This window comes from Desmodus rotundus, chromosome 1 (assembly GCF_022682495.2).
Source record: "Desmodus rotundus isolate HL8 chromosome 1, HLdesRot8A.1, whole genome shotgun sequence".
NCBI lineage: Eukaryota > Metazoa > Chordata > Mammalia > Chiroptera > Phyllostomidae > Desmodus > Desmodus rotundus.
Window position 1 is genome coordinate 50,346,550 of NC_071387.1, and position 72,089 is coordinate 50,418,638.

Genomic DNA, 72,089 nt, shown 5'->3' on the forward strand with positions numbered 1-72,089 from the left:
ATGATTTGGGAGAAGGTGTTGTTATTTCATTGGCTCTCCCTATGATATTGTGCAGTGCTCTGCACATTTATAGCTTGCATAAATATTGAATAATAATAAATAACTACAAGGATGGAAGAATATTATAGGCTTGGGAGAGTGAAAGATGCTGAACTCATTATTTGAGGGCCAATCTCAGGCCTCTTGGCTATCTCCTTCAAAGAGATTTGTTTGCCAGCTGTGTTGAGAAATATACTTTCCATATGATGAGCCCAGAGAAGCAGCCAGTTTCCCTACAGAGCTCTTTCAGAGTAGCCCCAGGAGGGCCCACAGAATCGTTAATGGTGTTTCAGAGAGGATAACCCCTCACACCTCCCTGGCAACTGGGTTAGAGGAAAGCCCTGGGGGAGAAAGGCTGTAGCAAGATGATGAAATTAGAGGAATGGGATGGATTCTCTTTATTTCATTTTCTGATTCCATGTGCAAACAGGGAAGCTTTCCAACCATTTTATGGATGCCTCCTCAACTGAGAAGGTCACTTGCTTTTCACTTCACTATGGTCTTGGCTCAAGGAGGGCATTTCTCGTTTAATACGTAATCCAGGTTCAGTGTGTCAATCAGATGCTATCTCTATCTTAAGAACTGGTTTTTCTGTTTGGTGTTTATGAACCAGTTAAGAGAGACAACTGAATTCTTAAATTTAAGTGCAGTAAAATATTGAGTCAATATTTACAAAGCTGGGAGATTGGAGGGACTATAATAATAAAAAGGAAAAAACAATATGCAAACCAGTTGGACTCAATTTTTTGTAGTTCTGACTGGGTGTAGCCCAGCCCAGCAAACGAGGTATTTAGTAAATAGAGTTAATGCCTCGTTTATAGCATGATCAGAATCTGTGTGTTATACAGAAAATGTTTCCATTGTTTGTGAACAGGTAGGTTTCATTCACTTAGAATATACCTACCTTGGAATGGGAATGAATTTCTTCCCAACTCTGGAATAAATAAGAATGAGCACTTTATTTGCTCACACACCTCCTCACCTTATTTCTTGACAGACCCTTGTAATAGCCCACACATGGGCTATTACACTGTAGAGAGGGATGAGGAAGAAGAGGAATGTGGACTGGACAGAAGTCAAGAGCAGGACATAAAGGTGGAGAGAAATGGTGGTTTGAAGCACAGCAGCTCAGTGCTAGTCTTTAGACACCAGGGCTCTGGAAACCTCACTGTGGTTTGACTTCCCCGTGGTGGTTCGCCGCAGCTGCTACCACAGGTGTGCTAACTGGGAAATCTTTTTTTCAGAGACCCAGAACTATTTGCAACCAAAGTTTTGCAACCAAAAAATTTGCAACCAAAGAATTTGGCCACAGTGTGAATCCAGGATAACATGTCTCAGAATACTTTGTTTTTGACAATTCTTCTTATGTGGACCAATGGGAGTAACTTTTTTAGTGTTTGGTCAATGTTCAAGAAAATTACCATCCTGTTATTATAGGGAAATAGGAACTTCCTCTCCCCTTCCCTACCCACTAAAGAAAGTTTGTCATTGTCTGCTGGGTGTCCTAAGCTGCTGTATGTTATGAATATGTGATCCCTACCTGCTAGTTTCTCAAGATATTGCAGCTCTGCAATTATTTTGGATTCTAGACTGATTGATCTTTGAATACAAATCTGTATCCAAATTGGGTCCTGTGGCTGATGTTTTAAGGTTTGCACAGTTATAAGCTTACAGATAAATGTGCACAGTAGTTATATTCTGGCAAAAATCCTCTGAATTACAAAATAGATGTTACTACTCAGAAACGGAATTCAAAACATCCTAACATGACATTTTGATTTTCTTAGAGTCATTCAGAGACCAGAACCCTCCATGAGGGAGATGGTGCTGTTCTATTTGGTCTTTGGTATTCTATCAATTGGTTTGGAATGTCAGAATTACATCTTAGGCTGTTTTTATAAGGAGAGTTTGATCATCTAATAAGCAAAGTGATCTTAAAATCATTATTCTTACATAGTGGGCTAAACAAATTCTGTAGGTAAGAAGAGATTAAGAGTGGGCAATAAAGAAGTCAAATTGGCCACAATGTTGACGACCATGTCTTAAAGTCTCTCAGTTCCTTGATGGGTTTCCTGGGGCAAGCATGGAGGAAAGTTTCAGTGAGGACAGTTTGGGAACTTTTGTGTTGTTTTTGCCTCCAGAATTTCTTTTGCCCATGGTATTTTTCAGGACTTCATGGAGGTTCCATTTTCTAGGCTTTCAGGAGAGGTGCCATGTTTTAAGACTTTCCTGACATGATATAAGTAGAGGATAAATTTCTCAAACCTCTTTAGTAAATCTTACCTCATAATTGGGGTAAAAATAAGAGTAAGAAATATACAAATTTAGAACTTCCAATGCCAAGTCTTTAGCCTACCTTGACAGTGCTTTGGAATTTATTGCAGCCCCCAAGTGACAAACATTTAGCCTCTTAGGGTCTATTCTGAAATTAGCACAAGCCCTTCTGACCTTTCTGTGGCTTCCCAAAATCTACTTTCTTTTCCTTCTATTACCATCCACCATTGATGAATCCCTTAATGTTAACCATCCATCAGAATGAGAATCACTTACCATCTTCTCTCTTTCATGATTCACCTCACTGTGTAGGGTCTGTGCCTAGTCTTAAAATAAGATTCCACAGTTTTGTCACCACTAGATGCTTACTAATTGAAAAACACCAAGGAAAAATTCATGCTAAATTTGTAAGACCAGTGTAAAGGAAGATCATTTCAAAATGATTCAGAGTACTTGTGTCCTGATCAGTGTGGCTCAGTTGGGTGGGTGTTGTTCTGCAAACCAAAAGGTTGGGGGTTTGATTCCCAGTCAGGGCACACGCCTGGGTTGCAGGTTTGTTTCCTTGTTGGGGCACGTATAAAGGTAATCAATAGATGTTTCTCTCTCACATCGATGTTTCTCTCCCTTTCTTTCTTCCTCCCTTCTCTTCTCCCTAAAATCAATAAGCATGTCCTTGGGTGAGCATTAAAAAAAAAGATTCAGAGTACTTCATTTCATATCTCTGTTTTGTTGGTTACTGCCCAGTATCAATTTTTTATAAAACTAGAATTTGGTAGGCACTATGATTCCTAGGAAAGATTCCTCATTCAGCTCAATTAAATCTAATGCATTTAATGATAAGGAATCTAAATTAAGTGCCTCACCACTTGAAGCAAGAAAACAAACTTGGAAGAATGATATCTACTGAGTATGCCTAGTGAACTCGATTAATAGAGGGGACCTATCAATAAGAGTTTACACACTTGTTATTTGGCAACATTTCACCTGACATGTAATATCGTCTTCTCTGGTTTCTGTAAATTACTAATGACATAATTATCTCCATACATAACAAAACTTCATTCTAACTTTATGGTTTTTAAAATCAAACATGAAAAGATTAGAGATACTGTTCTGTTAACACTCTCCTAGCTCATTTTAATCCTAAGAGCAAGACATTGCTGGTTAGCCCAGGTTAGCTTACAAGTCTAGAAAATTTTCAGAAATTATATTTTCAGATATGCATTTTTATATTTATGTTTGGGCTTCTTGATATATATATATATATTATGTATCAGCTTTCCTTTCACAATTTTTATCTCTTTATCCTGCTGTGCTGTGTTCTGAATGATTTAACCAATCAATATTCTAATGTACTAATTATTTCTATACTTGTGTTCATCTATTGTTTGTTCTGTCCATCAAGGTTTTAAAAAAGATAAGTTCTGCCATGGCTGGTGTGGCTCAGTGGATTGAGTGACCAACCAAAGGGTCACTAGTTCGATTCCCAGTCAGGCACATGCCTGGGTTTCGGGCCAGGTCCCCAGCTGGGGGCACGCAAGAGGCAACCATGCACTGATGTTTCTCTCCCTCCCTTCCCTGCTCTCAAAAATAAAAAAATAAAATATTTAAAAATATATAAGCTCTAAGATTTCTATGCATGAATTTATTATCATTTGCTATGGTCTTATAGCTTCCTGTTTTTGTTATATAGATAATGATTTTTCTCTTGAAGATTTTAGAAACCCATACTTTAAAATTGCTTTATAATTTTTATTTTCTTGGCTATCAATTTTTTTTATTATTGTTAGATAACTATCTTTCCCAGTGCTAGAATTTTCTGTGTACTTTGTAATTTTCATTTGAAAGATACCTTAATTGGGTATTTTCCTTTGAATTATCCATATGCTCACCTCTCCCATCAGAGGATTTCAGCAATGCACAGGTCAGAAGCAGATCTGACTTATCAGATTAGAGCCTTTACACTGCAGGAGTATCACGGTTCCAGGCTCTCAGCCAGAGCAGGGCATCACTCAGTTTCCAGTATTGAGGGCGTATCTGCTGCCTCCCTTCTTCATGGGCTGCAACCCCACGAAGGAAGTCAGACCTAACAGGGCAGAGAGTATAGTCTCAGATTTCCACCAGGCTTGTGCATGTTTGATCTCTGTTCTCCATAGACATGATTTTCTAATTTGTGGCTTGAGCTTGTTGCCATTTCTTTGTCTTACTAAAATGGAACTTTAGTTCATTCTTCTAATTTGTTGTTGTGGAGTGTGTGTGTGTGTGTGTGTGTGTGTATTTAAACTGAAGTGAAAAAAAATAAGGGTCTCATTCAGTCACATAGGTAATGATTTTTCCTCCCCAACCCTGACATTTTTAGCTATTAAAGGTAAGAAGGTAATAGTTTTCCTTGGTGCTTGACCAGAAATTTGAACCTCAATTTAAGGATAGGGTAAGAAACTTCCAAGAGATCATATGACTCATTCAAAGTTGGCTATTAAGTAGGTGTAAAAGTCAGGATTTTATATGTACTAGGTCTTCTGGCCTCTTTGAATACTAAGTACAGTTATTAACCCTTCAAGATTCATTATAAATTCTCCTATTTCATGTGACAAATATTTAAATGTCACTGCTGGTTCCATTATTTCTTGGATTGGATTTCTACTGTGTGAGATTGTAAGGATTCTCCCCATAATTTCCACTACATAGTGACGTGTATAACAGCAACAGTGTGTTAAGTGATTGAAGCTAAATCCCTTTCACAAACATCTGTTACTGGCCTGCTCCTACTCCCTGGCCTGTTATAGCAAATCATCAGTAGTAGTAGGACTCTATTTTAAAACTTGAACTAGGTGAAGAAAAGTGATTCCATACCATTTTAAGCCTTGCAAGATAACTACATCAATCCAGCTTGATGCCCCGGAATGACTTAGAGAGTCAAATATGCAATATGTATGAAGGAGAGTGAGGCCCTTCACTTTTAGGGGGTCAGGGAAACTTATGAGGGTGCATTAAATTTTGCCATGTAAACTTTGTTGTTGGAACCTCGAAACTATTTCCACCTCCACCCTCTAGTGATAGGGGACACTCTCCTCACCTCAGTACACATGCCTGAACCACAGGATCTGATTCACACCTTGCATTCTACCTGTCTGTAAGGTGGGCCTGGTAGAGTTATCCAAAGCAAATGGAGGGAGCCCTTCACCTGCAAAGGTCTGAATTGGGGAGCATTATCTGGCTCCTGCCTACCTGTTTATTATCACAGACTGCTGCACACTCTCTGAACTTTCAGTAAACTCCCTCATATCTCTATGTCTTTGTTCATACTCTTTTCCTAAGATTTCACTGCCACATTGCATGTCCCCAAATTAGTCCCTCAGACACATGCCTACTGAACTACCTAGTGTGCTTTCATGGACTTTCTCTACCAAGTTTTCCCTGATTCCACAAGGCAGATGTAGAGAGGCTCTGCCCCTTGTGTGTACCTGGTACACACCTCTGCCATTGCAATCACCACTTCTGGTGTGTCTTTGTGTGCCTGTCTGTAAGGGCAGAGACTGTGTTGCCTCGTGGGAATATTTCCCCAGGGCATTACGTGGGCATTCAAATGCTTGTTGAATGAATGACTGAACCAAGGCATACAAAGAAACAGCCCATGTGCTGCCGTCAGAGCTGGAGACTAACTTTGGGTTGAGACTTAAGAAGGGATCACCCTAGCTCCAGGGCTTACCTTTGTTCAGTTACAGGCATCTCAGTATCTCTGAATTGGGGCATAACTGAGCATAGCACTGTAAGCACAAGAGAGAGATGGAACGAGGTTGTTGGCAAAATAACAGTTGAAACTGGGTTTGAATTTGCTGAAATCTAACTCTCCAGAGAGAAATAATCCATTTACCTCATTGGATCAAATAGCCTCAGTGAGATCATACGTCTTAAATGCTTAGCAGATAATGAAACATCCAATTTGTTAACAGGCAACATCTAATAATTAACAAAAGAGCTTTTTTTCCTAAGTGTTGAAGACTTTGGGGTACAAAGGCTTCTCCTCCAACTATTTCCAGCTCCCCTCTCCCCTCCCCCTGCCCATGTTGACAGTTAACTTGGTTGAGTTACATTAAAAAATACTGTGACAGGTGGGTATCTTCAGCACATGAGTTTGAACCAATCTTTGTCCAAAGAGGATTATGGGTAACCAAACTCTGAATTTGGAAGAGGAATGAGGTGTCTCTAAAATCCCCATTTTCGTAGTAGTCCTCATGGGATGGGGGCCAGGGATATGCGGTCCAGCTGCTGTGCAGGGTGGCTGTCCCACACAGCCTGGTCTGGAAAAGGCTCCAGAAGCACAGATGCACTGACAGTCCTTGTGGTTTCTGAGTGCCCCTCTGCACAAATACTCTGTCAATTTGGCACAGCAGGGATAGAGAGCAGGGGTGGCTGAACCCCGTGGCTCCTTGTCACATTTGCTGGAGGAAACAAGGGAATGCCAGCTTTCTTCCACAGTTGTTGTGGATTTTCACTGGAGCTCTCAGAATATGGAAAATAACCATCTACATTTTCTCTCACTTGCATCCCCATTTTACTTTGCTTATAATTCAAATGCAATATTTGTTGAAGAATATTAGTTCTGAGTTTAAGAAGTATGTTAAAATTTGATCTTTGTGCTGTAGATTTTTAAAATGTTTCTATTATGTTAGAACAAATAGGTTAAAGCTTGAAGAGGCCCTACAGATAATTGTTTTTCATAGAGAAATGAGGCTAGAGGTGCTGTGACTTCTGGAATATCTGAGAGCAATATCATCTGATAGTAATATCATTCTAAAAGTGGGGTGTGAACTCCGATCTCCTTTGTCAGGCCCCAGGCTTCTTATTAGAGCATCAGAAAACTTGACATGTTTGTGTTTATATAAAGTCTTAGGTCATAATCTCAGTGAAGTAGGGCTCTTTAAAATATTTAATTAAATTACTTTGTCAACATTATAAACAAATGGAAATCCATCTGAGTGTTCTAAAGTATAACTTACTTTTAGTTTCCATTGCTGGTCTTTGCAACAACAAATACATCTGCAAAATAGCTACCAGCCTTGAAGAACACGTTATTAGTGGAAATAAGGAAGATGGAAATGATGACTGTCAGCCTGTGTATATTCCAAATCGAAATACAGAGTAATTTTGTGGCTGATAATTATGCTCTCTGACTTTCTGACAGGGTTTTAGTTCTCAAAATGAAATTAAGTCATCAGTCAGAAACCATTTCACAGTATTTGTCAAACTTACCCTTTTTTATTTTTAAATTCAGAAAAATCAATTTCTGAAAGGTAGAAGTGTCTAGGCCCCAGAAGACAAGTGTCGCTGGGTTTAACTTCCTTTGAGCTTTTCACGGGGCTTCATGTGAATGACTCCACTAAAATTGGGGGTTTCCCAACTTCCATCTTTCTCGAGAAAATTTCTGTCACAGTGTTGCTCTGAGTACTCACTGAGATAATGCATGTGAAGTACCTGGCTCATAGTAGAAACTTAAATGCTCATTTCTCCCCTTGTTAGCAACTTGGATAGTGCTTTTGAAGGATATGCTAAAGGGCGGAAAGGGGTGAAACTGGAGTGGGGAGGTCTCCAGCACTCATATCCTTGTTCAAACAGAATAAGGAAGACTTTGCCTTTGATACCTAGCCACAAGCCAAACACAACGTGTTCTAGGAATCTGAAGATTTCTGGTTTAATTGCTGTATCTAAGAGACTGACATATGTACCAATTGGGGTATGTATTTCCCATGAAAGCTGTCAATCTGAAATTCTCTTTGAAAGTCAGGTGACTCGCTTCCTATGCTGCAGGCAGGAACCACGGGCACTCACTCTGTGGGTCATCCAGAGCCCTCAGCAGAGGACCTTATGCTCTTTGTAATTCTGTGTCTCTTCTTTACATCTCTTTGTAATTCTACATTGATCAGTTGGGATGTGGAAGCTGAAAGAATCTCAAACATGTTGCAAGGCTGTAAATCCTGAGAATTCTCTGGGGGAAATTCACACTCTTGCCTATTTCTTTTCTTTAGACACTGGACAAGATAAAGTGATTTCAAAAACACATGGACTGTATTGACAAGTGTAGACTTGCTCTTAAATATCTGTGATTAATCTACGCATAGAGGAACTGAATCTATGTAACTTGTATTACTCGTGCTGAAAATCAATCATTATAACAAGGACCTCCTTTTCCATTAAAATCAATGATGTCACTCATTGAACTCAGGGTAAATAATATTTATTATAAAAGTAAATGCCACACACAAAGCTACAGGTGATATCAACTTCTTTAGCCATTCCCAAGATCTTTTTTAAAAATTATTATTATTATTTTTTAATCCTCATCCAAGGATATGTTTTTATTGATGTTTAGAGAGAGAAGAAGATGGGGGGAGGGGGAGGCAGGGAAAGAGAGGGAAACATCCATGTGAGGAAGATCTCTCAGTTTCCTCCAGTAAGTGACAGGTAGAACCTGCAACGTCATCCATATGTGGCCTGACCAGAAATTGAACCTGCAACCTTTTGGTGCATAGGATGATGCTCCAATCAACTAAGCTACCTGGCCAGGGCCTTTTTGAAAAAAATTATTGATTGATTTTAGAAAGAGAAAGGGGGAGAGGGAGAGAGGGTGCGAGGGAGGGAGGAATCAAGGGAGAGAGAGAGAGGGACAGAGACAGACAGAGAGAGAGACAAAGAGCAATGTTGATTTGCTGTCCCATGTAGCTGTGCACTCACTGGCTGCCTACCGAATGTGCCCTGACTGGAGATCGAACCCACAACCCTGGCCCACCGGGACAACAGCGTTCTAACCAACTGAGCCACCTGGCCAGGGCCCCCATTCCCTAAGTCCTTTAAAGAAGAATGGAGGGAATAAATTTCTTATGCAGTGGGATTACCCTTTCTTTCCAAAGCAGGTGTTTAAAAAAAATATTTTAGGGATAATAAAACAGGGAAGGGGGCATGGAAAACGGGTTAGTGAAAAGAGCACAGGTCTCACAAGCAACAGGATGTAGGTAATAGGGTGGGTGACTGGGCAAATGAGTTAGCTAACCTCTCTGAATCTCAGCTGTCTCATCTGTGAAGTGGGTCTAAGAAAATTTCTGTCACAGTGTTGCTCTGAGTACTCACTGAGATAATGCATGTGAAGTACCTGGCTCATAGTAGAAACTTAAATGCTCATTTCTCCCCTTGTTAGCAACTTGGATAGTGCTTTTGAAGGATATGCTAATTTTGCCCTGAAAGTGGTTTTTGGGTTCAGCAGCTTCTGTTGGCGCAGTTGGAAGGGGCAGGGGAATGAAGTTGGGCTGGGTCAAAGATCCATCCCCAAGAAGCTTGAGGAATCAGCACCTTGTCAGCCTCTCCATATAGTGTGGAATCATGGGTGTTGCCTCAGGTTCCAATGCTCATATGTACCAACACTGGGGCAGTGGTCTCTGACAACTGCCTGGTGTATTATTCCTAGTGTCCAGTATCTTCTTGCAACAGCTGGAGAAAACTAAATTTTGAGAGTCTATGGGAGGTCAACAAATTCTCTCTTAGCACCGGGCAGAGATTAGGTTAGGTGTGGGAGTCAAACGGAGAAACTACTCCAGGGAGGACATGAACAACAGGGGCTTATCCTTACAGACCATATTGCCTGTGTGATGACTCTGGAGCCGGGTTTTAGTTGGGGACTCAGGCGACAGATGTGCACAGCTGTGCCAAGGAAACTCACCCTGCCAGATCAAGAAAAGCCACATTCTGGTTATTTTACTTCTGAGTGAGATGGAGGGGAAGTAAGTCTCTTTCAGGAGAGAAAAGTAAGATTGTTAATGCTTATTACTTGTCAACTTAATTCTTTCTCTTTATCTTAAAACCTAAATGGGACAAGTTGTCTTTAATGTGCTTTTCCTGATCTAAATATAAGAGGATAATTTTGCAAAAGATTTTTCAATTCAAGTGGCTTGTTTTAAAAAGCTTTCATTTTTTCAGTAATATATAATTTTTAAGATGTTATATTTTTCTTGATAATTTTTAAATGTCAGGCCATGAAAAGGAATGCTGATCCTGTACACAGAAGTATTGCTTTTATAGTCATATATTTTTTCTTTGAGAAAGTTTATTTTACTTAAAACCATCACCAACAAATGTCATTGCTAATGGTCATATATACAGTGGAACTAACTTTTCTCTGGGGTGGTTAGTCCCACAATTTCCAACCGGTGCGCTGCAAGAATTTTTAAAACATATATTACTTGACTCTTTAGTCAGGGGTACTGACCTCTTTTCCCTCAGTTTGTCAAATAAAAAAATGACAACAGCCAACACAACAATAGCCATCTGGTGTGAATCAATCAAAATGATACCTATTTTTTGTCAGATTGGCATAAAATATATTTTTTGTTGTGCTGCAGGATCTTAGTTATTAGTTTATGTGTGCCAGAAGATAAAAAGGGTTGCAAATCTCTAGGTTAGCTCACTGAATATTATCGGCTGTGACTTATTCATTGCAGTAGGTAATATCATGGTTTCTAACAGGAAAGTATTTAAAATGTTGTCATGTGTTATGAAGGAATAGTTACACTTCTCAGACTGTTCTTAAGAAAACCAGAGTACTTTCATAACTGAGTTACAGATGGAACATATTCAGCCAAGATTTATATAGAAGAAAAATAGAGTACAGAAGCCTTGGTTTTATAGTTTACATCTATCAAATGCTGAGTTACCTGGAAAAATTGGCTGGGGTAGAATATTGCTTAATTTCAACCCCTTTAAAACTGAGCTTTCTATTGTGTCTGTGTATATGCAGAATGGTGTTAAAATGCAAAATACACAAGAAGATAGTATATAATATTTTCTAAAAGTCTCTTAATTTTTGTAATTCATTATACTGACAATTCAAGTTGGAGATATCCACATACTAGGATAATACTAAAAGAAAGATTAGTAAGTGAATAAAATTAGCAGCAAAATTACCTTTCCTTCCTTCTCTCTTTTTTGATGGGAAAGACTGGAAAAAGTACTTGGTTAAATCACATGAGAAAAATACCTGTTCAGTGTCAGACTGCCCTTTACGTTCCAGCTATGTAAACACATTGCATGACCCACAGGGAGCTGAGTTCCTTTGCTGTGTAAACACCGCACAGGTAGGCATCCAAGAGGTGGAGTGATAAAGTCAGACAAACTGTTACTAACACAGATAACATCTCCTGGGCCCACAATTCCAAGTCCTAGAGGCAATGTTGACAGTTTGGGCTTTTGCAACAGTGAAAGACCGCTGCCACCTGTGGACAGCAGGAAGCATCAGCCCTGACATGCTGCAGGCCCCAATGGAGCACTACCGGTGACAGGTTGTGAGTGCAAGAACTGGGCCACCTGCTGAGTCTCGTAGTCTAAAATTTTCCAAACAGCAAGTGCTTTTATGGGTACATCTGTGGCCCGGATGGGGCTATTCTCCCACAAATCATAAGCATCCTTTCAACTGTATGAAGGATCTGATTGTTGTGTGTTAATATAAAGCACAGAGTAGGCAAGTTGAACTCAAAGGCCTTCAAGGGGCAGGTAGATAATGTATGTGTAAATGGATAAGAGTGATTGGGACAGTGAATTGGGAACCACATGCCCCACCTAGAGTATTTAGTTTTATTTTAAAAAAATTTTAAGGAAGCAGCACATACATACTTGCAGCTCAGGTTTAACCTGCACCATCCAATACTGGAGGTCAGTGAGTGAATGTGCAAGATTCCAGGTGACATTTGTACAGCAAGGAACAAAAATCTATGCATACTTCATTCACCTATTCATTAATGTATTAATTTACTCATTCACAATAAAGTACTTATTAAATGCTTCCTTTATTGTAGGCATCATTCCATATTGATAGACAAGCTGGGAAAATAGATATTAAACAGATAATTACCCTAATAGAATTACAGTTATGATAATCATAATGGATAAAATACCCAGGAAACTATACAAATGTATACCATGTTTCATAAAAATTGCTTGTAATTCACATCACTATTTTATATACTATTAAGAAAGATAAAAACCTGCCAATTAAATTATAGCCCTATGCTTTCTTATCTTTAAGAAATGAAAGTCCTATGCTTTCTTATTTACATATTTTGTTTCATACTTATTGAAAGAACTCATTTTAGACTTATTGGAACATAAATGTTTTTATCATAATCACTCTTGTGTGTACATCAAAAGGAAAATATAAATTAAATAAGGCATTTCTAAAACTTTTTCACATTGAGAGTCAAGCTATTTTGGACCACTTTTTGACTAGGAGTCATCATTGTTCATACTTTTCTATACAATGTAATTCACTGGCCATTAAGGGAGTTAGGGAGCAGCATTTCTTAAAAGGGTATTTCACTATTGTCTTGAATTTTCTCCCCCGAAGCTGATACCAATTTTTAGAGTTTAGATGCTGGTGCTCTCTGATCTTATAAAAAGGTCAACAGAAGCTTTTCAGACATCAACTAGAATTTCCACTCTTTCCTTAAGTGGTCCTCAAATGGTTTGTTGAACAAACAGGCAAGGGGCTTCAGTTGCACCATCATGTTGCCAAGACCATCAGCCACGTTTTTACACGAGCCAGCAATGACACGAGGTCAGGATGCCCTGCTCTTCTGATGCATGAGGTTGGAAAACCTCATTGTTCAAAAGTCACATCTAGGTTTCAGAGATGTGAAAATATCTGCAGAATCCATGAAATGCAGTCACTTGATGATTTGACCTGGTCTTTGGAGCCAATGACATTCTCTTGGAAGAGGCGATTTTAGGCTTAGACTTGAAACCTATGAAGTTCTCCACAAGTTGAGGTAGAAAGGTGTCAGCCTCGTGGAGGCAGAGCCAGATTACAGGGCAGTTTAGCTGCACAGTTTATCAGGGGCCAAAACTACAGGGGTGCTTCATCATGCCTGTTTCTTGCAATTGCTCTTGATGTGTGTTTACACAAGTTGCTTGGTGCAGGTGTATCTGAAACTGGCAGTCACAATTATATGAAAACCACATCAGACATGTTGTAGAATAACTTACAGGCTTTGTGGTTTAAATGCAAAAAACTTTAAAATATACTGTTCTACCCGCTAAGAAATGGCCCTTTGTATTAATTGATAAAAGAAAGCTGAAGAGAGACAAAAACTAGAGACCAAATAAAAACAGTCCATTTTTTTCAAAATAGCAATTTTGCTTACCTCCAGGTGAAGTAAGTTGTACATTAATTAAATCTGTTTTAGTAAGCAATTATTAATAAAAGCAAATTACCTACTTTATGACTTTCGGTCCAGATGGAGTATAGATAAATATGGCTTGCCTCCTTGCACAACCATAGCAAAAATTACAACTAAACTACAAATCAACTATCACCCAGAGAGCTCAGGAAATCGAGCTGTATGGGAGTCCAACAACAAAGGAATTAAAGAAGTCACATTAATTCAGATGAATAGGAGGTGCGGAGATGCAGAGACACAGAGGTGTGGAACCGATAGTCCTGCACTCACGTGTGGTGGATAAAAATCAGGAGGGATATTTCGGGAGTGAGGAATCCCAGCCCCACACCAGGCCCCACAGCCACAGTGCCAGGAAGATAAATCCCTGTAACTTCTGGCTGTAGAAACCAGTGGGGGTTGGGGCTGCAGAAGAAACTGTGGGGTTCTCAGATATCTCCTCTTAAAGATTCTGAAATAGGCTTAGGACTTGTACAGACTCATTCCCTCTGGGGTCCAGGACTGAGGCAGCAGCTTGAAGGGCACTAGTGGCCTATGGGGAGAAACTGAAGTGTTTGGTATCAGGGTAAGTACCAGGGCACAGCTTCCTCCAGGACAAAACTCCAGAGGCCAGGCAGTGGCCATTGTCCCTTCTGAACACTCACCTACACACAGAAACAGAGCAGTGACACCATATCTGAGACTCCATCAACCTGATTCACACGGGTTGCCCCTCCCTGGCAATTACCAAAGGCTTCACCCCATCCAACTTATGGGTGTACTTTTCTACAATAGGCCACACTACTAAGACAGGGAATAAAAGCAGCTCTATTTAATACATAGAAACAAACAGAGGGAGTCTGCCAGAATGAGGAGACAAAGAATTATGGCCCAAACGAAAGAACAGAACAAAATTCCAGAAAAAGAACTAAACAAAATGGAGGTAAGCAATCTATCAGATGCAGAGTTCAAAACACTGTTTTATGATGATGCTCAAGGAGTTCATTGGGTACTTCAACATTATAAAAATGACCCAGGAGGGAATGAAGGAGACGCTAAGTGAAGTAAAGAAAAATCTACAGGGAACCAACAGTGGAGTCGATACAGCCAAGAATCAAATCAATGATTTGGAACATAAGGAATAAAAAAACGTTCAATCAGAACAGAGAGTTTAAGTAAATATCCCAGCTTTACACAGCCTGTATATTGTTGAGAAGGGCTTCAAAGATTTCAATTCTGGCTCCAGGATTCACATGTTATCATTAAGTTGTCTCTCTACACGCTACTGAACTACTACATGAATAAATAAAAATAAAAATAAATAAATTAAATCTTTAAAAAATAAAAATAAAAAAACAATATTCTTCAAAACTTTACAAAGGAACAGCAAGAAGAACAAAGAATTCAAAAAAAATGAGGAAAGGCTAGGTAGCCTCTGGGACAACTTCAAATGTACCAACATTTGAATCATAGGGGTGCTGGAAGAAGAGAAAGAGCAAGAAATTGAAAACTTACTTGAGAAAATAATGAAAGAAATAGACATACAAGTTCAGGAAGCACAGAAAGTCCTGAACAAGATGAACCTAAAGAGGACCACACGAAGACACATAATAATTAAAATGCCAAAGGTTAAAGACAGAGAATCTTAAAAGCAGAGAGAGAAAAGCAGAGAGTTACCTACAAATGAGTTCCATAAGGCTGTCAGCTGATTTCTCAAAAGAAACTGCAAGCTAGACGGGACTAGCAAGAAGTATTCAAAGTGATGAAAAGCAAGGGCCTACAACCAAGATTAGTCCATTCAGCAAAGCTATCATTTAGAATGGAAGGGCAGATAAAGTGCTTCCCAAAGTAGAGCTAAAGGAGTTCATCATCATCAAGCCATTATTATGTGAAATGTTAAAGGGACTTATTTAAGAAAAAGCACCTCAAAAGTATGAACATTAAAATGACAATAAATTCACAGCTATCAACAATTGAATGTAAAAACAAACCGAGAAAACAAGCAGAGCAGAAACAGAATCATAGATGTGGAGATCATTTGGAGAGTTATCAGGAGTGGGAATTGAGAGAATTGTGGGGAAAGGTACAGGGATTAAGAAGCACAAGTAGGTAGTTACAGAATAGCCATGGGGATGTTAAGAACAGTATAGGAAATGGAGAAGCCAAAGACTTATATACATGACCCATGGACATGAACTAAGGAAGGGATTGCCAGAGGGAATGGGGGTACTAGGTGGATAGGGACAAAGGGGGAAAAATTGGGACAACTGTAATAGCATGATCAATAAAATATATTTTTAAAAAAGCAAGTTAGTTTCATCCCACTCTCACCAAATACATATTGAACAAATATTTAAAGACTAACTGTTTGAAGAGGCTCTAGACTATTGGTCTTTGTGGACATGGACAGATTGTACTGGCTAGCAAATAGGGTGGCAAGTTCAAGGAGCCAGCTGAAGGGCAGTGCAGCTGGGACATGGAATAGGATGAAAAGGGAGTTCAGGGATGAAGGCTGGAGGCTAGCCCAGAGTCATACCTTATAAATTCTCTACTAAGGATTTCAGTCTTCATCCCAAGGGAATTTGGGAATTATTAAAAGGTTTTCAGCAATGAAATGACATGATCGTATTTGCATTTTTCACTCTGGCTGCTGTGAAATGAATGGACTGTTGGGAGCCAGGTATTTTCTCTACGGGCAAGGCGCTGTTCTTCGTTCATGCAACAACATGGGTTTCAAACATTGGTGAACCTCCTTTTAGTCGTTTTTTTCAGGAGTGTTATGTGAATTATTAATCATTCACAGCCACATTTGGAAATTTTACAGAACTGAAATTAACAAACAACAATAACAGTAATAAAGTTATAACTGCAAGCCATCTGTTAAAGGGAGCCACCAGTGGTTTTATTTCTTATTTTTGTTTTGGATAAATGAATTAAATAATAAATGAGCAAAATCAGGATCTGGGACCAAAAGAAAAATTTTCCCATGAAATTTTCCTGTAAAATATGGTGGAAAGAGATTATATACCATTATAAACCCTTTGAGTAACACACTGTAAGTTGAATCTCAATATCTAAGAAAAACGTATTGACACTGAAGTATTAAACCATTAATGGCAGTTTTGGTTTAGTTGGTGATAACTTCTTACTTTTGTTGAAGAATGATCAAGTTCATTTCAGGAATACTCAGTGATCCGAGCTGATGACAAAATTAGGTTTGGGCTTACCAGTAGTTCCCCTTAAGTACCTCAGGACACGGCATTTGAGCTAGGTGCTAAGCTTATTATGTTTTTTTAATTTGTTTAAAAACTTTTTGGTATAAACATATCATGCTTATTTTATACCCTCTATCTGAGCATTCCAATTAAATGGCAATAATTTTACTAATGATGATGAGAGCTAATAGTAACACAGTGCTTATTGTGAGCCAGGAACTTGTTTAATCTTCATAACAGCCACAGTAGAAAGCACAGAGAGGTTAAGTAACTTGCTCAAGGCCACACAGCCTATAGGGAGTTGTAGGCTAGAATTTGGGTTCAGGGAATCTCACTTCACATTCTGTGTGCTTAACTACTATACATATCACCTCTTTAAAATTAATGCTTTTTGAAACATCAGTTCATGATTTATACATATATGTATACACAATATTTTTCTTTTAAACATTTTCATAAACCCCTTTGACTGAATCACCCCATCATAAAAATATGGGAGTTTTTTGAAACTGAATCCAACTTTACAGCACATGATGAGTAAAGTTTAAGAGCAAACAGATGTTTGCAAAGCATATAAAACTCAAAATTGCTCTACACTCGATGTTATTTGGAACACAGGCATAATTCTTTTCAAATATGATTTTATCTAAATGGTGTCCCTTAAAACTTCATTTTAACACCCAAATGATCCCCAGCTGTTCGGGTAGATTGGCCCCTGCTGGGTCTGTTTCCCAACACTTCCCATATTCCACCATAAATATTCATGAGGCATTGTTCCTGCTGCCCCAAGGGGGGGCGGGATTCATTTTTATGAACTCCTCTCAACTGGGATTAGCATCTTTCACCTATTACCCAACTCCTGAATTATGGTTTTGTTCTGCTGTGGGCTCCATTTTCTTTCTTTTTAGTGATATCTGAGAAGTCTGAAGAGAATCTGAAGTGTGAAAGAAACTTCTAATTCCAGGAAGTTGGCCCAAGGAGTATACAAAATCAATTTTTAAGATACAATATCTTATTCAAACTTTACACCCAGACCAGTGTGAAACCACTGTTTTCTTAAGTTGCCAGATTTCCTAGGCAACAGCAATGCCTCTGTAAGAGGTTTGTAAACTCAATTTGAGGGCCAGGGGTGGGGATGATGGAAGAGCTAGGTGGAGGGAATGCTATTTCCATAGATAAAACATGCTTGGGCTACAAACGTGATGACTTTTCCATATGATTTATGTTTGTGTTTAGATCCCAGAAAATATTGATACTAGGAATACATCTGCCCTTTTTGGCACTGAACGGTGGCAGAAGTGTGAATTTTCCTTCCCACCTTCGCAGCTCTCTTTCTCCCTCTCATGTTCTGTGGGATTCTTAAATCGGATCTCCTATTTCCATATGTCATGTTTATAACACGCTCCTATGTACCAGAGGTGCTCGTGACCTCATTCAGACTCAAATCAGGAAGCTATAGGAAGAATGCTTGATTTTTGACATTAGATTTCAATTCTTATTCCTGCTTGGTTGTCACCGGTCAGACATACTTGGATACAATATTTAACTTCTTGAAATCTCTATTTTTGCATTTGAGAAATTGGAGAAGGATCTGTCACACATGCTTCTTGTGAAGCTTAAAATAAGGTGGGCAGATTGAGTACAGCTACTGCAGTGTCGGAGGGAGATAGGAGTTGTGGGAGACCCACGTGGTCCTCAGCTCCCTGGGGCATGGTGGTCCCTTCCCACCCCTCATGGGTTTGCCACATCACACAATAGCAAGAGGTCAGCCTCTGCACATTCTGGAAATGCCATCCAGTTCTACAAAGGTTTCTGCCATAATATGAGTGGATTGTGAGGAGAGGCTAACTGAATTAACTGCACTGTGTGGGCTGATGACTACATGGAGGGCTGTGTAGTACCTTCAACTGATCTTTCTGTAACTGTTATTCTGCTCACTTGGAAATCCACTGGAACCTACCCATTTCCACCAGCTCTGTCAAGAATGCACAACAGTAGATGCTGGAGACGTAATTACTCATCGACAAGTGTGAATTATGGAGTTCCTGGAAATGGACCTCATAAACAGACACCGGCTAACCCCCTCGCTGCCCAAGTCAGAAGCTAGAACAGAGTCAATGCCCCCGGACTCCGGGGTGGGTGGGGTATGGTGGAGTCATTAGGGCATGAGGTCTGCTGTCAGACTGCGGGGTCTGAGTCCTGTCTATGTTGTACTTAGCACTGTGACACTTTGCCAACTGCTTCCCCTATCTAAGCCTGGGTCTCTAATAGCAATAGGACCTATATCATAGGATTGTGAGATGGATTCAATGACATAGTCTAGGTAAAACATTCAGCATACTGAACATAGAGTTGGCACAATGGACTCATTTATGTAAGCTTAAAACTAGCTGAGGGCAAACATTACGTTCCATCCACATACGTAAGCCTGGATACTTAACTGGCCACGCTGGCAGGGCCTTGTGCTAAAATGCAACAAAGGTATTGAGTGTCCCCTGAATACAGAGTGTATTTTAAACAAAACTAAAGGCTTTATATTCATGCTTGTATTTTAAGGGGTGATAGTGGGTTGCCCTGTGTAGGGAGGTGAATAGTGTGTGTGTATGAGAGGTGCAGCCGTGACCTCAAGGTATGCACATGGAAAGATAACTTTTTATATGAAATAGCAGTCACTATATGCAGAGCCTGGTATCACGTGTGATTCCATTTCTTAAATATAACTGTCACCCACCAGGCAGAGATGTCTGTTCTTTCATCTCCAGCATCTTCAGGCTTGTCCTATTACTTTAAGTTGTGCTTCAGTGTGTATTTGGAGCATTTCTTCAGTTTTCTTCTGAAAAAAAAGAAAACTTTTTTTTTGTAACCAGAAGCTTTTTTTGTAACCAGAAGCTTTTTTTCAGCTTCTGGTTACAATGTACACTTCAGTCCCTCTTGAGCTTTCTCATGGTCTCCCATGCCACTGAGGAATCCAACCCAGTCAGCTAATGAGGATTGTTTAGATGTATTCCAGTACCATATTACTAATGGTTATTTTGCATCAATTAAAATTAATTTAGCTGAGTGTAACAACAGTGAGACTGTTCAAGAAATTAGACATAACATCATAGTGTTTCTGAGGTGACAAACTTGGCAGAGTGGGGTCAGAGACCAACAAGGAGAAATGTCGTCCTCACTCTCCCTGCACTCACGCGCTCTTCCCTGTTTACTTCAATGTCTCTGCGCACAAAGGAACGTTACCTGGCCAGGAGGCAGGCATGTCTGATGAAGAGCCTCCTGTGGTGTCTGTTACCCCTCTGACCCCTCAGACTGGGTTCAAGCCTCTATTTTTAAATTTTGTTTTTTAATTGTAGTTGACATTCAATATTATTTTATATTAGTTTCAGGAGTACAGCATAGTAGTCACACTTGAGCCTCTTTTGATAGAGAAGGAAGGACAGAAATGGACTAAATTCATGGAAAGTTCTGGGTCCAGGTTAGGCTGTTTTGGCCACAGGTCATAGGCGGAGCACAGCAAGTCCAGAGAGGCCTGTGTCCCCAGCTCTGTTTGGAAGCTCACTGTCTCAACTGGTGCAGAATCGGCAGCTCCTTGGCTGCTTCAAGCATTGTTGCTCGGGATGGCACCATCAATATCATATTGGGGTAGTTCCTTGAAGCAGCTTCACTTGACATTAATAGGTTTAGTGGGAATGGGAGAGGGAGAATTGGAGGCCAGTAGAGACTGTAGCTGACAAAATGGTTCACTTTGAGGACCCTAGAAAATCCTGGGAGAAACGTTGAGGCTGTCTCAATTCTTACCTGGTAGATCTGGTGGGTAATAGGAGCTACTAAAACTATTATAATTTAAATATTTAAATTCAATGTGACTTTAACTTTCATAATAAAACATATTTTGGGGGGAATGTTTTGGTGTAACTACTTTTGGAATATTCTTTTAGACGGAACTAGAAAAGGATTCTGCTGTATGTTTACAGAGTTAGTAGTCTATGTGGAATTCACTGCCTCAATATAAGTAAGTTGTTACAAAAAATAGTTGAAACAAAACATGTAAAACTTAACAGATAACATTATTTATGTGTTTAATATTATTTTAAGGGACCTTTCGAATAATGGTGAATCTCTATAATAATCTGTAATAAGATGGTCTGTGATCTGAAATAATATTGTTTTTTGCTGAGATTTGTTGGCTATTAAAACAGTTGTCTGACTTAAAGACCTTGTTTGACCCATTTCCACTTCTCAAGCCGTGCAGTTGTGAGGATGAAACACGAGATTGCACACGAGATTTGAATAATTCATAGACTGCTACCTCTACAAGTTATAAAGGGCTTAACTTAATTCATCAATAAAGGCAGGATTTTGGGTAGGGACACTCCACTTTTAATTTTGAGCCTCACTTTTTGTAAGATTTGGGTAACAGTGTCTGGGCATAAAGGAAACCTTGAAATCCCAGGAGAGAAATGCAACAGTGAATCTGGCAGCCATGTTTTGGAGTGCCTGTCTGCTCAGAGACTTTCTGGAAACCGTTCCTATCTGTCACCGCTTCGTCAGAGGCCTGGGGAGTTATGCTATTTCGTGACCCATTCCCTCAATGACAGCAGACTGGATCAGAAATGGTCATAACCTAGTTGGTACAATCACACTGCTCCCCTAGGATTTTGAAATCAGGACACTGAGAGAGATTAAGTGTCTTGGGTTGTTTTTCCCCCAAACTGCAGGCAAGATTTTGAGTGCAGAAGTTTATTTGAAAGGAGATCCCAGGAAGCATCTGTAGGGGAGTGGTAAAGTGAGATAGGGAATGAAAACTTGCCAGTGAAATGTACTCATCAAACAAGTGACCACTTGGGAAATGGAGCTTAATCCTGTTAGAAAGCTAAGTGTGGAATATATGTCTGAGTTGTCTTACCCTATGGGATGAGGGAGCCAGGGTATTCATCCTTTAATCGGTATTGCCTATGAGTTAAGGGCTACTTCCAAGAGGTGTTAATTCGCAGGTCTAAAGAACCAGAGATAACTCTGGGGTCAGGAGTTCCAGGAGCAGGCATGGGATGCTGAGCTAGTGGGGTACAGAAGTCTGCAGGGCTAAGGGATGTGAGAAGGGTGGGGACAGAGTCTTACTGCTGTGTCAATTTGCTGTTAGTATCTGAGTCATTTATGCAGAGGGGCTGAAGGCAAAGCTTTAGGCCTTATATAAGCCGTTAAATAAGAGAAATTCAGTTTTCAGACAGAAGGTGGAGAATGTAGTAGCAGGTATACAGAGGCAAATAAAGAAGACAAAGCTTGGGGCCCCTAAAATATGGTGAAGGTGAACTGTTTGTGAAGATGCTCCAGTCCATGAAAGACTCGGCTGTGTTTCACTTTTTTGTTTCCAGATTATGTGAAAATAACTGGCCCCTGATCCTGTACCTTTTAATTTAGCTAACCTGAGTATCGGCCATTCATAAGATGTGGCAGATTTTATCTTCCAGAAACAGCCCAGCAGTGTTTTGTCTCACATGCTCACTTTGCGTATTATTTGGATTCCCCCCCACACTGAGTCATATTGAAATGCCTGGAGCCCTTGAAATTGACCTCAGAGGCTCTTTATAATTTGCCCTGTTCACCCAGGCCCCCAGTGAAATATCCAGTGTGTACTATCCAGTGTCCCCTTGGGTTCAAGTATACCTGTTACTTCTGCGCCCACTGTGGGATAAAGATATCATCACAAGCTTGACTGCTTTCAACTCAAATAACCAGTGTCTTCCAACAATAAGGGCTAGAAAACCTTAACAGTGTTGTCTATAGAAGTGGAAACCTCAGCTCTGGGAGGAGTGGGCGGACAGCTGTGGCTCGAGGCCCCACGGCCTGGGTTGTTACCTGTTGCACTCTCAATGGGACAGATATTCTGAAGCACGAAAGCTTCAGTCCAGCAGCATGCGTGTCCCACGCAGGAAACCCGAGTTACCACTTTGAACCAGCTTCAGGGTTCCCAGATCCTTCTTCCCTTCTTCTCAGTTACTTGGTTTAGTATTTCATCTCTGTCCACCAACAGACATCAAGGAGACCCTGCTGTCTCAGGCTGTCATGCTCCATCCTGCAAGCTTCTCCAAATGTTGCTGGAAGGAAAGTTGAATGGGCCATGCATGTTGACAGCCACCTTTCAGAGCAGCACTGGCCTCTTGGTCCCCAAGTTGCTGCTGTTCCAAAACATCAGCTACTAGTCTGTCAACTGAACATAGGCCTTTCAGGTTAGCCATGGTGAGATGTGTGTAACTGAGCCTAGAGGGCAAGCACACGAAACTATGCATGTCCACTCCCTCCCAGACACCCAGCACCCCTTCTCCCCCTTTCCTTTGTTTTCCGTCTTAATTCTGTAATTTAAAAGTGAAAACTGAACTTCTACTCTGCTTTCTTAACCCTCGATCAAGGATTAGTGTCTGTCACTCTTTCTTCCCCAGTGTAAACAGCACCAGTCTTTTCATTTTAAGTGTTGACTTGGGAGACAAACCAGTTCTCGTTTCTACATTCAGACTGATCCAGAAAGTGTTTTAAGACTTCAGGTTATACTCGGCAAGCTTGCGCCCGGTGGGTAGAAAGGGTACACAGGGCTGGCCCCTGTTTCTCAGCTCTAAGTTCATTGATTTGATACAGCTTCTTTTGTTACTGCTGAAAAGGGGGCAGGGAAGACTTGCATTAGTAAGAGCATGAAATAAAATACACATGTAAAATGTAGTCAATAACAAGGAAGAGCATAGGAGTGAGAGCAGAGGGCTGAGGAAGCTCACTGTGCAAAAAGGGAGGTTTCTGTGGTCTCCACGGTGGTTTATTTGGGAAATTACGGATAGGCACCTCAAGAAATTCACTGATGACTGTTAACTGATGGATTCTGAAGTGAATAGCTATGCATGAGAAATTAATTTCTAGGTGTGCATGACCACTTCATTTAGATTTTTTTCACTTTGGCTAATGTGGCCACAATGTAATGAATATATCATTTGTGTTATTCAAAGCAGGCACTCTGCATCCTGTGGGGCGTGGGGTAAAATGTTCCCTCAATATAGGCAAAGGTCCTGTTCAAGCATTTTGTCTTTATTATAAGAAATGTCCAAACTATTTGGAAAATGCCAAAGAATTTGACAATGCTACGTGGAGTTAATGTATTTCATGCAAAATAATCATTAGCTAAGAATGTCAGTATGATACTATTTTATCCAAAGTTTATGAGAAAGCAAAATAACAAACTAATTCCCTGCTATACAGAAACCAATGCTGCATTGTAGTTGCTGTGGTTTGTGATTACCATGGTTATTATAGAGCGATTATGACAGATCTGAGCTCTGTCAGAAACTGTATAAAGAGACACGGGGCAAATCCCTGACTTCGGTGACCTTGTATAACTCCCTTAACCTATCTCATCTGTTAACTAAGATGGTCTAGATAACTTTTATTTCCATTTAAATTGTAAAAACGCTGTGATTGTAAGGCACTGAACTCAATGAGCACTGATGTGAAGCACAGTGTACACGGTGAATTATCCACATTGTGTCTGAAGGGGCCATCCTTCCGTTTATGTATAATAAGAGGGCAATCCGAAGACTTAAGCTATGACAGGGGAGGACAAAGGATTCGATTTTTCTAGTCCTATAGAAGTCGTCTGAAGAATGTTCACGTTAATTACTTGCACTTTAGTTATTTTAAGTGGCATCCTTAGACAAGCAAAAGGTGAACTGAAGTCCCTTTGGCATAGCTACAGCACAGAATCTTGCTGCATGGTGCGACAGGCCTTGCCCAGAGCTCCCGTATCAGATGTGCTTAACTACTTCAGCGGTTTCATCTACTGTCTTCATATTTCTGACAAAAAGGCTTATTTAGTTTGTCTTTTTAAAATGATTACAAGGCACCAGTTATTCGAGATTCACAATAGATCTCACTCATTTGTTTTCAAGTGATTTATGATGTATTTTATGTCATGTCTTATACTTTTATTTGCTTTTTATTATAAAAATAATGTAAAATTACAGGGAATTTAAGAGCAATGTCAAGCTCCCATAATTTTTTTTTAGTTTCCAACAACTCTTCTCTTTTATTTATTGCCAATTAAGAATTGTATTAATGAAAAGTAGGTCTAAACACAGTTATTATCATGTTTGGGTATAAATCTTTTTAGTCACCATCAATATCAGTAATTTTTCACTTTCAATGAAAGGTGTTCTTGTGTAGGTCAGTGTATTTTCCTTTTCTTTTCTTTTTTTGATATCCCCTTTTAGAATGGGGTAATTAAGCACAAGTTAAAGAGGAAGACTAAATAACTAGGTAGCTAAGCAAATGAATGAGATGCAAACTCATTCCAGAGGCTGGAAGTCAAGTGGGGAGGGAAGCATGTGTTACCTGATCACCGTCAGAGAGGAAGAAGGAGAAGGACTTGCTGTACGTGGAAATAAGGAAATCTCTCAGCTTGCTCTGCAGCCCTCACATGTCCTATGCCTAAATCGTTAGTTTTGGCTTTCTTCCTTGATTAAATAGATTATCTGTATCTCTTCCACTTTGAGCTCTGTTAATGAAGCTGGTACCTGTGCCTGTATTCATGAAATGGATGGATTCATGTTTGACCAGTCAATTATTTGTCAAATGTTGAGAATGATTGCATTAGTAATTGAGCTGTCTTGCCAAGGTTGGGATTCAGACTGCCAAGGTTCTAGAATTACAGGCATGAGAGATTATCACACATAGTCTGTAGCCCCAAGTAGAATCCACAACACAAATATTTCCAATTGAATCATTCACCAGCTTTCCATCTACCAGGGGTGGGGTACACCACCCTTATGTTGCTCTATTCTAGAGGTACTAACTCAACTACCTATCGGAGTTGGCTATTTAATAGGTGAAGAAAGCAGGCCCAGAATAAGAAAATCAAATGCAGAAATCAAGTCAAACTATTTTTATAGTTACTAGAATGTGGCATAAGGATGTAACATGATATAAATATGTAAATATTTAAAATTCAAATTTGAAAAATAGAAACAATGATTTTTTTCAACACAGCATCCTTTGTATGCATATTAAACCCATATGCCTAGGCTTTCTCCTATTTTTCTGGAAATGTGTCTTTTTCAATCTGTCTTTCATTTTCCTACATTTGCTATAGATGCAGGTTCAGAGAACGAATTCCCTACTATGAGGGGAAAAAATCAGTGAGCATGATGCTAAGTGGCAACTAATATGAAACCCCAAAGACAGGGAGGTGATAGGCCTGTGGTTACCTGGAGAGCCCAGGGCCCCTCAAAGTGGGGAGCCATTGCTCGGCTCCAGACAGCTGTTGACACTTGTTGACACATCGGAATGTGGGCCCTGTGTTCCTAATCTTCTCCTTTCTCAAATAAAGCTAGGAATCTGGATTTTTAGTAAAATTCTCCAACTTTAAATTTTTTTTTAATATTAAAGCACAGTTTGGGGCAAATAAAACATGTCTGGGGCCTTGATGACATTTGTGAGCTGCCATTTGCCTTCCTTGGCCTATTCCAGGGCTTGGGAAACTGTGGTCTGTGGGCCAAATCCAGCTAACCCCCCGTTTTTGTAAATAAAGTTTTATTGGAACACAGCCATGCTTATTTGTTAATGCTATCTATGACTGCTTCTGTGCTACGCTGGCAGACTTCAATAGTTAGAACAGATTGTATGGGCTACAAAGACTAAGAGACTTACTATCTTGATCTTTACAGAAAAGGTATATAGACACCTGATCTATTCTAATCTGGTAAAACTCTTAATGTTTAGAGGGCCCTTCCTTATTTTTAATAAAAATCTGCTTTTCTGCAGCTTTCATTCATTACCCTTGTGTCTGTTCTTTATTTCTCTGGGCATTCATAGAAGACCTTTGGACCCTCTTAGATTATTTAGTTGTAAGATCATCCAGGGATGGGTCTTTCAGGTCCAAAAGCTACCACCCAAATTAGACCTGACTTCTTGGATAAGTGGTGTATTTTGGAATAATCTACAATGTTATGTGTTTATACAGAAAGTGAATGGAGTTTGTGAGCCAGTTACAAACTTCCTTCCAACCTCCAAAAAAGCCCCAGGGGTGGTTAATGGGAACACTCGATGAAGGCAGCCTATGAGAGGTTGACTGATGTCATGTCTCTGTGCAGTCTGATCCTCCCTTGCCGTTAGAATAACATCTAAATTTTGTTCTATGGCTCACGAAGCTCTGCATTATCCAGTCTGGCCTCTCCATCCAACTCTCTTCTTCCCCCTACACCCATATTTCTTTGGTCACCTGGGTCTTCTTTCAATTGCTTAGACATTCCATGGTCTCTTATATCTTAGGCTCTTAGCACTTGCTATTTTTTTTCTGCCTGATACACTTGTCCTCATTTCTTTACAAGGGGGACCTTATCTTTTGGATTTTAGTTTAATGTCATCTTCTTACAGACGTCTTCCCCCATCACCCTCTCTTAGATGTCACAGAAATGACCTCTTAGCACACGTTTCCATTTATCACATTTCTCTTCCTTAATTGTAAGCATCTTGCTTATTTATCTGTATTCTCATTTACTGCCAGTCTTACTCTATTAGAATGCAAGTGTATTGTGACCAGAACCTTTCCTATGTTATTCATTGTTTTTTCCTAGGGCCTAGAAAATCGTATGCCCTCAAAAATAGTTGAGGAATAATAAATGACACTTCAGAAGTAGTTTAGCATCATATAAATTCCACTGATGATTATTTTGTTTGATGTATGAACTGGAAAACCCATCCAACAGCATTGTTAAAAAAATCTTCTCACCATGAGAGAATGCTTTGAATTAAATTATTCCTGCTTAGTAGTAACTGAATAGCTACATTTTGGTGAGGGCACTTTTAAGTGTCATGGTTAGTGAAAATCTATAATCATATATCAATATGTTGATTATTAACTAAATTAATGATATGAATGTTTTTATATGATGCTTTGCCATACACAAAACCCATATTCTAAATGGTCCTGCCTTGCAATTCTCCCACGAGAGAAAAATCGGAAGGGACATTATTGATTTTCCACTTTATTTTTACAGTTGAGGAAACTGAGGCCCAAAGAGATTTCTCAAGGTCACACAGCCAGTTAGGGGCAGAGCCTGGAGGACAGATGAATTTTGTCAGCTTCGAAGCATTTAACTAACTGCGTTTTTCTTCGTTGGTAATTGGTTTATTTTATAGGTGCTGGTGGCAGTGAGAATACCTCATGACTTCAAAATAGCAATATTTTCTTTATAAAGTACCCATGTTCTATTAGATCCACAGTAATTCCATGAGAAAAATTTAGCAATTACCATTACCCTATTTTTTAAATCCTACCCAAAGACATGCTTATTGTTTTTAGAAAGAAGGGAAAGGAGAGAGAGAGAGAGGGAGAGAAACATGGATGTGAGAGAGAAACATCAATCTGTTGCCTCTTTCATGTGCTCTGACTGGGGATCGAATCTACAGCCCAGGTGTGTGTCCTGACTGGGAATAGAACCCACGATCTTTTGGTTTACGGGATGATGCTCTGACCAACTGAGCCGCACAGGCCAGGGTACCCTATTTTTCTTTTTAATTTAAGAAATGGTTGGGTGGAATTTTGGATGGCATTAACACCATGACCAGAGTGTCAAAGGTAGAAATGGAATTTGAACCTAGGTCTTTATTAGAGTGCTTTCTTCCCTTTTGATGTGGTGTCTGCCTGTCCTCATTCTTATTTTAATGTGAAAGTCAGAATTTAATGTTGAGCTTAGTGATTGACAAAAATGTAGGTGCTTAATATATATTAAGGACACTTATGATGATATACTGAAATATTAGGTGTTTGTAGATTCATAACAATGGCAAAATCTTTTTATATATAATACTATATATAAGCATGGTTGTAATCACTTTACATTTATAAACTCGTGCATCTTTGCAGAAAGCCTATGAAATATATACTATCCTATCCCCATTTGATTGTTGGGGGAACTGAGGGACAGGGAGATTAACTATCTTTTTTTTTTATCCTCATGTGAAGACACCTTTTCATTGCTTTTTATAGAGAAAGGAAGGGAGAGAGAAACACTGATGTGAGGGACAAACATCAATTGGTTGTCTACAGTGCGCGCTTGGACTGGGGATCATATGCTCCTGGACCGAGGGTTGAGCCCACAACCTAGGTATGTGCCCTGACTGGGAATCGAATCCGTACTCTTTTGGTTAGGGGACAATGCTCCAACCAACTGATCCACACCGGCCAGGGCTGAGATGAACTATCTTGCCTGAAGTAACATAGATGGTGACCAGCAAAACTGAGTTAAAGCCAGGAGGCCTGTGTTAGTTTCAAACAACTGCATCACTTTGCTCTCCTTCTGGCCTAAAGAACCTTAAAACTGAAGTCATGAGCCTGTCATGAAGGCTGAGTTTAAGCCCTGGAGAATGTAACTCAATGGGAAATAGCAGAATTCTAAGTTACCAGGGCTACCTGTCTCCTCTCCCTCACTGCCAGGTTGGTCTGTGGAGAGGGAATTTCTTTCACCTTCTGTGGAAAGTGTTGACCAAGGCACTTCGCTTCTTGTGCAGGCTGCTAATTGGCTCTGCTCTATGCAGGAGGAGAATCGTGTTTGGCTGCTGAAATGGTGAAAGAGCTAATGACATATAACCAACTGTCAGTCAGAGTGAGGTGTTTCCTCCCACAGTTTGAGGCCAAAGACCTTGTTCATAATGATTAGCATGACATTTGTTAGACTGTCCCCACTGCTTCCCCATCTTGTGACCCAGTGGTTGTTGTTATTGGTGGGAAGGGCTTGGGTGTTTGGGACTTTGCCAAGTATCTTTGCTTCTTATCAGAACAAGTGGTTGGTAAAGGGAAGGGATTCAGTGTAGTGGTACTGGAAGCAGGGAGGCCATTAGGGAGGCCTTGGTGCTCACAAATGTGGGAAAGGAGACAGCAACTCCTTGAAATAAAGCAGCTTTGTAGATTTTTCCAGGGAACAGAATTCAGAGTAGAAGCAGATTTCATTCACTGAAAAAATACTTATTGAATTGCACTATATGCCAGGCCTTGGGCATTCAGCTTTGAACAAAATAGATACTGTTTTTGCAGGACATAACATTCTAGTGAAAAAGAGACAACAAACAAGTAATTAGAGAAATAGGATAATTTCAGAGAGGGAGAGGTGCTCTGAAGGAAAATCAAATTGACAGAATGACCAGTGAGAGGTAGGAGAGGGGCTACTTCGGTTTGGTGGTCGGGAGTCCCTCCCTGAAGAGGTGACCCTTGAGTGATGAAGAGCCAGCCTTGTGAGCTTCTCCGGAGGAGTGTCCTTGCAGAGGGAACTGTACCATGACCTGCTTCTCCCTTTTCCTCCCATCTCAGGCATGTGGTCAATTTCCCAAGTGTCTCTTCCATCCTGGAGAGTGTGTCTGCTCTTGTCCCTCCTAGTTTGCCTGATTCCACCAGTGAAGAAAGCTCCAGTATTAGTAGATGGCAGTAAAGGCTATCAGGTGCTCTGTCAAAACAACAGCCCCTCCCTCCTACAAATCTCTTAGTCCAACCCAAAAAAGAAACGAGGTTAGTTTGGGCTGATGTGTTTCTAGGGAGCACGCTATTTCCTTTGCAAAATTCTCAGAAGCCATTTGTTTAATAATCTATTCTTGAATTTATGCGGGAGTTGATGTCATATGCCTTGGGATTGAGTCTCTTAAATTCACTATTCCTCCTCTTTTGAAAATATGAATAATATTGTAAATTTGCAATCTTCTGGAACCACATCTGCTTTCTACTATTCCTTAAAATTGCTGACACTGGTTCTGTGACCACATCTGCATGTTTCTTTAATACGCTAGGATCTGATGTGCAGCACAGGAAACCTCAACTCATTTACTGCAGCTATTTCCTCTGTATCTCCTCATGTGTCACTGGCAACCACCCTGGCCTTTTAATCTACTTGTTATATGTGGTTTTCTGATAAGAAAAGTAATACACGTTGTAGAGAAAATTGTGAAATATATAAAAACAGATGTAAAATAACTCATATCCCTATTATCTAGCGATGATTACTTTTTGCATCTTGTGATATATCTTTCTAGCCTTCCCTCCACTGCCTCCCTCATACTCACATATATGTGCACACACATACCTACAGCCACATGCATGCACATGCAAACACATGTTTTCATATGCTTATACTTTATAATTTGGGAAATAGTGCAAAATCTACTGTAATATGATTTTTAATTTAAATATATATTTTCTCTTATATATATATATTTTTAATCCTTACCCAAGGATATATTTCCATTCATTTTTAGAAGGGGGGGGTGGGGAGGGAGAGAGAGAGAGAGAGAAAGAAAGAAAAGAAAGAAAGAAAGAGAGAAAGAAAGAGAAAGACAGAAAGAAAAAGGAAGAAAGAAAAAGGAAGAAAGAAAAGAAAGGAAGAAACATTGATAGGTTGCTTCTGATACCACAACCCACAACCTAGGTATATACCCTGACCAGGAATTGAACAGGCAGCCTTTCGGTGTATAGAATGTTACACCAATCAACTGAGGCATACGACCAGGGCTATTTACAATATTATTCTTTACAGTCTGAATCTGTTGTCTTAAACAGAAGCAATGCTGATCATAACTAAGGCAGTCCCTTGGGTGGCCTCTTGCGGTACCAATGCCTTTTCTGGTGATACGGAGTTCAGAAGGAACAGCACACTTTCCTGCCTGTCTTGGGACTTTCACAACTTGCGTCAGGACTGTGTCTCCCTCTTGCACTTGGGGTTGTGTTACACTTCAGTCAATGCATTTGTTCAGGTAACTTTCTCCAGGTAATTAATTTCATGCCAGTTATCAGAGCCTTCTTTCATGGGTCTCCTGGGAATATCTGAGAGAAGAAACCAGCATTCCTTCTAAAAATTATATTAAGACTTTCAATTTACAAAAAAAAAAAAAATATGTCATACACACATCCAACAGTAAAAGTTGAGACATCTTATACATGGTTACCTTTAGTCTACCAAACCCATCACCCCATCTGCAACCCTGATTCTGCTCCTGAGCTGATGGGAGGACTGGGTAGGTGGGGAAATGGTGGGCTGTGCTAGCTTTCATGTATAGCCTTCCAACCTCCTAGGTCTTCTTGCAAGCTCTGGCATCAGAACTCTCCAGTTCAACAATGTGTGGATCCTCACTGATGGATCTGTGGATCCTCACTGCTCTGTAGCACATTCCTGTCCTGGATACCCCTCTCCAAAAACACATACCAAAAACTGAAAACATTAAGAGAAAACCCTCCGTGCTTCACCTAAGCTAAATTCTCCTCATTTGACAGGACTCCATGGGCTCCTGATTTAGTGCACAATCTTCACTTTGCAGGGCCTTTGCTAATATTATAGAGGAGCGAACATTGATGTGAACGCCGGCCTGCAGTGTCCATGGTGTTATGGCTGAGATGAGACAAATTCATAGGGACTACCGAGTACTGTGGAGGAAAAGGGATGGCACAGACACTCTCTCAAGGGGAGAGCACCCTGACCCTTGCCTTGACAGGCTTTTATTGCTTTTCTGGGCACATTACATTGAGGATGGTCCTCATTTACTATGCACAGGTTTGCTTTAGGTGGTTACAGAAAACAAAGGAGAGGGAGCTGCTAATTACATCAAAAAGGAAGGATATTTACAAATGTAAAGGGAAAAGTGGTTGAACTGGTTGCACTTGTCCTTGGAAGGTTTAGCATAGATTTTAGGAAGTTACTTTAAAGATATTCAGTAAACGTTTGCTGCCTCAATTCAGGGTGGGGGAGTTTTAGCAAAAAGCAAGGTTCAAAGTGGCCTAGGTACAATGCAGGCCTGATTTCCCATGGGAGAACCTATCTATGGGCATGGGTCCTGTGTGCTGGAGCTCAATTTCCAGTGGCCTTTCTGAGTGGGAGTGGCCAACGCCACACAGAACGGTTTCCTATATTTCCCCCTTGTTTTTAGTTAGGACTGCTATAGATTCCACAAAGCTTGCTACTTGCTGGTCTCTCACATGGCCCTGGGAAAATAATATGCAAGTGTGTCAAAGTACACAGAGCATTATTATAATCAGTAAGCAACCAGTGGCTCCAGAGACCCACATTCTCAGATTAAGCCCAACAATCATTGTCAGGCAGTAATGATTAAACAATAGATAACGTTCAGAGAACTATGAGGGCTTATTTAGAGTCAGGGTCAGATAGCTAAAGGGCCATAAAACTTTGGGGAAACAAGCTCATTTCAGGCTTGGGCCCTTATCATTTAAGTTGAGGGTATTAGCAAAGCAGGTTTCACAGGATTTTATGCATTCTTTCTTAGGCCTGCTCTCCCTGGGGAACCCACCCTTTCCAGTACAGGGCCACACCACCACCAGCATTGTTTCAGGCTTAGGTCTAGCAGGGGAAGTAAGGCAGCCAAGAGATTAGGAGACTTCTTGCAGACAGAATGAGGACTGAGGCTAGGTCAAAGCCGAGGGGTGAGGGTCTATCACCCCCTTTCTCCATAGTCCCCCAAGTGCTTCCCTGAGGGCCCCCTTGTGATCGTGCCTGTCTTAGGTCATCCCTCCCTTGAGGAATCTTACCCGTCATTGGCTAACCGATCATGCACTGGGGGCTAAGCAGGGTGAAGTAAAGTGGGCAGAGACGGTACTCCTGCCAGGGGGATAAACTTCATCTCAGTGGCTTAGGGTTCCAAGGTCTCTCATTCAGCCTTAGCATTGGGGCTTAGCTTCTGAAACCAGGCAGGGTGGTTCCCAACATCTCCCCTTTTTTGTTTGTGAACGCAATTATAGTTGTTAAGCCTGTGAAACCTACTATTTGCTGTTTCCGAATGCAATCTTAAGCAAACAACCTCCATATACATCATAAAGCACAAACAAGGATTAAGAGAAGGAGGCATCCAAGGGCTGCCATGACCCAAACTTGTAAATTCAGTCCGTTGAACCAGTTCTTAGGGTTCAATCACTGCAGATTATTGTGGAGGGTCTGGAACACCTTCTGTTCATTATGGCGTTTAGTGTCACTGAACTGCTGGTGGAGCTCAAGCTGGAGCTGATTGATTTGTCCTCTGAGAATGGTAGAGAGCATGCCCTGTAGGCGATGATGAATATCTGCCCAGGAATGTTGACTGGAATGCCATTTCAGGGGATGACACACAGTTTAGAGAGGTCTGGATTGGGAGAGTCCAATGGGGTAGAGGTGGTTTGTTACTTCCTGGGAAACCTTTTGTGTGATATGGCTTCACCCTGTTCGCCAGCAGCTCCAAAGGTCATTCTAGATAGTAAACACAAGCATACCCTCTTCCCCAAGTTGATAGTTCAGCTGGGCCTTCCCATCTTCCTTCCCCTAATGGGTCTTTGTACAAGACCAAGGGGTGTGGGACTGCAGGCCTGTTTTGCACAAGGTGTTTGTCTATGGGTGACTTTAAATTATCATTACAATTTAAAAAATTGTATGAATATATTGCTAGCACAGTTAAATTCCTGGGGGATGTTTCCTGACTCCCCCTTTTTTGTTTGTTAAATAATATTTTAAAGGTCTGGTTAAGTCTTTTAACAATTGCTTGACCTATAGGATTATTGGGGATACCCATTTTATGCTGAATTCCCCATTTTTCTAAGAAAGCCAGAATGGTTTGGTAATATATCCCAGGCCATTATTAGTCTTGATTTCTTGTGGACAGCCTAAGTGGCTGAAATCTGCCAGTTTTAACATTCTTTGCTGATTCCCCAGTGAGGGGAGGGGCCTGTGGAACACCTGAGTAAGTGTCTGCTTGGAAAGGCAGGCCCCCTGCTGTTTCTGCAAGCTACAGCGAATTCGAGCAGCTCTGTTGTTCTCAGGACTTGGTAGTTCCTAGGTTCAGAGTTTTCAGGGAAAATGGGAAAGATGGGGGGGTGGGGGGTAGGGGTGCTTTGCTTAAGTATGTTTTAGACAAAAGTGGTTACATGCCAAGGGCCTTCTATAACTCAATTGACTAACCGCTCCCTCCGGGAGAATAGCCAGTTCTCCCCCAAGGAAACGATCAGTGTTTCAAGTACCGAGTTAAAAAATGGTGCTTAGTCTTCCGTGGAGAAGGGCTAGTTCTCCCCGGGAGACAATACACTTATATTTCATTTTTACAGTAAAAGGTCACGGCTCTGGCAAAAACAAGGAGGATTCTTAATATTTCTTTAACACGTCACACCCCCCATCCCACTTATAGCATGCTTTAGATTGACAAATTTATGAACACATTCATAACTTTCAGAAACAGTTTTTTCTCCACTGGCAAATACATAATGTGACTGAGATGAGACAAATTCACAGGGACTACCGAGTACTGTGGAGGAAAAGGGATGGCACAGACACTCTCTCAAGGGGAGAGCACCACGACCCTTGCTTTGACAGGCTTTTATTGCTTTTCTGGGCACATTACATTGAGGATGGTCCTCATTTACTATGAACAGGTTCACTTTAGGTGGTTACAGAAAACAAAGGAGAGGGAGCTGCTAATTACATCAAAAAGGAAGGATATTTGCAAATGTAAAGGGAAAAGTGGTTGAACTGGTTACACTTGTCCTTGGAAGGTTTAGCATAGATTTTAGGAAGTTACTTTAAAGATACTCAGTAAACGTTTGCTGCCTCAATTCAAGGTGAGGGAGTTTTAGCAAAAAGCAAGGCTCAAAGTGGCTTAGGTACAATGCAGGCCTGATTCCCCACGGGAGAACCTATCCATGGGCGTGGGTCCTGTGTGCCAGACCTCGATTTCCGCTGGCCTTTCTGAGTGGGAGCTGGGCCCACACCATGCAGAACGGTCTCCTATAGAACATAATTCATTTTGGGGAGTGGGAGCCACTGTTTGTGTTCTCTCTGTGTCTTCCTGAATTAGCGAGGTCTTCTATAGGCTATTCTGAAAGGTTGGCCCTCTGAAAACCTCTCTCTGTAGTACATAGCTACATTGTACTTCATAGTTGGTTTCATACCTTCTTTTCCTGTTTCCATAAACAACATGTAGCAACATGAGTTCATCAGAGAGGTCCTTTTGTAGCTCACAACTAGATTGTAAACTCCAGAAGTGCAAGGCCTACATCTGCTGTTCAGATTGTATCTTCAGGGTCTGGCAGAATGCCTGGCATAAAGTAGGTGTTCAGTAAACATTTGCTCACTGATTTAACAAATATAACTTGATATCTACAATATGCCAGGAAGCATTTTAGAAACTTGGGCCATCCCAGTCAACAAAACAAAGTCCTTGCCTTTATGGAGCTTAAATTCTCATTGTGGAAAACAGGTATAAAATGGTTATAATACACAAGTGAATTGTATAGTATGTAAGAGCAGGGTAAGTGATACTGAAAAAGCAGAGAAAGGTAACTGGACTGAGAATGCTGTGAACTGCAAATAGTGTACTTGTGGGAGGTCTCATTTGAAAAGGTGACATTTGAGCAAAACCTGGAAGGAAGGAAGGGACTGACTGTGTGATATTTGGGGAATATTTTCAGGCAGACAGCAGATAGGGAAAGGCCCTAGGAAGTGTGGGAACTTGTTGGCAAATTCAAAGAACAGCAAGAAGACCAGTGGCCATGCACAACTGAGAGGGGAAATATTAGGAAATGAAATCACAGTGCTAACGACTGAAGGACGAAATTGCCATCAACTGACATGGGGAAGACTACACACAGAGGAGGGTTGTGCAATGGGGGTAGATCGCAGGTTCATCTGGCAGATGTCAAGTTCAAGATGACCATGAGACCGCTAGGTAGAGAGGTTGAGTAGACAGTTGAATATATAAGTCTTCAGAAGACTGGGCTTAGAAGTATGGGCTGGATTAAAATTTTGGAAGGTTTCAGTAGATAGATGCTTTAAAGCCAAGAGACATGATTTACACATACACATTCAAGTGATTGTGTGTATTTAGGAAAGTGCAGGGACCAACAGTGGGTCCTGGTACACTCCAGTGCAGGGAATCTCGGTGAAGAAAAGAAACCAGCAAAAGAAACTTAAAAGCTATGACCAGTGAGGCTGTAGGGAAATCAGAAGAGTGCAGTGCAGAAGCCCAGGGGAGCAAAGACTGAAGGCAGCTGTCAGTGTATCCCTTTTGGTAGATTTTTTGGTAGACTTGTGGGCAATATTTTCAATATTTTTCTCATTTCTTTTTTTTGTAGTCATCATTGGAGGATATGTTTATTGATTTGAGAGAGGGAGACATTGATGTGAAAGAGAAATATTGATAGGTTGCCTCCTGCAAACAACCCTACTGGGAATCAAACCCGCAACCCAGGTATGTTTCCTGACCAGGGATTGAACCTGCTTTGTCTGTGTCCCACAGATTTTGTGTGGCTGTGTTTTTGCTCTCATTTGTCTCATGGTATATTTTTATTTCTTCCTGATCTCATTGTTAACCCATTCATTGTTTAGAAAAATGTTATTTTGCCTGTGTGTGCTTGTGTGTTTTTCAGTTTTTTCTTATAACTGATTTCTAGTTTTATACTGTTGTGGTCAGAGAAGATGCTTGATATGATTTCAATCTTCTTAAGTTTAATGAGGTCCATCCTGGAAAATGTTCCATGTGCACTTGAGAAGAACGTGTATTCTGTTGCTTTGGGGCAAAATGAACAGAAAATATTAATGCAATACATTTGGACTACTGTGTCATTGAAGACCTCCATTTCCTTATTGATTTTCTGTCTGGAAGATCTTTTCATTAATGCCAAAAGGATGTTAAAATCCACTGCTCTGACTGTATTACTGTGAATCTCTCCTTCACTGTCCATCAATATTTGCTTTATAATTTAGGTGCTCTTGTGGTGGGTGCATAAAAGGTTACAAAGGTTATTGCCTCTTGGATTTCTCCCACCCCCCACCCTTTTTAAAAATCATTTTGTGATCTCCCTCTTTGTCTCTTTATATGAAGCCTTTGTTTTAAAGTCTTTGTCTGATATGTGTTGCTACTCCAGGTTTTTTTTTTTTAATATTCATTTTCATGAAATTTCTTTTCCATCCCTTTACTTTCAGTTTATATGTGTCTTTTGTTCTCAGGTGGGGCTCTTATAGACGACATATATATGGGTCTCCTTTTCTTATCAGTTCAGCTACCCTGTGTATCTTGATTGGTATGTTTAATCCTTTAATTAAATTGATTATTAATAGGTACCTATTTATTGCCATTTTATTCTTTATAACTGTGTTCCCTTTTTTCACCCTTCTTTTTATTTTTTAATTTTTATTTTTTAGTAATTATTTTATTGTTGTTCGAGTACATTTGTATGCATTTATCCCCCAACACTCGCCCCAACCCAAACCATCCTTACCTCCCTCCCCTGATTCCACCCCATCTTGGTTTTATACATGTGTCTTTTATAGTTGTTCCCGAAAACCCTTCCCTGCCTTTCCACCCTTCTTTTTAAAGTCTCTTTTGACATTTCTAGTAGTACTGGTTGTGTGGTAATGAATTCCTTTAGCTTTTTCTTTTCTGTGAGGCTCTTCATTTCTCCTTCCATTCGAAATGTTAGTATTGCTGGGTAGAATAGGCTTGGTTATAGGTCCTTGCTTTTCATCACTTTGAATATTTCATTCCAGTCCCTTCTGGCCTGAAGTGTTTCTGTTGAGAAATCAGTTCACAGTCGTATGGGAGCCCCCTTGTAGTTAACTGTCTTTCTAAGACTCCTCTTTAGATTTTCTCCTTGTCTTTAACTTTGCCATTTTAATGATGTGTCTTGGTGTGGGCCTCTTTGGGTTCAGCCTGATTGGGACTCTCTACACTTCCTTGAATTGTGTCTCTTTTTCCTTCACCAGGTTAGGGAAGTTTTCTGCCACTATTTCTTCAGCTGTGTTCTCGACCCCTTGCTCTCTCTCTCCTCCTTCTGGTACTTCTATTATGCAGATGTTGCTATGCTTGATTTTGTCTCCAAGGTCTCTTAGATGTTTTAAAATTAATTTTTCTTTGTGTTGTTGTGTTCGTGTGTTTTCTGTTATTTTCTCCTCTAAATTGCTGATTCAGTCTTCTGCTCCACCTAAACTGCTGTTGATTCCTTCTAGTGTACACTTTCTTTCAGATATTATATTCTTCATTTCTGACTGGCTCTTTTTTTGGTGGTTTAATGTCTCACTGATTCTATTCATTCTTCCTCTAAATTCCTTGAGAACCCTCAGTACCATTGTTTTGAACTCTGTGTCTGGTGTATTGCTTGCCTCCATTTAATTTAGTTCTTTTTCTGGGGATTTCCTTTGTTCTTTACTTTGAGGTATGTTTCCTTGTCCTTTCATTTTGGCTCTCTGTATTTGGTTCTGTGTATTAGGTAGATCTGCCATGTCTTCCAGGCTAGTTAAGGTGACCTTATGTAATAGTGTCCCATAGGACTCAGTGGTGTAGTCTCCCTGATTGCCTGGGCTAAGGGCTCCAGAATTTCCCTTCTAGGGGTTATGTGAGCCCTTTTATTGTAGTTGATTCTTGGTTGCTGTTGTCACATGTGTGGGTGGAATTGACTACCAGGATCCACCCCCACTACAGTGTACGAGTTGCTATGCTGGGGCTGACCTCACAAATCAGCTTTGGTCAAGCAGGGTCTGCTGCACGCCAAGATATCCCACTGGGTATGCTGTTTGTGGAGCTACTTGGGTCGTGCTCTGTTGTGGTCTGATGTCTGCCACTGGACGTGTTGGTTCTGTGGGCTTTGGGGGCACTTTGGTGCAGTTCAGTGTCAAACACTGCCTGTGAATGGCCCTGGGCTACCTATACTGGGTTTGGCCAACCCAATATAAAGTGACCCACAGTTGATGGCTACCTCTGCTAGGCCTGAGTGCACATTGACATGGCCACACTGCATACTGAGGCCAGCTTGTACCAGTACAAAGCCTGGGTGCAGGTCTGCACAAGGCTCAAGGAACCCCGAGATCTGTGTCTGCCTGCCATCAGCCCGTTAGGCTCAGTCACTGAAAGAGCTTCTGGCAGTACATGAGTTGTGTGATGAGGTTCTCAGTAAGTCACAACATTGGGGCAGTGGTGGTCCCCAGTGGAGTTCACAGATTCAAACTCGACACCTGAGGCCAGTCAACACAATTCTCAGTGTACTCTAAGTCCCACTGCCACCTGCCTGAAGCCTTTGGAACTTTGTGGTGGGGTGGGGTCTCCGTGAGTCATAAGGGTGAGGCCAGCAGAGTTCATCAAAATAAGACAGATTAAGATTTGGCCACATGGAGGAAGGGCTCTGCACAGAAATGATAGTGCCAGTCAGGTGTGTGAGGGAAAAATGGCCCTCACCCCTGGATCGTAAAACTCAGTCTCTCCCTGTCCTCTGCCATCTGCTCAGTCTTCCCAGACCTCTTCCAGAGCTGTCCGAGAAAGTCTGCATCACAGGCCCAGGCTGTCCACAGCAAGATGAGTATTTCTCAGGGCACAAACTTGGCAGGGCGGGGCCACCAGGAGTCAGGAGGGTGGGGGTATGCATTCTACCAGGCTGATGCCTTATGGAGGGGAATACTAGGCCCAGGATAGATGGCATCTGTGGGTTGTGTGGGAAGTGGGCTCATCACAGGGACATTGGCAGCTGTCCCTCCAGTCCTCTCCCTGTATGACTCAAGTCTGCTTTGAGCCACTGTCTCTCTGCCAGAGCCAGAGATGAGTGCCTGAATGTGAGTTTTTGTGCACTGGCCCTTTAAGAGGTTACCTGGTTTTCTACCAGGACCTTCTCTTTCTCCCTGGCAGATGAAATCTCCACTGATTTTTACAGCCACGTGTTATGTGGGTGTCTCTTCCTGGCTCTGGTGCTCTGGGCAAGGAACCTGGCATAGGGTTGAGACTCCTTGCTTCTCAGGGGGAAGCTTTGAAGCTGAGATATTCCTGTGGGTTCTGTATGCCATGTATTGATGCTGGGCCAGCCATTTTTATGTCTCCATCGTTCCTACCATACTGGATATGGCTTCTTCTGTAATATGTGGGGGAGATCCCTTCTTCTTAGGATTTCTGTCCACTAGTCTTCATGTGGTTACTCAGGTTGATTGCTCTGTAATTTAGTTGTCATTTGCATTTGGTCCTGGGAGCATGTAAGTGCACCTTCCTCCTACTCGATTCCCATCTCAATCCCCCCAAACCCTTGCCATCTGTGTAGCTTCTGTGGTGAGGTGTCTGTCCAGAGCTTATGCCCATTTTTTAATTGGGTTGTTTCTTTTGTTGAGGATTAAGAGTTATTTTTGAATATTTTTGGATGCCAGTTCTTTATCAGATCTGTGTATTAAAGAGTACTTTCTCTGAGTCTGTGGCTTACATTAAAATATGTTAGAACGCTGCCATCCACAGAAATGCCATCCCCTCCCTTCTTTCCTGCTCTCCCTACCACCAGGAACTTCCCTCTCTACCTCCAGGGAGAGCCTGGTGAACCCCACCTCAAGGACTTATGTTCTCTGCTTGGAGTGGGGGCGTCCCATCTCTGAGGAGAGAAGAGATATGTCACTGACCATGGTCTCATGTGGCTGCCTCAGACCAATGGACTCACCTGACCTGACTTTGAAGGAGATGAGGGCTCTCTCCCTCATCCCCACTGAGCAGAGCCCCACTCACAAGAGCTGGATGTGCTGGGTATGAGGGCCAGGGCAGAAGTTACTGCTGGAGGACCTCTGTGAATTAGGTGCTGTAACCTGCCCTAAAGCTTCCAGCCTGATGCTCTGACCTTCTGGCACCTTCTGGGGAGCCCATTGTAAGTTACCTTCTGCTTACCCAAGATCAAGTGGGTCCTATTGGTGCAACTGAGTACTTCTCCTGGATAGAGCATGTCCATGGTGGTCCCTGTGACTGGCTAAGCCTCCCTAGATCTGCTTTGCTGACAGAGAGGAAGGGGCTCTGCACTGGGATGGAGAGGGGGCAGGCCAGAATGCGCAGGGCCAGACTACTCAGCTGAGTTGAGTTATGGAGCAGGGTGGGGCTGGTGTGGGCTAGGGGTTGGTGGGGGGACATGAGACAAAGCAGAGGCAGGATGGATGGGACCTTAAGTTGGTCACATCGCCCCCAGGTACCTTTATCTCCTCCTCTTCCCTCTCTTCTTCCCCCTTTCCCTCCCACACTTTCCCAGGTCTTAGCAACCCTGCTGTCCCTAACAAGGCTCAAAGTGGACAAGCTGACTCAGACGTAGGGAACTGCCCCACAATACCTTAAAACTGTGTTTACATTAGACCGAGAATCTCCACTTCTAGAGACATGTTCCAAATAAATAAAGATTTATGGACGCAGATGTTCCCTTCAGCATGATGATGGGAGTGACAAATTGGAAATGGGAGTGAAAAAAATCATGTTCACAGCAGGGGCTCTGGAAGTTCTTTGTGGGGACACAGAAAATGCCAAGGAGGAAGAGCACTGACTGGCAGTGTCCACCCCTAGGGAAATGAGGTTCCAGAAGGGGACACAGGTGTTCAAACTCCCTGCCCCACACTCAGAAGCGCACATGCATACACACATGTGAACGTGCACAAGTGCTCACACATGCATGCACAAGTGTGGAAATGCAAGCGCACACACATGCACCTGCCAGCACAATGTGCACACTCAGGGAAAGGACTGGAACTGTTGTATCCACTGTCAGAGCTCTCCTCCCTGGAAGGACTTTGTTCCTTACTTGATTCTGAATTGCTTTAGAATTTATATTGTACTATAATAAACTTTTATTTTTCTTTTCCTAAATCCTGTAAAAATATTGGGGTGGCCAAAAAGTTAGCATAGTTTTTTTCATGAAATAAAAGACATTTTTCATTTTCACCAGTAAATTTATTTTTTAATATTTTTAGTATATTGGCTATCTCCCGTGTGGTGTAACATTAGTCATTCTCAATTAATGTCTTGATTTGATCACTATCAAGTTCAACTGGTCTACCCAACCATGGAGCATCATCCAGAGAGAAATCTGTATGAAACCTCTCAAACCATTTTTGACACATTCAGTCAATCACAGCACTTTATACACTGCACACATCTTTTTTGTTGTGTTTCAGTCATGTTTTTACCTTTCTGACATAATGAAGAATAATATGCCAAAATGTTGCTTGTTTTCTTCCTTCTTCAATATTAAAATGGCTACACAAAAATTCACCATCTTTGATAATTTTTTTAAGTACACACTGATACAATAGCTGTCACAATACAATCTAAGATAACTGTTTAGAATGAAGTTAAAGACAACTAAGCACTACTAGAACCATCTTATGGAAAAAATCAAATGAACTTTTTAACCAATTCAATAGCATAAATAATGACACCTCCCTCCTTCTCAAAATTATATAGAGCTTTAGTTGGATTTGGAGGTGGAAAGAGAGAATAACTGTGTGTGTGCGTGTTCTGGGCATTTGATATGGAAATTATGAATGGAAAATTTACAATGTACTGAGTGTTATTGCTCCTAGAGATGACACAATTCTTTGGATGATTTTTGGGTGTGTAAACTTTGCCAACTATAAAGAAGTTGGGGCATAGTTTCATAAGCATATTGGAAAATTCCTGACATCGCACAGCACAACAGAATTATGTACCTGTTGGAGGGCTCAGGAGAATGAGCATGCTCAAGCTACCTTTGGAGGCCCACACGAATATAAGGGTGTGGCAAGCATTTCATGGGCTGCTTACAATGGGGCCAGGGATTGGAGAGAAAAAGAAATCAAATCTCATGATGAGGCTCAGACTGCCAGAAAAAAATCCCATTAACATGTGTGAAGAGTTTATTGAATTCAAGCAATTATCCATGCTTTTGTGGGTATTGTGAAGAGCATGGAGCAGCAGGCTAATATGGTGTGTGATGGGGAAGAGGAATGCATTCAGTCCCCATGTATCACCTGCAAACTTCTCTCTTGAAGGGCCTGGGCAGGAAATAGTAAACCTCTGGTAGGCCTGAAATTAGCATGACAAAAAGGCATTATATACAATATTATTGTTGAAGGTGCTATACACAAGGGCCCACTCCAAAAAGTATATATAACCTGCTAACCCAACCCCTCTCATCTAAGCCTTTTAAAACAGTACAGTACGACCTCATAATTCAGTAAGACAATGTGTTATGCCATTGTACCCCGTCAGAACACAGAAAACAGTATGCTGGGTTCATTCTTGTTCCTGAATACAGATTGAAGATCTATTTAATAATGGGCTAATCTGGAAGGATGTTTTGCCCATCTCAATGAGTGATTGGGCTGTTGCCATTTACTGTTTTTATACAATCTCCCTTTTCCATTAATAAGTATACCTGGAAGTGAGGTTAGTTGGACACATCGGGACAATCTGGGAAAGCTAATTATTCGAGGGTCCTTAAAGCCATTATATGCCCTCATATATACAATGAAACCTGTATTAGGAAAGAGAATTGGCATTTTTTCAGGAAGGGTATAAAGGAGGTCCCAACTACAAGGGCTGCATCCAGTGGCTCCTTGATTGCTCAACGCTATTCAGTTCTGGATAAACCTCCACACCCCTGTCTGCAAACAGAAATTCCGCAGAAAACAGTCTCACCCGTCTGGTAGTATGGTGACCATTCATGGTCACTCTAGCATGTCTCTTGAAGGGGCGTACTTCCTCTCTTTGAAATAGGTTATAAAGGACTCTTAACTACATAGTACTCTTTTTTTTTCCTGAGAAGTGCTATGATAAGTACAAATGCTTTTATCTAGTGCATTATTTAACTGGTGATGAGTTACAGTTACTTACAGTAACAAGACAACTTCCCAGCTGACCTGTCTCTTAACAAGGCTTTGCCTACAAATTCTATCTTATATGTAATAGTTAAAAATGTGCAGTTGTCAAATGCACTTTGCAGCAAATCATTTCACTCACAGATACATGAGCATGGTTATTTCCAATTTACACACGTAGAGAAATGAGGCTCAGAGTTGCAGATGCCTAGGTGTGGTGAGAACATGAGGAGGAAATGAGGAGGAATGAAATCCTCTGGAGTCCTCTTAACTACTACAGGGTCATCTCATACATTGGTGAAATGCTTTGTTCCATCTGCAAACATTGAGGAAATACTCAGAAACCATAGAAATTGACAAATGAGGGTTTAAAGCAGAAAGAGGTGATGTATGGGTGTATTTTGGAGCCCCTTGAGTGCTGGGAGCATAAAAAGAAGACCCTGGTAAAAGGCTAGAGCTTTTCAGGATGTTTTCCTTCTCCAGGCATGCACCTGGATGGCATGTCTCAGAGGCGACAGAAGGAGCCTGTGCTTTGTGCTCCCAACTTTGTGTGGCTAGAAAGCATGGGGAAACACTGGTGAGGGATTGGGATCAAAGGGACCAACTTAAAATAATAAGTGGAGAAGGGAGGAGAGCCATGAGTACTAAGGACTTTTTGGAAATACAAACCCTTTCAAGGATGTGATTGAGCAGATTCCTGGTCAGACAGTCTCCTGATCAGTTGTGAGAGGGCCTGGATGGTGCCTACAGTGTCCTTGGTTGTGTGGCTGAGCTCTGTCACTTTTTCTATGGCTAGGATACAGTCCCAAGTGCAAGGTTCTGTCCGTGCTTTGTGAGAAAGGAAGATATAGTTTTTTAAGTGAGCCCTGCCTCCCAGATGAGTTATGCAGGAGGAGTGAGCAACAGGCATTCAGGCCACTTTACTCTGCATTGTCGAAAAAAAAAATTGTTAGGTAAGATGATAAGATCTCTGAGGGACAGGACAGCATTCAGCTCTGAAATCCAAGTACATTACTTGGTGCTCAGTAGGTATTGTGTTACAATAACCATAGACCCAGGTTTTCTGAGACAGTCCTCATTTCAAGTCTCCGTCCTGTTGTCTTTATCTGATATCAAATGTTCCAGAAATGCCATGATGTGGGTGGTCTTCAAATAAGTAATACTGATAGCAAATCCACCTACTATTCACCAGGTGTGTTGCCAGGGACTAATAACACACACCAGAGTTTCTGGTGCCCCTGACCTTAAGAGTCCAGAGAGGCGGCAGTCCTAGATACAAAGAATTACAAAAGAATCTTGTGGGTCTAGGATTGTGGAGTGCATCCAGTCTCTCAGAGAACAAGGGTGGACTGCCTAATGCAGGCTGGAGTGTGGGAAGCCTTTCTGTAGTAAGGAGCATCTAAGCAGAACCCTCTAGGACCAGTGGGTGATGGCCAGGTGGAGGGAGGTGAGACAGAAGTTTAGATAGAGTGAGTGTAGCATGGGGAAAGTCTGAAATCAGAGATCAGAGGGTGCTGAGGGCTATAAAACAAGTTTTGTTTGATTTTAGAAACAATGCTTATTTGTGGATGGGAGATTACAAGGATGGAGGTAGTGAAAAATAAATTTGGGCAGGTGGGCCATGAAGAGAAGAATATTTATGCTAAGATCAATGCTTAGTTCTATGTTTTACCAAATCTTTGTGACCAGCTGTGGAAGATGAATTAGGACAAGTCAAGACTGGATGCCTAGATGAAACTAGGAGGTTAGTACAGGAATACAGATGAGAGGGGAGGAGAGCCTGACTTAGTGTGTTAGTATTTGGGATGGAGACAGAAGAAGACATGCAAGACCTCCACAGCAGTGGTGCCCAACCTTTTTGACACCAGGGACCAGTTTTGTGGAAGACAATGTTTCCACGGACCGGGGTGGAGGGGTGATTTTGGGGTGATTCAAGTGTATTACATTCAAGCTCACCTGCTGTGTGGCCTAGTTCCTGACAGGCCTGGACTGGTACCGGCCCACGGCCTGGAGGTTGGGGACCGCTGCTCTGCAGGACTTGGTGAACTCTTTTTTGTCAGTTCCCTATCCCTTTGCTTTACTTTCTTTCTCTGCTTCTGAATCAACCTGAGAAAAGAAACATAGGATGAAAAGCAGGTTGGGGAAGGGAGGGCATGAATTCAGTTTGGGACATGCCAAATGTAAGGAGCCTCTGAGATCCCCAGTGGAGATGTCCTATCCATAGGGATTTGGGACTCAGGAGAGATCAGTCTGTACTATGTATAGTTATTTAGGGGCAATTGGCCTCGGGATGTGGTAAGAGTCGATGGATGAACTTTCCTAGGAATGATGGTAGAAGACGAGAACAGAATCAGGGACAGACTTTAACGGGAGCACCACAGTCAAAGATTAGCCAGATGAAAGGGAGGATGCAGAGAAGACCCAGACAGGGAGGCTAGAGACTCAGGAGGTAACTGATAGACCAAGAGAAAAAGCTGCTTTGAAAGGGAAGGTTTTTAGGAATGTTAAAGTACCTCAGAGAGGTCAGAGGGCAAAGGGTTTAAGTAGCAGCCATTGGATTAATTAATCAGGAGCTTGCAGGAGATCAAGTGCCAATTTATCTTGTGTCCAGAAAAACTGTGTCAGCTGATGTGTGTTAGTTTTCTGACAGCTGCCCCTACCCCCACCCTCAGCACACAGATTCCCCACAGCTGGATTGCTTACCTGTCTCCAACATGCCAAATGCATCCTTACTTCTGGGTCTTTGCTGCTACCCACTCACCTGCTGGAGATATTCTTTCCCTCCTCTTTTTGTTAACCTTACTACCTCTGCTCCTTTCTCAAGGCTTGGCTTGATTGCTGTTTTGAAAGTCTTCCCTAGTTTTTCAAACTCTACCTCCCTTCCTCCCTCCACCTCTGTCTGTTCTTCTAGCATTTACTGACAACATATTTGTTTTCTATTAGCCTTTTATGCTAATAGCCTCTATTAGCCTTTTCGATTAGCCTGTATGCTCATCCTCCCAAATGAAGACTCTGTAAGGTCATAGTTTATTTGAGGACAGGTGCAAACAAATTAACATTTTAAAATACCATGAAATCAGGGAGTGTAGATAGCTTCTCATGAACACTGCTTAAAAATCAGCTCTACAACATCTTGCCCCCCAAAAGCTGATCCAAAATAAAGAGCTCAAGATCAGAGAATACCTGGTAAATGTAAATACAAAATTAATATAAATCTAAATAGAGAGCCTCAACTTAGTAATGAGTAAATATAGCTGGAGAATAGAATGAAATTTGCCTTTGGTAGACATGAGTATTGGAAGTAAGAGATGAGGCACTGCCTCTGACACAACGCATTCTTTCTGGCTCCTTGGTGCCCTTTACCACCATGGTGGTTGAATGGAAAGTTCCCAGAGAGTGGTATTTCTGGTTTCCATAATCTCTAGGGACATTAAGCCATTTCAACACAATAGAATTTGGAAGTAATACATAAGTTAATAATTTGCCTAAGTGGAAGTGTTGAATTTTGTCAAGTAGAGGATGTCCCACAAGCTCAAACCAAAGCCTTATTCTTACTGAATTACAACTTTAGAGATAATTAGAAGGAATGACAAGGCTGGGGGGAATAAGGTAGATTTTCACAAAATGTCTCCTTTCCAGGAGGAGAGCTATGGTAGACATTGTGATTTTTTTATAACTAGGATTCTGTGAAGGATATGGAGTAAAAAGAAGTTGACTACTTGTCCAATGCACCTAACCAGTTTTCCATCCACACTTTTTCAAGGTTGACTGTGTCCTCACACTTACACAGCCTCTTGATATTATTAGCCAATGAGTCCAAAAGGTATCATTTCCTTCCTTTTACCAGATGGCCTATATATGCTTCTCACTCTTCCACTCCATGTTGTCTTTCCTCTATCAATCAAAGATCGACTATTTCCTCATAAGGCAGACTTCTTGGGTGGTCAGTGGGCCTCCAGGTTTCTATGTAATAACGGAAGATAAGAAACTAGGCAACACATGGAATTATAAAAGGAACATTAATTGGAAGATTTCTGGGAAGGAAAGGAATGGTCCCTTTTTCCCCTTTAGGTTCATTGAAGGTTCCACTGAAAGCAATTTAATTGCCTGACAAGAGTCAGGCAATAAATCCACATTTTTAAAATAAATAGCTCCATTGCAATTCAGGCACAGGCACCACAGACGTTTTGGACAAAGAACTCTGTTTTCAAGTATTCATCTCTAACAACAAGAACAAAAGTACTGTGTATTTTAATAGCCTTCTGCCAAGGCAATGATCAATTTTCTGTAGTCAACATGATATAGTAGTAGTGCTCTTAAGTTTAGGAGCAGCTAACATCTTTTGTACTCATGAGAAATCAACAGAGACTTTCTGAAAACCAAGATGGGAGTGGGAGATACTAAGTTCATGAGTACTTCACTAGACTCTTCTTTAGAAATATGTAAATTACCTGTCTGTGTCTCCTGGTGGGTAAGCATATTATGTGAAGGCAGAAGTACACTTATTTTTCATGAAGTAAAACCAGAGAGTAAGGCAAGTAATGAGAGAGTAGAACTCCTTTGAGAAAGAAAGGGAAAGCAGAAGAAATGTTGGCTCCATAAGCAGATGGGACTGGCAAACATTACAGAAAGTCCCTTTATATCTTCATCGAAGGAATTGTCCAACTTTGCCTGGGAGCAAGAAATAATGTCTTCTGAGTTACAAAACATAATTTGTTGGGAGCTGTACATATTTGAATTAAAATCCTATATAAGTCCTATCGATTTCCCACTTTCAGCCTTTGATGTTTCTGTGAAGATATTGTTTTAGATGAGATTAACATTTAAGTCAATAGAGATTGGGCAAACCACTCTATAACAAGAGTGGGCCTCATCCAAACAGTTGAGGGCCTTATAAAAAAAGAATGAGTTCCCTTGAGGAAAAGGGCATTCTGCCAGCTCACTGGCTATAGACTTGAACTGCAGCATCAACTCTAACCTGGGTCTTTAGCCAGCTAACCTACCCTACAGGTTTTGGACTTGCCAGTTCCTTGAAATCAATCTCTCTCTCTCTCTTTCTCTCTCTCTCTCTCCCTCCCTCCCCCCCTTCCCTTCCTCTCTCCACAAATACACACACACACACACACACACACACACACACAATTTGTTCTGTTCTGGTTTTTCTGGAGAGCCCTGACTACTATAAGTCCTCACTGGAGTCTCTCTCAAAAGGAGAGGGGTACAAGTCCTCAGTTCTAGAAGGCACTCAGGGCGTGTGAACTGGGCAAAGCAGGAGGTTATAATTGGCCCTTTTATATTTGAGAATTAAAGCAAGAAATGACCTTGACCTAAACTGAGCCAAGTTAGACAGAGACTATTAATTAATATGGGTCTCAGCACAAGCTGATCCTATGATCTGACACCAACTTATGCCCAGGAAGTAGCCGTGCATATCAATGGAGCTGGGAGCACAAAGTGTGATGCCATCGGTCTATACCACCTACTACTCCTCATTGTTGCTGTCATCTATTTACCGATTGTCATGCTACCCTATCTCCAATTCTAGATTCCTGAAAATGTTGGCTCCTGGCCCTAATTCTATCATCATTTTTCATGATTTCATGACCCATCTAACACCCTGTCCTCTCATTCCCTTACTTCCTCATTTCCAACAACATATTATTTTCCAACACATTGCAGCCAAGTTTCATCATACCTTGTCATCACCAGTAACTGCTGCAATTCAAAAGTCTCAGTTTTGAAATTTACTTACTCCATATACTGCTTCCTATACTTCCAGCTTATTCACTGTAACATTCCTCTGCTACAGTTTCTTCACCAGGGAGATCCACAAATTCCTTGATCCACTGCTTTCTCACCACCCATCAATGCCTTCCTGTTTTGTCTGACCTCTTCCTTGTTCAGCTTATCATCACGTAGCTCCTCATTATGTAAACACCATAGGAAATGCCTTAAACTAGGTGGAGGCAAAAATGAATGGACATCATTGGCTACTTGAACCTGTAAATTCTTTTTAAAAAAATGTTTTAATCCTCACCCAAGAATATGTTTATTGATATTAGAGAGAGAAAGGGGGGATGGTGAGAGAGAGAGATAGAGAGATATTGATGTGAGAGAGAAGCATTGATTGGTTGACTCCCGTATGTGCCCTAACTGGGAGATCCAACCCATAACCGATGTACTGTGACTGGGAATCAAATGTGCAATCTTTGGTGCATGTATCACGCTCCAGCCAACCAGGCCACCCAGCCAAGGCAATCCTGTGAATTCTTAAAAGACTAGGTCCTCATCATTTTAAAGAGAAGTATATTGTTAGGAAATGTGATGAGGTGGCAGGGGCATTTGGTAGCCATAAGGGAGGACTGAATGGGTGGCTCAGTTGGTTGGAGCATCCTTCTGTACACCAAAACGGTTACAGGTTTGATTCCTGGTCAGGGCACATGCCTAGGTTGTGGGCTCAATCCTCGGTCAAGGCGTGTATGCAGTTAACCAATCAATGTTTCTCTCTCACACTGATGTCTCTCTTTCTATCTCTGTTTCTCTGTCTCTCTCCCCCCTCTCCCTTCCTCTCTCTATAAAATCAATAAACATATTCTTAGGTGAGGATTTTTAAAAAAGGCTGTAAGGGAATTTGAAGCAGCTTTCTCAGCAGGTAAAATACAGTTATTTTTTTTTCCAAGTTTATCAGGTTAGACTCCTTGTAAATGGTCAAAAACCTTGACTTTTACAATCCCACCAATTGAAGTAACTTAATGTAGCCAACCACCAGCTTTGAAAATCTTTCCCTTGCTCTGAATGTGCAAAAACAGAGAATATTTCTGTTTTATAACACTTAGGCAACTTTGGGAGCTTTCTGGTTTCTTGTATCATATTGAGTAAAGAGACTGACTCATCATTACAGTTATATTTTCAAGTTGCTGACTGTCCAATCCAAAAAAGTCTACTCATACTAATTTTAGGGGGTTGGTAGTTTGAGGGATCTCTACATAACCTATACATGTAGGCAAACCGATACTCACATACAACCATTTAAAATTAAGTAAAATGAAGTAAAATTTAAAATTTAGTTTCTCAGTCAGACTAGCCATACTTTACATGTTCAAGAGCCACATGTGTCTAGCAGCTACCACAGTGAACAGAGCAAGAAACATTTCCATCATCATAGAAAGTTCTACGAGGTGGTGCTGTCTCAGATCAGGGGCGGCAAACTACAAGCACTGGGCCAAATCTGGCCCTTGGCTTGTTTGTTTGTTTTGTAACCTGTAAACTAAGAATGATACTGACATTTTTAAAGGACTGTAAAGGAAAACAAGGAAGACTATATGACTAAGACTATAGGTAGCCTACAAAGCCTAAAATATTTATTATCCAGCCTTTTACCAAAAAAAGGTTATCAAACCTTGTCTTACATAACAAATCACTTAAATGTCCATGTTTTTGTAATGCATTGTGAAATATAGCTGCTTGTGGTCAAGAATTATATTTTTCACAATTCTATTGCATAAAATCCAGTAATGGTGTATGCCTATTGAGTATTAATTCAATTAAATAAATATTGTTGAAAGCCTTTTAATTGCCAGTTGCTGGAAACTTGTAAATAAAGAAGACATTGTGGAAATTCAAGGAATTCCTGTTTTAGTGGAGTAGGTAGACATGTAAAGTCCTAGCTGTAGTATTACTTAGACTGTATATACTACTAATAATGGTATTAAATACAGTACTATTGGACTATAGAGTACAGAGTGATGAGTTCTGACTGGGACAATATGCAGCTGAGGAGTAAAGAATGCAGCATGTAAGAGGGACTTTGAAGGATGAGTAGGCATTAGATAGGCAGAGAGGCATTCCAGGCTATGGGGTTGGCAGGAACGTGTGTGTGGAGTGGTGCAAACAAGGTGCATTTGAAGAAATATCAAGTAGCCTAATATGATTTGATCGTAAGATGAGGAGTAGGCACTGCTCCAGGAAACACGTAGGAGGTGTTGGAATTTGATGAGAGATGCTGCTTTTCTATCATGAGATAGTAAGGGGGCAGACTATCACAGGGTCTCAGAAGAAAACCCTTCTCTGCTGACCACCTCAAACAGGAAATGGTATGTCCATTTTTATGCCTATAGGTTTGGCTTCCATACTTGTCAGGTGTGTGACCAACGACTTTGAAACTGATGGAAGGGTGGAGTCAGGATATGATAGCATTGGAAAATTGATAAGAGCACCCTTAGTAATTTAGCCTGGCTCAGAACATTTCAGTTTGCATGATACTTGGGACCAGCAAGTCTTGCTTATTGGGACAAGTGGATTGTGATGGTGGTCACAGTAACTACCCCAAACATGTACGTTTTGCTTGAGACTACAGGAAAAAAAACTGGAAGAATTTTTTTGTCATGGTTATTATAGAATTCACGGTTGTTCCCAGAAAAAGCAGAGTGATAGAATCAATGTAAGGATCATATACAGTACTGTACAATAGCATGGGATTGCATCTAATGAATTTGTGCTTCTAGCCCCATTTTCTGGAATTTTATAATCATGAACATTTGAAAAGAGCTTAGTTGAATCATTTGAAATACAAGTACTTAGTTTCTGGGAACAAATCAAGTGGCTGATGAGCTTCTTAAATAACATGAAAGATTGATCCAAAACTTTTGGAAAGGAGTTTGGACTTTCCCTTGCCACGTGAGGACATTCAGTGTTTTATCATTAGCCGCACTTGTTCAACTTTTTCATATTACTTAGATTTCGACATTCACTTAATCAAGAGACTCTCTTCTTTAGCCAATGACTATATAAGGGCAAAACACAGAATAGATTGTGCCAAGTTTATAACCTATTCAAAATTCATGGGTATGAAGTTTCAACCTGAACTCAAACCTTTTGATGTCTGAATTAATTTATATTTGGCAAAGAATAATACCCAGGTTTCAAAAAAGGGAAAACAAAGCAAAATAAACTTCTGTGGAAGCATATTTTAAGGTTTCTTGGATACCATATACCTCTTAGAAAAGAAAATAACACTGATGTTTTAAGAGAAAGCCAATCAGAGATACGTGGATTCAATTGCCTTCAAAGAAAGGAAAGCTTTAAGAATTAAGAGGCAATAAGACTTTAGAAAAAACCTGCTGATGTTTTCAAAACCCAAAAGTTTGGAAGAAAGTAGAATAAATCCAAACACACCCTTAAAATAAATGTCTTTTTATCTAACCAAAATTAACCCTCAAAATTTATCTCCTACTGCTGTTGATTTGTGGATGTGGAAATTGAGACAGTAGGCCCACAGAGCATGCCACATGGAGATCAAGGATTTATCAGCGAGCTGGTGATGTCACTCACTCTTGTCTCAGAGTGTGGGAGGCTGAGGCTGGTGTAATCCTTTGCCTGTAAGTTCTAGACATAGTGATCTGGAATCATGGTGAACTTGTACAGTCCTTTGGGCAACTGTTGCCCAGAGAGGAGCAAGGGAAACACATGATCTTTCATAAAACCTGAATTTGGGGCTGCACACTCATTAGGTCTTATACCTCTATGTAATGGCATTGCACCATAAATGCATGTAATATATGCAAACTCAACTATTAGTGCTGTCCGAAGTTTAAATTGAATAGAGGGAGACAAAGAACAAAAAATAACAATGATTGTGGGTGATTCTAGTTACCATTCTACCCAGTGAGCATGAGATGGGAGGCAAATCCCTTCAGCTTCAAGTGATCTCTATACCTATGTAACTTTCTTAACGAGAGCATCTTGCTGCACTGAAAGTAACTCTAGTGATTAAATATACAGGTAGGCGTCATGTAGAAAATGATCCCTTAATGCAAGTAACCACTGCCACTATCACTCACCCAAAGAAATGGTGATTTCTTTTCCAAAGATAACTGTGATGGATTCACTGGAAAATTGCACATTTGCTTGCAATGTGACCCCTTTCTAAGATTTTTTTCAAGAGGAAATTTGATATTACATGAATTCTTTTCTTATTCCCTGACTTTAGAACTTAGCCACGAAATAAAATGGAATTCTACTATTATCCACCTGCAGAATCCAGGAACTGAGTGAAGACAGGAGATTCAGAGAGCTATGAAATTAGTGCCATCAACTAATATTAGTGTTCAATGGAAAACATTAAAAAGAAAAGAAAGGTAGAGCTGGTGATAAAACAAACATGGGCAAGAGACATGCTTTGCAGAACCCTGATTTTCTATATCTAAAGGAAAGACTAGGATGTAGAACAGAGAACCGTGGCCCTGGCCAAGTGGCTCATTTGGTTAGAGCATCATCCCATACACCAAAAATGTTGCAGGATTGCTTCCCAGTCAGGGCACAGGGCACATACCTAGGTGGCAGATTCGATCCCTGGTTGGGGCACATACAGCTGATTGATGTTTCTCTCTCACATCAATGTCTCTGTCTCTCTCTCTCTGTCTCTCTCTCTCTCACCTCTTTCTCTCTCTCTCATCTATGTCTCTCTCTCTCATCAATGAACATGTCCTTAGGTGAGGGTTAAATAAAAAGAATAAGAAAAGAGAATTGTATTGGCAGGAATTAAGTGAAGGAGAAAGATTGCACAGCAATGACAAATGAAGGGAGGTTGCAAACATGGGAGGGATAAGTGAGCTATGCCAAACGATAGGCTTAATGTAAAGGAATCTTTGTGTTGGGCATTTACGTGATTTATTTAGTATTTGGTTACTAATTCTAATGGAAAATGGTATACTCTTAAGTCTCCTGAAAATCACTCATGAAGGAGCAGTAATTAATGTAGAAAGCACAGAGAATTTGGTGTCATATTATGAACTTCTCTTTATTCATTTGCAAAATGGCTGTAATAATAGAGCTAAGCCCATTGTGTTGTTAAAAGGATTAAATGAGATATGACAAAGTGGCCATCATAATGGAATTATGGCAAATAGAATGTAGAGAAGCTGAATCTTTACTTGGGGGCATGCAGAAAGTCTCTAAATGTAGATGTGTATGTCAGATTTTCTATGACCTTATAATAAAATGCCATCTTCTTGGAAATGAAAAATAAGGGGTGTGCATAAAGTTTTGGAGTCAAACAGACACGGACTAGTTCACTTCCACATCTCCAGCTGCCTGATATCCTTGAGGTAATAGCTCAGTCTAACTTCCAGAGTTTTTGTGAGGATTAGATGAAGTAACAAGTACATTGAAAGAACTCAATAAGTGGTTTTTACTGGGAATCTTAGTTCCTTTCTCATTCATTATTTCTCTTTTTTTGTATATCAAACAGCTTTAACACAATTGAAAAAATTGGAATTACTTCTACTTGTGAAATTCTGAATTGTATTTTTAAATTTCATAATGACCTCAAATATTTCTAATTAGCAACCTTTAAAATAGTTTCTGAATTTATAGCGGCATTTAAACATTTGGCAATATGATTTCAAATATTTTCTGTCTTTTTACCCTGAGATTCAGTTTATGGTCTGTTCATAAGGAATCCAGCCATGTGCTATGAAAAATAGACAAAACATTTATTGAAGAAGATACAAGATACAAGAAACATTGTACATAGGACAATGACACCTCAGTTCCCTTCAAAGTAGGCAATTGGGACTTCACACAGTTCTCCCAGCATCTCTTCCACTGTTAAAAACACTGCAAAATCCTTTGTTGGTATTGCCATCAGCTGCGCTGTCATATTTTCCAAATCTCATTGACAGTCTGAAATCTCTTCCTTTACAAAGGTGATTTTAATTTTGGGAAAGGCCAGAAGTCACAGGCTGCCAAATCTGGACTGTAGGGGAGCTGAGTCACCTGGGTGATTTAATGTTTTGCCAAAATACTCTGCACAAGACATGATGCATGAGCAGGCACATTGTTGTGTGAAGCTGCCAATCACCAGTTGCTCATAGCTGTGGCCATTTTCATCATATTCCGTCTCTGAACCAATGAAAAACATTGAGGCAGTACTCCTTATTAATTGTTTGGCCTGGAGGGGCATACTTGTGATGGACAACACCTTCCCAATGAAAAAACAGTTAACATGGTGTTGATCTTGCTGCGACTTTGTCACACCTTCTTCGGGCATGCAGAACTGGGTGACTTCCAGTGGGACCACTGGGCCTTCATTTCCAGATTGTAGCAACAGACCCACCACTCATCTCTAGTTATGACCTTCTCGAGGAAATCTGGTTCATTGGTAGTGGTTAGCAACTGTAGCATGATGTTCCTTCTGCTCCGGTAGCAGAAGCCATGGAATGAATTTTGCCATGACACATTTCATGGTTAGATCCTGTGGCAAAATCTTGGACGCAGTAGTTTTTGGAATCCTCAGATCAGCTTCTAGTTCTCTCACTGTCAGCTGCTGATCTTTGTTGATTGCAGCCCGTACACATTCAAAATTCTCAGGTGTTCTGCTTGTTGCAGGCCTTCCAGAACATGGATCACTTTCAACAGATTCTTGACCATCTTTGAATCATTTGTGCCACACTTTTATTGGTGCTGCACTCATTGCATCATCCCTGAAAGCCTTCTGAATCATCCAAATAGTTTCCACAGAGGGATGTTCAAGCTTAATGCAAAGTTTATTGCTCTACTCAGTCATTTTGAATAGGACAGCCACACAGTACACATGCTCACTCAATGGTGTCTACCGCCCCCACTGACTAGTACGGCAAAGTCATCATTGTTCACGCATGTACATTCCAGTCCACTCTCCTTGGCTGCCAGGTTACATCAATGTCGCACAAACTGTTCTCGTTATATTAACAATGGCTGGACTTTATATACATATGCTCTTTATCCATGTATCCTAGAATCCTAGTATATATGGATAAAGAGAATTACATTTGTTAGTGTTTTTGAGGTATGATTTGCTTGTAATAAAATTCATCAATTTAAAATTTATACTTTTGTATTTTGACAAATATATAAGGTCATGTCACCACTGCCAATGTAACATTATAGAAGATATTCATTATTTCCTGGTACCCTCTTTGCAATATCCCTCTGCCACCACCTGGTCTCTGCCAATCACTGATTAGTACCTTTCCTTTCTTTTGCGTTGTCTAAAATTTTATACTAATGGAATCATACAGTTTGTAGTCTTTTGTGTCTAGAATTTTCTTCTATTTAGCATTAAGTTTTTGGTAGTCATTCAGATAGTTGAAAGTATTATTAGTTTGTATCTTTTGATTGATAATTAGTGACCCATTTATCACTACACCACAATATTCATTCATTCCCCAGTTAATGGACATTTGGGTTTACTTCAGTTTTCAGATATTGGGAATAAAACTGCTATACATATTCATATATGTCTGTGTGAACATATGTTTACATTTCCCTTGAGTAAATTCCTAGATGTGGAATTGCTAGGTCTTATGTTAAGTATGTGCTTAAATCCATAAGAAATTGTCCAGCTGATTTTTCAAACTGCTTGTTCTGTCCTCTGTTGTCACCAGCAATGCAAAACGCTTTCAGCTGCTCCACCTCCCTCACAGCACTTGTCAGTCTTTTTAATTGTAATCATTTCTAATGAATATGTGTGATTATTTCATTGTGGTTGTTACTTAAATTTCCGTAGTAACTAATAATATTGAGCATATTTTCATGTGCTTATTTGCCATCCACATATCTTCTTTGATAGAGTGTCTTTTCAAATGTTTTGTCAAATTTTAGGGGGTTGTTTGTCTTATTATTACAGAGTTGTAAGGGTGATTTGTAGATTCTGAATACAAGTACTTTATCACAAGATATACATTTTGCAAATTATCTATCCATCTATTTATCATCTATCTATCTGGCTTGCCATTTTATTTTCTTAATGGTATCTATTGAAGAGTGAAGTTTTTAATTTTGATGAAGTATAATTCATTAATTTTTCTTTTATAATTTATGATTTTTTGTGTCTTATTTAAGAAATCTTTTTCTAATCCCAAGTTTTACAGTTTTTTTCCATGATTTTTTTCTAGAAGTTTTATAGTTTAGCATTTTTATTTAGGTCTATGATCCATTTTGAGCTATTATTTGAGGTAAAGATCAGTGTCAATTTATTTTAACATGATGATAAAATCATTCCAACAGGTTTTTGTGAAAAAATTTCTTTAAAATTGACTTATTTTGTCACATTCACCAAACATCAGGTGTCAATTTTTTTGTGAATTTAGTTCTGGACTTTCTATTTCATGGATCTGTATGTCATTATGCTGTGTTAGTGTAGCTGTAGAGTGGTTATTGAAATCATACAGTGTGTGTCTCTTAACTGTATTCCTCATTTGCAAAATTAGTTTGTTGATTCAGGATCCCTTGGGTTTCCATATGAATTTTAGCATTACCATGTCAATTTTTGTAAAGATGGGATTTTGTTTGGGGATGTATTGGCTCTATAGATCAATTTGGAGAAAACAATCTCAAAATATAAAATCGCCTAATCATGAAAATGACATAGTTCTGCATTTGTTTGTCTTTAATTTGTCTCAGTGGTATCCTACAGTTTTCAGTGAATACAACTTATGCCATTTTGTTAAATGTATTTCTATTTATTTCATGTTTGATACATAAATATATTTTTTGAATTCTGATTATTTGTGGCTTATATATAGAAATGTAATTGATTTTTATATATTGATCTAGTAGCCTATAATCCTGCTGAACTCACTTTTTATTTCTAGGAGCCTTTTTAGAAATTCCTTAGGAATTTTTACACAGATGAACATATCCTCTCTGAATAAAGACAGTTTGAATTTTTCCTTCCTAAACATGTCTTCTGTCTATCTCTATCTTCTTTATTACTCTGGCCATGATTTACAGTAAAATGTTGAATGGAAATAAGTAGAGCATAAATATTAAGCCCGCCTATAATTACTGTGATGGGGTTCTATTGTTGCCATAATTTCTTTCTTTGGTTTTGATATCAAGGCAATGCCGGTCTCATTAGTGAGTTGGAAAGGGTTCCTTCATGTTGTATTTTCTATAAAATACATTTTTAGATGTATCTGCATCATTTCTTATTTAAATGTTTCAAATAATTTTCTAGTAAAGTCATCTCTGCTCTTTTTTGAGGGGGAAGTTTAAAAATTATGAGTTCAATTTCTTTATAGATATACAAGGCTTTTCAGGTTACCTGTTTATTTTATGTTAAACTTTGGTAGTTTGTATCTTTCTAGGAATTTGTCAGAGTCATCAAATTGTTGGTCTTTTTATAAAATTCTTCATAGAATTTTTATTTCAATTATATTCACTTATGAAAATTGTAATGTATATAAGATCTGTTGAGATGTCCTTTCTTTTGTTACAGATGTTTGTAATTTGCGGCAGTTCTTTTCTTACTTATCAGTTTGCTAGAGCTTTCTCCACCTCGTTCATGTTTAGAACCAGCTTTTGATTCATTGTATTACCTACTTTATTTTGCTTTGTGTTTCATTGATTTCTGCTCTTCTCTTTTTTTAAAAAAAAATGACCTTCTTTTTGCTTACTTTGGGCTTAACTTGTACTTTATTCAATTTCTTAACGTGGAAGTGCAAATAATTGACTTGAGATATTTCTTTTCTTCTAAATAGACATGTGATGCTATAAAATCTCTTATAAACACTGCTTTAGTTGCAAATTTTGTTTATTTTGCATGTCCGTTTTCATGACGTTCAAAGATTTTCTAATTCCCTTTTCATCTCTTCATTGAGCCATGGGTTATTTAAAAATGTGTCATTTAATTTTCCAAAGTTTGAGGATATTCCATGTACCTTTTTATCATTGACTTCTAATTATATTTTGATCAGCGAATATACTTTGTACTATATTATTAATTCCTTCTAAATTTGTTGAGACCTATTTTATGGCCAAAGATATGGTCTATTTTGGTGTATGTTCTATATGCACTTGGAAATAATGCCTGTTATACTGTGTTCAATAAACGTCAAGTGGATTGTGTTGCTCAAGTCTTCTATATCCATACTGACTTTCTGTCTACTTTGTCTGTCAATTATTGATAGAAGTTTTAAATTCTCCAACAGTAAACTTTTAGAGTTCTCTCTTTTTCCTTTTAGTTCTATCATTTATTGGCTAACTATTCAAGGGTTGGCAAAAGTAAGCTTACAGTTTTGAGTGCATGAAACAGAGTTTATTCTTATATTATTTATGTATTAATTATTGTATTATTTATTTGTATTATTCATCTTCTTATTATTATTTTTGCTATTATTTTGTATTCTATGATTTATCTTTTAGGCAATAATGGCTAGTAATTTAACCTACTTTTGCCCACCTCTGTATTTTAAATTTTTGTTATTGAGTGCAAACACTTCTAAGATTTTTATTGCTTCTTGATAGAGTGACATCTCTATCATTATGATATGATCTTTCTTACCCCTGGTAATATTATTTGCTTTAAAATCTACTTTGCCTTATATTAATATAGCCATTCTATCTTTCCTTTATTTTGTGGTTATATGGTAAATCTCTTTCCATTCTTTCAGCATTTATCTGTCTTTGTATTAAAATGAGTTTACTGTAAATAGCATAAAATCAGATCTTTCTTTTTTATTCATCTAGGAGTCTGTGCTTTTTGTTGAAATATTTAGGACACTTACATTTAATGTGATTATATCAATATGATTGTGTTTAAATCTACCATCTTGCCACATGTTTTCTATTTGTACCATCTCTTTTCTTTTTGTAGCTTTTCCCTTTTTCTTTTGGATAAGTTGCATATTTTTATAATTCCATTTTATTTCCTTTGTTGGCTTATTAGCTGCATATTTTGGTATTTTGTTTTATTAGTTGCTCTAGTGTTTATAATATTCATCTCATGCTTGACATTTTGCATCACTTTACATCAGTGTAAGAACCATATAAAAGCATACTTCTATTTCACTTCCTGTTGGCAATATTACAAATAGAATTTCTGTAATATGCTATAAATTTCATTATACTTCTTATTATTATTGCTTGGAATAATCATTTATCTTTTCAAAAATGAGAAAAATATCTTGTATGTTCACCCACATATTTGCTTATTTATGAACACTTCTTTCTTTTGTGTAGATCCAAATTTCCATCTGGTTTCATTTGCTTATGCCTAAAGGACTTCCTTTAGTATCTGAAATAGTGCTGAACCACTTCTTGTAGTGAATCACTATAAGAAATACTCATCTTGTAGTGATTCATCTCAGCTTGTGTATGTAGAAAAAGCCTTTACTTTGTCTTTGAATTTGAAATATTTTTACTTGGTATAGAATTCCTGATTGACAGTTATTTAAAAGAGTTCATTGCATTCTCTTCTAAGTTTCAACACTTAAGCCTCCTTTCAGTGTTGCCTTTGTTTCTCTGGCTGCATTAAATATATTTTGTTTATCATTTGTTTTTGAAAATTTGACTCTTTTAATGCTCTGCTGATGATTCCTTTTTTTCTTCTGCTTGGGGCTTGTTGACTGTTTTGTATCTGCATGTTTATGATTTTCTTCAAATTTGGAAAATTCTCTCACTGTGGTTTCAAGTATTTTTTTTTTCCCCATTATAACTTCCTTCAGGGGCTTCAATTGGATGTGTATTAGAATGTGTGATGTTGTCCCAAAGGGTAATTGATGTTCTGTTCATCATTTCAATTTATTTAATCTGTATTTCTTCTTCCTCTTTTTTAACCCTCACCCAGGACATTTTTTTCATTGCTTTCAGAGAGAGAGAGGGAAGGGTGAGGAGAGGGAGAGAGAGAGAGAGAAACATCAATGTTAGTGAGAAACATTGATTGGTTGCATTCTCATATGCACCCCAACCAGGGATCAAACCCAGGTTGCAGGAAAGTGCCCTGACTGGGAATCAAACCCATGACCCTTCAGTCTGTGCAATGATGCTCCAACCAACAACCATAGCAGCCAGGGCTATTTCACTTGGGTACAGTTTCTATTACTGTATCTTCTGGTTTACCAAATTTTTCTTCTATGATATCTAAGCTGATGTAAATTTTTCTATTCATATATTGTATTTTTCATATGTAAAATTTTGTTTGATGCCATTTTATATCTTTCATTTTTCTGTTTTAACACCCATGTCTGCAAATTCTATCACCTATGTCATTTAGGGATCTATTTCTTTTGATTGATTCTTTCTCCTGGTTGTGAGTCATGATTAGTAATTATTCATTGGATGAAAAAATTCTGTATTTCACATTGTTAGGTGTTGGGTTTTTAAAAAATATTGTTTGGACTTGTTTTGTAATATAGTTATTAAGAACCAGTTTGATCCTCTTAAAACTTGCTTTTTAACTTTGTCAAGGCAGGTCCAGAAAAGCCTTTAGCCCAGAATAAATTTGGCTCTACAATTAGAGATACCCTGCTGAGAATCACATCGGTGCTCTGTGTGTTAGGGGTATTTCCAGTCAGGGTTATAGGTATCTGAATTAGATCACTAACATTCTGTGAGCTCCAGAGTCTTTTGTCTTCTTCCAGTGGCACTTCTGTGGTACATACACACACATGCATACACACTTTAATTTAAAAAAAAAAAACCCAGACCTACTCAAATTGAAAATTTATAAAATAATTGGCCTGTACTTTAAAAAGTCCTAAGGTCATGAAATATAGATAAAAACCCAAGGAACCTTTCAGATTAAAAGAAACCACAGAAATAGGACAACTAAATGCATTGAGATCCTGGATTGGATTTTCGACTAGGGAAAAATATAAAGGATATTATTGAAACAACTGTAAAATTTGACAATGATTTTTGGATTAAATAATAGTAATACAATAAGGTTAAATTACCTGATTTTTATAATTATACTGATGTTGAATAAGTGAATATTCTTATTTTTAGAAAATACTTGCTGAAGTATTTAGGGATTGGGAATATGATGTATGCAACTTTCGAATTATTTAAAAAATTTCTCCCACACAAATACAGGTGCACATACACAGCACAATGATAAAGCAAGTTGAAGAAAATGTAAATTGTGAATCTGGAAAAAGATATACAGAAATTCTTTGTACCATCCCTGTAACTTTTCTAAAATGTTGAAATGATAAGAACAAAATCACCAGAAGTGATTTGGCTCAACACAGAATTATTTCTTTCTATTGCTAAGTATATATTGCATAGCCTTTGGGAGAGTTGATGAGTTCGATCTAAACCTAGAGAAAAATGGAATGACTTATAATTCTCTCCTGATAGCTCCCCCTTTCCAAATTAAATCTTAGCCACAAACCAGCAGCTCTCTGATACCAGGACTGAAATCTTTGTCAGTCAAAGAGACAGTTTTCTATATGCCTACACGTCACTGCCCATTACCAATGGCATGAAATTGACACTGAAAGAGAAGAGGGAGTTAGAAATCACAGCCCTGGCTTCCTACAGTCATTCATCATAAGCTCTAGTAGCAAAATGTTCCCAAACTCTTCATGTAACCTCATGAAACCAGAGCTGACTTCTTGCTAAATTCCAATATTAGTCACAGTTCTGTGGTCACAGGGCTTCTTTGCTTTTTGTCTTATTGTTTGTTGAATAAAAAATTTCTCATGACTGTAACCATTTATTTTGGGTGGAAGCTGTAGAGCTTGGTGTCAGGGGAGGAGGGAAGGGTTGTTTGTCATCCTCTATTACAGGTGACCACAGACGGCACTAGAGGGGAAGGAAAGCTCTCAGAAAGTGGTGGTAGTCGTCAAACTCGGTCAAGCGGGAACAATGTGGGCAGTGTTACAAGTCAATGAAAACTTTTCAGCGAGGGTATATGTGTGTTCAGCGGTGGAGGAACTATATAAAAGGTAAAACAACTCACCATGAGTTGCTCACAGCTTCACTCACCTAGTTCTGGTTACAGATAGCACAACTCGTCTTTGCTTCTCAACAGGAAAGAATGCATGATCTCCATGTCTTGTCCAGATGATTAATGGGGATGCTACTGCAGGGTTAAATGCTGCTTCCTTGCATACAAACTTGGCATCAAGTAGCACCAGCTCAGTTACCAACAAGTGTTATCTTACAATCAGTAGATGAAGTTGGGGTGAACCAGAGTGAAGAATGTCTTGGACTAATGATAACATTTAACAAGGCAGGAAGCTAAGCTGCGAGAGGGATGCCAGAGGGTCACATGTTTGGGTCCTTTGATCAGTTTGCATATGGGTCAGAATCACAGATTGTTACTACCTGCATATCATTCCATGAAAATTGCTCTCCCTAACATATCAACTTTTTCCTCAGGAATACACTTAACAGTTCCAGATAGGCTGATAGAGTAATAATACTCCTCAGATTGACCCTAAATGAAATTACTCTCTCATGTTGTACCCAGTACTCCAGTTGTCCTTATGGGTACTCTTGTCTCATTCATCCCTGCCCTTAGAGTTAGTCTTGTTATAAGCCATAACTTCAGATTTAAGATTGAGTTCTGAAAAGTTAAAGGTTTAATAGAAAATGGTCAAGTACTGGCCTAGATGATTTAACATGATTTAAATAGTCTTTTGTCAATCTACAAGGCTTCTATATAATAAGAATTATTACCCCTATTTAGAGATGAGGAATATGAGGTGGGTACCAAAAAGATAAGCAGTTTGGGGCAAACAGGTAACATGGATTTAAGCCCAGCTCTGCATGACTTCATTCCTTTGGCACTCAGTTTGGAGATGAAAAGCTCCTATCCAACCTCAATCCTTCCCACAAAAAACTGTCCCTCAATTCCCCCTTCCCTTCATTCAACACGTATATCGTGAACACTTTATATGTCGGACACTGGGACAGGTATTGGGGATACTAATGAGACTTAATGTGATTGCTGCTTTTCAAAAACAATGTAATGGGGGACATCAAAATAAGCAACTAACACATAAAATACAATCAGATTTTGATGAAGGACAAATGCATGGTGACATGAGAGAAAATATTTGTGTGCGGCAGTGGTCTTTTTTGCAATTAGGTTAGAGACAGGCTCTCTGAGCTAGTGATACTGAGATCTGAGACTCTAAGGATGGGAAGGAGGAAGCCACACAAAGCCCTGAGCTAAGGGCACATGCCCTGAAAGAAGGAAGAGAGTCTATTCAAGGAACTGAAATGAGACGTGTTGGGTAGGCACAGAGAAAGGCAGAGAAAAGTGTAAGATGAAAACATTCTTCTCCCAAATTTAATGTGTGGGTTTTTTCTCCCATCTAAACAATTATCAGTGACACCAGCTGTGTACCCTGCAAGTCAACTCAGTTCTGATTCTGTCTACCTGAAGGTAGCACTGGACCCCCCAGGGTACGGGCTCAGCCCTACAAGACTCACGACCCAACTTTCAGACAGCGGGATAGATCAGAGATTCCAATAACCCTGTCCTTGGGGTTGATTCATTTGCTAGAGCAGCTCACAGAACTCAGAAAACCATAATAGATTAATGGTTTATCAAAAAAAAGGATATAACTTAGGAACAGCCACATGGAACAGATGCATAGGGCAAGGTATGGGAAAGAGCACTGAGTTTCCATGCCTTTTCCCCAAATCTCCACGTGTTCACCAACCTGGAAGCTCTACAGACTCTGTCCTTAGGGCCTTTTATGGAGGTTTCAATACGTAGGCACGGCTGATTAAAGCACTAACCAGTGGTGACTGAAATCCAGCTCTAGCCCCTCTCAGCTCCTGATCACACTACTGGTTCCCTGGTAAGGAGCCCTTATCCCTGGGTGCTATCCAAAGGCACCTCATTAACACAGCAAAAGACAGATTCCAAGGGTTTGGGGAGCTCTGTGCTAGAGACAGGGACAAATAATTTCTAATTATAAGTCAGAACATCACAGATGGGATTCAGGAATGAGGCCGAGCATGGTCGTGAAGATCCTGACACGATTTCACTGCACTCCAAATATGCGGCAGATGCTGGTCCTCCAGGAGTCAGAAGCTCCAGCGAGTGCTAAAGTTTAGGTCTTCATTGCCAGGGAATCTTCTACATTGCCTTGAGCTGGTTTTGACTTTCGCTGGCACCTTCTCTTGCTGATTTTAAGGATAAATTACTGTTGGGTAAGTGAAGAGATCCTATGTAACCATTCTTGCTGCTTTCCAAGCAGTATCTACTGAGTTGGCCAAAGTTTCATTTAATTTTTTTCTCTACGATGGCTCTAGTAGTGCTTAGTTGTCTTTAACTTCATTTGAAACAATTTTGTTGGGTTGTATTGTGACAGCTGTCATATCACTGTGCACTTAAAAAAAAGCTTATCAAAATTGGTAAGTTTTTGTGCAGCCATTTTAATATTGAAGATGGAAGAAAATACACAGACATTTTCAGTGTAATATGCTTTGTTATTTCAAAAAAGATAAAAACACAACTGAAATGCAAGAAAAGATTTGTGCAGTGTATGGAGAAGGTGCTCTGACTGAACAAACACGTCAAAAGTGGTTTGCGAAGCTTCTTGGTATGACTGACATTTTGGCCAAACAGTTCTTTGCTGTGGGGCTGTCTTATACACTGAAAGATGTTCAGCAACACTCCTGGCCTCTCCCCACTAGAAGCCAATAGTAGGAGATAGCTGACATACTCAAATATCCAAATCAATAAAGTTATTTGTGACAATGAAAAATGTGTCTTTTATTTTATGGAAAAAACACATGGACTTTCTGGCCAGCCCAGTATCTCTAATGATAACCATATGCTCAGATGTTTCTACAGTTTCTGTTTTGGGTTCAGTTCCCACAGAGTCTGTCATAATAACACAGGGGTGGAGAGGCTGAGTGACCATTCAGCTGGTTGCTGCCTCCAATCCCACCTCACACTTTGTGCTTCTGCAAATTAAATCAATTAAGATAAAAATCTTTGTCATGTGGACCAGGCAGTTGCAGACCTCCATGTATTTTGCACATCTCTTGCATATTTTTTCTTCTTTCTCGTATATCATTTCCTATACCTTGATCATTTGACATTCTTCAAAGCTATCTCTTATCAACTTCCTTTATTTGGGAAAGAATTATTCTAGCTAAATCTGTCCTTTTTATGTGCTTCTATTACTTCTCTTACCTAATTTCAATTATTTACACACACGGTTCATGCCCTTTAATAATAAAATGTCTGAGTTCATTGTGACTATTGACTTTGTCTCATTCATCTTTGCTTCCTTAGCGTTTAGCTCAGTGTGTAGTGTAGTGCCAAGTAGACTTTACATAAATACCAAATGAAATGAATGTCTAGTGGAAGGTCATGCTCTGCCATTGACTCCGAATTGTGATGTGTGGTCTTAAGGGAGACATTTACCTTCTTGGGGGCCTTTGAATTATATAATTTATAATACTGTATTATAGAGGGTTAGACACTTGGTAATATTAATAATTATTGAGTATGTACCTTGATTGAGTGCTTACTCTGTACAAGCTCTATGCTAGGTGCTTTATAGGCATTATCTTAATTGATCTTTATGTCAACTCCACGAGGTGGTTTTAGGTATTGTTCCCATTTGACAAAGAGGAAACTGAAATCCAGCGACGAAAAATGACTTATGCAATATCACACAAGCTCTTAGAGATTAAAACAGATTCCAGCTGAGTCTGTTATGCCAAGGCCCATGCTCTCAAGTGTCCTGCTGAAGTATTTTCAACTCCAGGTTTGTGAATAAGGGTGACCTTGACGAGGTCTCTTCTCCACTCCTTTCTTTCTGATTTAGATAGTGTCTAGGCCACTGCAAGTGGTGATTTTTTATTTGTTGGCTTGTTTGTGTTTACTCATTTCTTTTTTTGTTATGATGGGTGAGAAAGTAGAATCTTTCCCAGGCTGAGGTGAGGCTCATAGTTGTGTGTCTTCAACAAGTGTTCTGAAAATTACTCAAAAGTGAGCTTTTAGGGAAGGGTGAATTCCTGAGAGAACCATGGAAGACTGGCACCATGCTGGGAAGGGAAGTTGGTCTGAGCCCCCAGAGAATCAGGGTGCTGGGACAGGGTGGTGATGGCAGGTAGCTGGGTTTGAAGATTTGAAGGTAGAGGGGTCATAGCAAAATGTCACCAGTTTTAAACCCAAAGACTTTGAAACAAAAATAGTTAACATTAGAACAGATTATATTTAACTGGTAGAGTTATTTAACATCATGCGTCTGCAACGTAATACTGGGGAACAAAGATGGCTGAACTTTTAAATGTCACAGAAATGACTGTGGCATCCTAGGACACAAGACCCCCCACGTGAGAGGAATCTATCACTGGAATATGGCAAAGCCAGTCAGCACCTGGCCTGCATCATGTCTATGGGTCTGTCTTGCTAGGTTCTGCCCACATCAGCCACCTTAGAGAGGACAAATGTCACAGAGCAGGGAGGACTACAGCATCATTCAGGTGCATCTTACTAATGCATCAATGGCATGGGGTTTTACAGTTCACAGGCTAGGGCTGAGGGACTGGCTGCTGAGCCATATATGGTGGTGAGGTGGATAAGGGAGAACGGAAAATTCACGTGTGAATGTTTGCAGGAGGCTTCTGCATCTTCCAACTCCTGTTCTAGCACAGAATGACCAGCACTGCCACAAAGGTCAGACAGCAAACCAAAGGTCTAGTTTGAGGAGTCGATTGAATCATGGACTCTCTTCCTGCCCACTCTTCGTTTTTTCCTCTGATGCTCTCCAGGCAGTGAAAGCCCATTCCAAACACTCTTCCTTGTTTGATTCTCGAAGGCCAAGAGTCAAAGTTTGGCTGTCACTTCCTGGTTTACTGAGCACTTTCGCACAGTATTTCCTGACAACCCTGAGACATAAGCTATTATTACTATTCCCATTTTATACACAAAGCAATAGATACTCTGAGAAACTCAATGATTTAATCAAGGTCACAGGCTAAAAACCATCATTTTCAGGAAAAAATCCAAGTGATTTAACTCCATATATTTGTTTTTTCTTGTGTGTGGAGCCAATATTGACTTCTAGAGTGACTTCCCAAGCAAAGCCCATATCATACTCCTCTGCAAAACTGGCTGTGCCCTGCTTGTATCAGAGAGGGTTAGCTGTGCCTTCAAACTTCAACAAATTTCACATTTAATTTTGTATGTGACACCTCTAGATTCATAAATTGCAGTTAATTTCTCCTCAAAACCATGCTTTCCTTAGGGTGGCTATAAAATTTATTGGCCAAATTATGATACATTTGAGATTAAAATGAGCAGTAAAAATAATAAAAATATAATTCTGAAATATTTATTAATTGGATAATTATATTAAACATTTCTATATTCATCTGTCAGTACGCATGTTAACTAGAATTATTGTAATGAACATTTTGCAATATATACAAATATCAAACCATTATGTTGTACACCTGAAACTAATATAATGTTATATGTTAATTACAACTCAAAAAAGAAAGCAATAAAATAGAGGAAAAAAGAATGATCAAACACAAAATTTCTCTTAAAAATAAAAACACATATCACTTAATGTGTACCCAAAACTGCCCTAGCTTGTGTGGCTCAGTGGATTGAGCACCAGCCTGTAAACCAAAGGGTTGCCAGTTCAATTCCCAGTCAGGGCACATGCTTGGGTGTGGGCCAGGTCCCCAGTAGGGGGTGCTTGAGAGGCAACCACACATTGATATTTCCCTTTCTTTCTCCCTCACTTCTGCTCTCTAAAAATAAATAAATAAAATCTTTTAAAAAGTACCAAAAACTTTAAAAGTATGTATTGGTTATAGGAATACTAAAAATAACATGCAAAATAATTATTCTTGATATTTATTGAACTATCTTAATTAGTTTATTTGCCAAATATGTTTCTAATATTATCTCAGTGATATTTTCCCTAAAGAATTTTTTTTGGAATCACTATATTATTATTTTTAAATAGTTTGACCTCTTCTTCAAGGTAGTATTTTATAAGTAATGGCATTAAAATTTTCAATACTTCCATGGACTCTACTTTATAGACCATAATATTAGTAATAAAAACAATAAAGTTCTCTACATGGAAGCTCAGAGCAAATCTTGCTAAGTAAAAACATTTCCAGTTGTAATTTTTTTGTAGTGAATGCATAAATTTTTCACAGGTACTATTTTGTTACCTTCATTCTGTACATCTTTCTTTAAAAAATAATTTTATTTAAAATATGATGAACTAAATTGTTCATATTTATGATTATTTTAATTATTTTGCCAAAAGTAGGTATTGCAAAGTGTAGGCTTTCTCTTTTTTATTCCATTCTGACATAGACTATAAAGTTATGCAATTAAAAGAGGAGCTCCATCAAACATTTGCCAGTCAAGGTATTCCAAGAAACAATAATAAAATTTCACAATTAAATCTTGTACACCATTAGAATTTTCATTGTTTTATTTGTTTAGCTTTTCCCTGGATTACATATATTTCCTCCTGATCTTTAGAGACTTAAAGATTATAAACCAGTGAGCTCACAGGACTATGTGAATTTAAATGCTATCTATAATTTTTCATGATAATGGTCCTCTGGCCTTCACTGTGTGATTTTTTTTACCCAAAGTAAATTCCAACATGTGCAAACACTAAAACTGGCATAGAGATACTTTACCCCTCTATTCATAGATCACTGCAGAGCTCTTTCCCGTAGTGAATGAATGTGTGCCTGGGCATGTTTGGGGTGTATGTCATGTATGCTTTGTGTGCTTGAGTTTTCAGGATGCAGAGTGAGACTTGTGCCCTGGAGCCAGGTTGGCTGGCTGTATGGAGCAGCGGTTACCAAATGCTGGTTTGTGGGACCAGCAACAGCAGAATAACCAGACACATTGCCCATTCTGGGGCCCCATCTCACACTTCCAGATTCTAAAATTTCATGGGTTTAAGGATGTATATTCTTAACACCAATTCTGGTAATTATTTTCTATAGGCTGGAACAAAGATTTGGTGTTTGTGTGTTTGTTCTTTTGTCTGGAATATTAACTAGGGAAAATCAGCCCTAGGGGGAATTTGTGGATGTAGGAAGAGGCACTGGAAGTGAGACGGTTTGCAAAAATATCATCATATGACAGATTTCTACAAACCAAGGACACAAAGAATGAATCAGAAGTAACTCAGACTTTAAAGGCATTAATCGGGGGATTGACCAGGCTTATATAAATGGCTGGCGCTTGGGAGCATCACAGGACATTGCATGGTAAAATGATTCACATTAATATGGGTGACAAATAGATATTTAAAGCCTGAGCAATTAAAAAGTATATTCAGGTTCCCCTCTTTTAAAAATAGAGCCATTAAGAGGAGTGGTAAATTTATTAGTGTGGAAAGCAAGTCCATAACATATTAAGTGGGGAAGTCCTGCTTAGATTTGGAAACTTTAGAGAAAAGGGAAGTGGTTACGGAGACGATTTTATTGGTGAATGTCTTTTATGGGAGAGAAAGGAGCTCTGGCCTGGGGAAGGTGGCAGGAGTGATTCTCAGGGATGCTGCCGTGTCTATTTATTGACCCAGCGTGGGTACCTCCATCCTGGCTTTGTGACAGTCCATCAAGATGTGTGTTAACGTTGTGTGCGCTTTCCTGATCGTGTTATCTTTCTCAAAAAGTGTTTACTGGAAAATAATTCCTATAAAAACCAACTAAATTTGGAAGTTTTCACACCAGCAGCCTAATGTTTTGATTGTCTGGAAAATTTACTTAGGATGAATGCCTTCATCAAGCTTCTTATCAATCCCCCAAATAGAAATTTTAAAACAGTTACATTTGTTCATGATTCATAGGATTTTATTTGATTTTAAACCCTTGCCATTATGAATCTCTTTAAAATAATTTGCTGGTTTAATAAAACAAACTACTCTGTAGAACTGAATCACAATTCCTTGGCTTAAAACCAGTCCTTGGGGTTTCAGTCTCTCTATTTTGTTTTTCACTAAAACTTATTTTTTCCACTGTATTAT